The sequence below is a fragment of the Solea solea genome, chromosome 12, assembly GCF_958295425.1.
Source record: "Solea solea chromosome 12, fSolSol10.1, whole genome shotgun sequence".
Lineage (NCBI taxonomy): Eukaryota > Metazoa > Chordata > Actinopteri > Pleuronectiformes > Soleidae > Solea > Solea solea.
In genome coordinates this window covers 23,626,679-23,687,626 of record NC_081145.1, presented here as the reverse complement: position 1 = coordinate 23,687,626, position 60,948 = coordinate 23,626,679, and the positions used below count along the sequence as shown (strand labels likewise).

Genomic DNA, 60,948 nt, shown 5'->3' with positions numbered 1-60,948 from the left:
CAAAATTAGACAAAAAAGTCATAGTATAGTAAGATGTCCAAAATTAGACAAAAAAGTCATAGTATAGTATGTTGTCCAAAATAAGACAAAAAAGTCATAATATAGCATGTCTTCCAAAATGACACAAAAATGTCAGAGTATAGTATGTCGTCCAAAATAAGACAAAAAAGTCATAGTATAGTATGTCGTCCAAAATGAGACAAAAAAGTCAAAGTATAGTATGTCGTCCAAAATGAGACAAAAAAGTCATAGTATAGTAAGACGTCCAAAATGAGACAAAAATGTCATAGTATAGTAAGACTTCCAAAATGAGACAAACGTCATAGTATAGTATCTTGCCCAAAATGAGACAAAAAAGTCATAGTATAGTATGTCGTCCAAAATTAGACAAAAAAGTCATTGTATAGTATGTCGTCCAAAATAAGACAAAAAAGTCATAGTATAGCATGTTGTCCAAAATGAGACAAAAAAGTCATAGTATAGTACGTCTTCCAAAATGAGACAAAAAAGTGATAGTATAGTACGTCTTCCAAAATGAGACAAAAAAATTCATAGTATAGTAAGACGTCAAAAATGAGACAAAAAAGTCAAAGTATAGTATGTCGTCCAAAATGAGACAAAAAAGTCATAGTATAATAAGACGTCCAAAATGAGACAAAAATGTCATAGTATAGTATGTCGTCCAAAATGAGACAAAAAAGTCATAGTATAGTATGTTGTCCAAAATGAGACAAAAAAGTCAAAGTATAGTATGTCGTCCAAAATGAGACAAAAAAGTCATAGTATAGTATGTTGTCCAAAATGAGACAAAAAAGTCAAAGTATAGTATGTCGTCCAAAATGAGACAAAAAAGTCATAGTATAGTAAGACGTCCAAAATTAGACAAAAAAAGTCATAGTATAGCATGTCGTCCAAAATGAGACAAAGAAGTCATAGTATAGTATGTCGTCCAAAATGAGACAAAAAGTCATAGTATAGCATGTCGTCCAAAATGAGACAAAAAAGTCATAGTATAGTAAGACGTCCAAAATGAGACAAAAAAGTCATAGTATAGTATGTCTTCCAAAATGAGACAAAAAAGTCATAGTATAGTATGTCGTCCAAAATGAGACAAAAAAGTCATAGTATAGTAAGACGTCCAAAATTAGACAAAAAAGTCATAGTATAGCATGTCGTCCAAAATGAGACAAAAAAGTCATAGTATAGTATGTCGTCCAAAATGAGACAAAAAAGTTATAGTATAGTATGTCGTCCAAAATGAGACAAAAAAATTCATAGTATAGTAACACATCAAAAATGAGACAAAAAAAGTCATAGTATAGTAAGACGTCCAAAATGAGACAAAAAAGTCATAGTATAGTATGTCGTCCAAAATGAAACAAAAAAGTCATAGTATAGTAAGACGTCCAAAATGAGACAAAAATGTCATATTATAGTATTTCGTCCAAAATGAGACAAAATGTCATAGTTTAGTAATACGTCCAAAATGAGACAAAAAGTCATAGTATAGTATCTTGTCCAAAATGAGACCTAACTGTGACGGGAGGCTTTAGATTTTACAGTAAAAACTGAAGCCTTGATTTCCCCATCACCAAAGTGTCATGTAAATCATCAAAAAAGAAATTGGGATGAATATTTTTCCATGTCCATTTTGAAAATGATAATACCTCATAATACAGTGAGGGAGACGGAGAACTCTACTATAATGCTGAATCTGCACCCCGTGCACACTTTGCCCAGAAGAAGCCAACACTGCAGCCAACTGGGGACTAATGCCAACGATGCCAAACACTCAGCAATATGAATTCTCACACTTTTGTGGGTTCACACAACATGGTAGTATATATAAACATGTGCAGGTTTCAACACGACTTTATTAAGAATCCTCTCAAATCTCCCTGGGCCGCTGGCCATCATGTTTATCTTGAAAGATGAGAAGGCAACTTATTTAAAATGCTACACCCTCAACTCTTTTAATCAGCCTAATGCCACCAGCTGAACACGTTTCTGGCAAACCTTCCGACAAGCTGAATTGATTAATGTCTGAAATGGCTTATAGGCCACCATTAGATGAACATGAATGTAATTCCAATGAATGACAGGGATTATCAACTTCAGAGAGATTATGTTCCCGAGGATAACCCAGCAACAGTAAATAAAACGCTGAACCAAATGTCACCAGGCGTGCTTCGTTCGTAGCAAATGATGTGGGCTTATAATCATAAAGAATTGACATCAAAATCTTTTTTTTTTTTTTTTTTTTTTTAATAAACATAAAAAATGTAAACATAAACAGTGAATATACAAGAATTAATGTTCAAGTGCTGAGAACATGATGTGACAACTGAGCCTGCACTCACTGAAGATGAGTGTGGATTAAAATGTCTTCAGATGGAATTTTAGGCAGCTAACCCTCATTAGAACATCAACTCTGATTTAAAAAAAAAAAAAAGGTGTGAACAGCATCTATGCAGTCACCTTTTTTTACACACTTGTCTTTAGGAACAGTGCCATCTGCTGTTTATAAAAGGTGTGTGTGGGGGGGGGGGACCACACGTGTACTTACACTCTCAAGCAAAGACTGACACTCACTCCAAGTTACTGCAATGCAGTATGAAAAGCACCTGACAGTTTGACTTGATGTCACTTCCTTTCAGAAGACCCCAAACACCTGACACATGAAGTCACTTACTCACAGGATTAGACTCATCTTATGTTAAGTCGTATGTGATGTGGTCATACACAGGGGACACTCCAACACAGGAGGAACAAGTGACATACACTATACGGACAAAAGTATTTGGCCACACCTGTTGAATTCAGGTGTTTCAATCAGGCTTTGGGCTCTTAACGCTTTTGGGCAATGATTTGCTTCCAACTTTGTGGCAACAGTTTGAGGAGGGACCTTCTGGTTTGGAAGAACTTGACTGGCCCCCGCAGAGCCCTGACCTTTAACCCCATTGAGCACCTTTAGGATGAACTGGAACAGAGATTGTGAGCAAACAACAGTGCCTGACATCATAAATGCTCTACAGAATGAATGGACACAAATTCCCATTGAAAAGTTCTTGTGGAAGCCAGTATAGTACAGATTTGTCCATATAGTGTATGTGGTGTTTTTTTTATTTTTACAGCCGTTTGTATGGAAATGTACAGTTCGAGCATACAAAAGTACCATTTAGCATGGTCGCTAAATATGCTAATGATAAATGTTAAACCTGGTCCCACTTCAGTCAGTGTGTTCACGTTCATTACTTCAGTAAACGATACTTGTTTTCACATTTATGTCATCTGCTTGGTTGGCGACACTTCACCGCGCAACAGCAAACTGGAAAAGAGAAAAACCCTCACAAATGCAGCACTAGCAGCTCCGTTCTGCTGAAGGAGAAGTTGCAAATTGCTGCTTTAAAGGGAAACTAGGAAAAGTGATGTCGTAAAAGCATGTCACCAGAACCACACCCTGGAAGCTTGGACTAATAACTGCAGCAGCTGCTTCGTGCGCGAGCCACTGGTTCCAGTGCTAAGAAATACTCATGTATACTTGTGCATATTTAAAGGTCCAGTGCGTAAAACATTTAGGTGACATTGTTTTCACTTGGCAGAAATAGAAGATAAAATAGTTACAATCACCTGATTGTATGAATTGTTGTATTTCTTTACCCTAGAATGAGCCTTTTATACTTATATCGGGCCCCCGTTTTGGACCACTATGTTTTGATAGTGGGCCACAATAAGATCTTATGAGTTTTGATGCTAACTGAAAGCTACATATGTTGTCCAACACTTGGAAGGGAAGGCTGAGGTAAGGGACATTCAGTTGGGACACAAAACTTCACCAAGTGTTTCCCAATCCTGGTCCTCAGGGACCTGTGTCCCCTGCATGTTTTACATGTTTCCTTTCTGCAACACACCTGATTCATTGGTCCCCGAGGACCAGGATTGGGAAACACTGAAAGGTGCAAAATAACAAGGCTCATCAACTGCATAAAAGTGTGCTGTAATGCCATGAAAACAACCAGAGCTCCATCCCTTACCATTCTGTTGTAAATGGAGGTTATGTGCATTCTTTTTTTTTTACAAACTCTCTACTTCAGTCTTCAAAAAAAAAACCCAACACATTGGTCAATGCTGTTAGAAGAAGTCTGCATCATCCGCGAGCAGCGTGGTGCATAATCCGTCAGTGCTTTGAGGTGAGAGTCAGGGTGGAGGAGACGCGGAAGATCTGAGGCAGCATGGTGCTCAACTGGTAGAACATTTCCTCTGAGATACTCTGTGCACACAAAGAGACAACACGCAGCAGTGAGCAACAAGACGCCGACATTCCTGCAGAAGCCACATTTTCTTTTTACCCGCACAATGTCAATGTTAGAGATCATTTAATTTATGTTATGGGCGTTAAAAGCCAAAATTCATCCAGACTCCTGGTGTACAGCCAGCTGTGCGCTCAACATTGCGGAATATTCCTCTCCTGAGGGAGCGATTGTCAAGATGCTGAAATGATTTCTGCTCCGGCAGCTGTGACTTTAACAGCGACCCGGCGTACTGTGTCATTCTAAGCATTACTATCTATCAAATAAGAATGTCAAGTATTAATCTTTAAGTTGCACCTGGCATCATTCAACTCGGAATATATTTAGCCACTGTGTGTCTTTGAGGTGAAGAAAAACAATGCTGTCTCAGTAGGTGCTATTTTGAGTGATGTCTGAGCATGTAGCTGACAGGAAGCCAATTCAGCCGGAGTTCTTTGATGCCGCCGCTTTTTTATCATCTTAACCTGTCAGCATGAGCTCAAGCTTCAGACTCTGCTACTGTCCTGGCAAACCACAAGAGCTATAGGTACACAACATCCAGCTAAACCCAGACTGAAATACTGCTCCAACCAGGACTAAGGCTCACACTTGGCAGAAAACCTTTATTTTACACGGATTATCTTTACTAAGGATCTTACAAATTTATTAGGAGACACAATAATAGACCTGGATTTCCAAGTAAAGTCGAGATTGCACCACAGTGTAATTACTTCTTATTGAGCTTTCTTTAATCACAGCACTGTAATCACTGGTCACATGAAGCTAAAGCTCTATCATTTATGATTTATCACATTTTTTCATGCGGTCTTTCTTCTCTGTCTGCATTAAAAGGTGTGTGCTGTAAAAAAAAAAACAGGTGTCCCTTTAACACACAAGGCCTTAGATGTGCTTTTGTTTAATCCCCTTTAATTAAAATTAAGCCTCGCTTGCGGGATTTTACTCAATAGATAAGTTTCTCATGTGATGCGAAACCGTAAATACAGGTGGGTCCATTGTGCTCTTACCTTTGGCACCAGAAACTGAACGGTGCGTGATATTCCTCCATCCCATGAGGCCATCTCCATCATGAAGCCTGCAAATGTTACACACTGTTTCAACACTTGAAATACCACATCTAATCCTAAAACACTTTGATTATGCTTTTAGAGTGAAAAGAATAGAAATAAATGATAGATGTAATGTTAATAAATGTCTTCACATGTTTTTAATTTGAGCCTAAACCATTTAACTTGGCTTAAAGTCAAACTCTCATGTTACCTTTGACACATTTGAATACCAGCTCAGCTCGCTTTAGGCACCATGGTATGGTCATCTCCTGCAGAGACACAAAAGGAGAAATGAGAACAATGAAGACAGTTGTATATTTTATATTTCTTATCATATCATAGTGTAATACCATCTGCTCCCAATCCTGCTGTTGTAACAAGTGAATTTCCCCAGTGTGGGATCAATAAAGTCAAATCTAATCTAATCTAATATGATATGCATCCTCGTCTAAAATAGAATGTAATAGAAAGAACAACAAGTTTATTTTTATAATACACAGTAGCCTTTTGTAGGCTCCTTGAATGAGAAAATGTGTTTTTTTGACATTATTTCCATTATTTTGACGTGTTTCATTTAACACTCAGGCACGTACACTGTTGACTGTGGGGTCAAACTCTTGTCAGGTGACCGGGACAAGTTAAGCAATTAGAATGAGCCTGTTTGTCGCGTCTGGCATATGTCACTTCTCATCTGCCATCAGTTTTAAGTGTTTGGCTCCTGGCTGCAGGCAGTGACCTCAGCAAGGTCCCCAGCCTTTTACCTACTGGAAAACATGCTGCTCTCATTCCAACTCAACAAACTGGATCCATGAACTGGAGGCAGGGGTTGTCGGCGCGGCTCATGTGAAGGTCCATGTCAACAGTCATTAATAGTAGTGTCGTGTGAAATCACGATTGTTAAATTGCTGTAAAGCAGCTGACACGAAAAATAAAAGCCAGAAAAATGAACAGATGTCAAATTGTGTGTGAGTCACTGTGTGCAAAACTGCCTCCCTAAATTAAGAAGCGGTTTCAATTTCCTCTTCACAAACTTTAAGTATCACTGAGCAACTCCTGAAAATCTAAAAAAGTCCTGTTGTACTTTAACTGCAGTCAACAGTTCATCGAGACAAAGTATTTTATGCCAAAACACAAGAATAGGCATGTAGAAACAGGCAAACATCTCTGCTAAGTGGAAAACAGGAGAGAAAAGAAGAAGACGGATGGAAAGTTTTGGAACCAGAAGCTATCAATTAAAGATCCTCTGGTTCCTGAGGCTTCAGAAGTTTGAAGGCTTTGGTTATGTAAACAAAAGACTTATGATTAGACATGAGAAGAAAAATTGCACTGGGCAAGTTGTGGCACGAGCGCACTCCAGGCAGAGCCATGCTGAGAATTTACTTTCCATCTTATGGGATTCTCAGTTCATTATAGAGGAAAACAGACCAAATAAAATTTGATTTTCCAATTTCCATAAAAAAACCAACCCTATATAGATCTGGTCTCGGCCTAAAACTGTGATTAAATCAAGCTTAGCTCCTCGAGCGCTGAAGGCTCTCTCTGTACTCTCCCTCTATTACTGTGTGAGTGCAGACGGCTGCTACACAAACTCTGAGGTACACTGTGAGAGGCACTAAGTAAACAGAAAAGTTTACCACTCTCTCTACTTTGACCCTCTGATGTCAAACCTGGGATATGTTCAGTAATAGGCTCAATTCACAGTCTGGGCATAGAAAAGCCAGGCAGCTTTGATGCAAAGCACAAACAAACAGAGAAACTGAATGAAAGGAGGAGGAAACATGTCAGTACATCCATTAGTGTCTCAGAAACATGTGGAGCCAGCAGCCGTCCAAACAATCCAAACAAAAGCCCAAAGCAGATAAGAGAAATGTGCCAAGAGAGAGGATCAACACAGAATGTAATAGTACAATTCTAGCACTGAATTATAAAAACCATCTAATATTGTTAAACAGAAAAAAAATATGTTGTAAAATAGAGAAGGAATATACAACATGTTCTAGTTAGAGATCGACCAATATGGGTTTTACTATGGCCAGTACAAATCCATGTAATAATTCAATGTTCTGGCCCATAAAATTAGCCAATTTTCTTTCCTTTTTTCCCCCCATGTGATAAAATATCACTATTTAATAATGATAATAGTAAAACAAACGATAATCTACATGTTATGTCTGCACTGCAGTGGAATTATATCATCCAGTATTTTCAATGAAAAAATAAATAAATACATGAAAAACAGGTTTTGGTTTTTGACTTAAAAAGATAAAGCTTTAGAGATATAACAAAAAAAATGCATAATTTGTAATAATAATCAATCAGCCAATGCCAATTATCAAAAATGGCAAATATCAGCCATCTACATTTTAGTTCCAGTGTCTGTGTATAAGAGCATACAATAGTATATTCAACTTCAGCTATTAAATCATTAACTAATCAATATTAGCTGACTATTCTAATAATAATAATAATACTATTAATAATGATAAAAAAGAAATGTCAATCATTCAAGGGTTACATCATTGGCTTTCTATTTATTTTATCTAAATCATTTAACCATTAATGTATTTACATTTCTTTAGCTAACATACTATAAACTAGTTTTTATAACCATTTATTTCAGATTTTTATAGATTTTTATGCCACTTATTCATGACCAATTATAACAACCATTATCTTATTATTGCTGCTCTAAACTGTCTATTTTAACTTTGCATATCATTTTATATTTAGCCTCTTAATTTAACTTTTGTGGGTGATCACAATGAACGACTCAAGTGTACAGTGTTGGTCAGTGTACAGCAAACAGTTTAATGCAATCGCATTATGGGATGCAAGTACCACTGGTTGAGATTGGGATTTAAAACTCTTAAGCTTGTTAGATCTTTGGGGAACTTTTTTTAAAGCAAACAAACTGGCCGAGAGTAAAATTAAATCGTGATTATGGTTGAATGGTTTTATGATCACATTATTATATTACTGTCATCGTGCCCCGACACAGAATAAGCGTGATAACTAATGAGTAACGTGTGTGTTTGGAAGGGAAGGAATGTGCATAATCACAGCGTACAAGTGTTTACAACACTCGCAGCTATTCTTACCTCGGACATGTCATGGACCAGGAGCAGAGGCACGGTAACCGTGGTGATGTCGTGTGTACAGCAGACCTTCAAGATGTTTCTCAACCCCATTATGGCCGGGTCGCGTGCTGTGATGTTTCCCGACCGCACGTTGTCGTCTACACACAGGTGGAAGACGGCATGGACCTCTGAGAGGTTGGAGTGCCGCGAGATGTAGAACTCACCTTGAGGGGAAGAGGAGTCATAGAGATGATTATAAAATGGAAGACAAGAGAAACGAGTGGGGTTTTTCAATATGGTGGGGTCAGAAAACATCTGTGATTTGTTGTCTTTTAAAATTTCCATCTCTAAACAACTGTACCAACTCCATTTTAGACTCTTTTCCCTATATCTATCTATAAATGCGGGCCTTTCTGCATGTAGCTTGCATGTTCTCCACGTCCTTCAACGGTCTGTTACTCGGTTTCGTTTGACAGGCTTCAGACTTGGCAGGTGACTCAATAAGGGCACCAGTTGTTTGGGTAAGAAATGCGAGACAACAGGCATTGCACTAGTTTAAGATGAATTGCAGTGTAGGCACTTGATATCACTGAAGGGAGGTGCACATTTCCTGCCTTGTGTTTGGTCAAAGTCTCCCATCACGGGCCGGATGTCCCCAAAGCTGGAAACAGAGCCCCGAGGTCTCAAGCCCTCTCTCAACAACACCAAAATGATGTTGGCAACCCAGGATTTAACTTGCACAGGTGAAGAATATACAGTATTAATAAGAATTACCTGGTAAGATGTTAGAAGGGTTTCTTTCAACATTTTTACTCTTATCATCACCTCCGTTCCTTGGAATCTCTGTAATTGCAATGACACAACATAAAAAAAAAAAAACATTCAGTATAAATAACATCCAAAAAAGTATAAAAGAAAATCTAATGCATATATATCTTTAACAGCTGCTGGAATTTCTTGGAGAGGCTTTTGAGCTTGTAAGACTGTTTCTATATACAGCTTTCGTCTGTGCACCACTCAGCTATGCTGTGATAAGGATCTGGACATTGTCCCTTGTCAATTTATGAACAGTGATGTAAAGCGTCCACTATTTCCTGTCTGTTAATTCCCACTCTCATGCTGCTGGAATCTCATTGATATTGTCCAACTTTGGGGAAAATCTTTCTTCTCATAGTCCAACACAGTTACAGGAATGTGTATATTTATACTTTATACTTCAATTCACTCGTTTCTCATGTTGCTAAACCTCAAATTAAATCAGAGATCATCTTTAAAGTGAGTAGAATTTGTATAATTTGCAAAAACAAACACAGCTGTGGCAGAACAACCACCTGCACTATGTAAATTTGTGTCACAGTAGTACGACTAAACAAGACCATGAATAACTATATTGGTAAAGCATCTTACAATGCATATCTAGCTAAAAGATAAAAGCGCCCTGGCAGCCAGGACTTATCAGCTACGCTTCGTTTTCACATCTTGAGGTGAGATGTACATCTAGGATGAAAGTGGTATGACCTGTGGGCTCACAAAGCTTCTCTTTCTCCTTTTTCCTCCCTCAGTGTTTGCATATGAGAACTGTGGCTGCACTGAGAAAACGCAGCTCCAAGTCTCATCCTCACCAGGTTGGTCTTTATTCTTGCTACTCCGCTGTGCTCTGGCGTAGAGCACCACCTGCTGCACCTCCTCCAGCTGCTCCTCCAGACAGGGAAAGTGGAAGTCTGTACACTCCTTCGCCACTGTTGCAAAGTCTACCGGTCAGCACAAGAGAGGCCAGGAGAGAAAAAAGTATGAATGAAAAATGAAACATTTCCAGTTGTAGAAGTTTCTCACTTGTACCAAAATAAAACAACATGCTGCATGCATTATTGTGACATATTTCAAAACATGGCCCCCTTTACACCTGGCTTTGCTCTTTTCGAAGCAGGGGGAAAAAATCATCAAAGTGGAAAACCGACAAAGGCAGAAGAGACTGCGCAGTTTTGTCGCCGCTTTCACGTCAGCTGTGCCCGGAGCCACCGACGTATTTCTGCTCATGTAGTTTTTGTAGGTGGAGACGCATCGGAGACTCATTTACACTTCCATTCAATGTGGTCACAATGCGTCTCCGACCACCTCCTGAAGTGGTTTAACAGATCAGATGACAATCCAATCATCCTCGGGTGTATTTACACCTTTACTTACAAGTGGTCAGGCGATATACAACTGTAATCTGATCACAGAAAACACATATTAATCCCAGGTGTAAAGGAGGCCAACGGTCATCTGCCAAAATCGATTCTTACATTTCCACAGAACAACATCATCAACTGTACGGTGAAAAGAAAACACATCGTGTGTCATATGATATTCAGAATGTCCACTGACCTCTCTTGATGCCACTGTAGGAGTTGACCCTGTTGTCGACCAACAGCACCAAACCACAGAGCGAAGAGGAGTACAGCGAGAGCGCCGTTTGTAGCCGCCGCAGCTTTGCTCCGCCGCTGCCGTGCCGCCGGTGTTTACAGAAATCGAGCACGTCTGAGCGCACCAGTCGCAAGTTGTGCATCGTCTTCAGCTGTGCTCCTGTGAAAACACATCACAGCAAATACACAAATGACACAAATACACATATTAAACATGAACACCCATTGAACAGCATTGAAATGATGTCACGTCAGCCATCACACAGCTACGTGGTGAATCGTGGCAAAGAGGAAAATGTTGAGTCACCTAAGTGTATGGTGAAGCTCTCCTCCAGCTGAGGCTGCTCCTCAAACATCCTCGACCCAGAATCTTCCAGCTCTGACAGCTGGTTGGGCTGAACCTTAATCTCCTCACTCAAAATAAATCACAGGAAAAACAAACCAGTCCGTGAAGTTTACGACCAAGTACAGCATTCACAACACAGTGTATGTTATCAGGTTAGAAAAAAACAACAAAAACATAAACAACCTGAAGAGTTTAATTAAAGGCATATTTTATAATGACTGCAAACAACACTATATTTCACATATCATGGACAATAAGAAAGGAAATAATAGAGTTTCTGGGTTTTTTTTTTAGGTTAAGCACTAAAAAAAAAGTTGAATTGCTGCTCATGAAAAATTATTAAGTCCCACCACAGCGGAGTCAGCACATTGTTGGAGAAGCTCTTAGTCTGGTGGTTTCTGTGTTTTGGTTTTGATGAAAAGGCCAATAAATACAGAGTCAGACAGTTAGACCTGGATTTAAATCAGAAATGTGCAGTGCTTCATTTTTCACAATCCCCATTAGATTCTTTTTTTTTTTTTTTATCCCAGTTGTTATCGAAAGATCCGTCATGACTGATAATCGGGAGCTAAACATCAATCTTCACTAAGGTGAGTTTTTGGATCTTTTTAATTAATAAGAAAATGTTGCCTGTGCTTTGGAAAACAACAAAGCACGAGTCCAGCGCTTTTCTAGATCACATGACAGATACTGATTATTTTTTAATATCATGGGTCAATTTGTGGGTTTCTCCTCCTCAGCTGTATCTTAGCTGGTCTTCCTATTTTTTTTAAATCACCCTGTAGCTCTTTCAATACGTAATCATTCATAGCACAAATGAAGTACGGAGGGTAATAAATCTCGAAACCCAGACAAGCCCAAACAGCTATGCCAAAGCCACGCTGTCAGTGGGCAAAGACGTGACACTCTGTCATTGCCTTTTTGACAATCCCACTCAAAGCTGCTTCATCTGCAGAATTCACTCGTCCGTGCACTGCTGCTTATCTTTCTCTCTACCCAAACAAGAGTAAGCCTTTAAACACCAGTGTTCATTAACTTTATCCTTAATTAGACTGTTACAGAAGAATGTGCAAAGATAATACTTGTTAACAGGCTCTTTGTGAAAAGATTATACACAAACAAAACCACAGAAACTCACTTAATTTTGCTGCTGTTGTTGGGTTTCTGCAGATCTTGATGCAGCTTGATGACCCACTCCTGGTACTCCTGCTTCTGAATGCAGGTGACTTGCTTCAGCTCGCTGCCCCACTTGTTCTCCAGCACCTGGTTTAAAAGAAGACAATGTGTCAATGACCTGATCTGAACCCGTAAGAAATCTTTATTCATCTACAGTATGTGGCGATGGTGCACTTGCTTTAACATCACTACAACCTACAGAGAACAGAAGAGAGGCTCTTACCTGCTGTGCATCGAAATGCTGTGATGCGACTGCATTTACGTCGTGGTCACTCAAAGTATTCCCCAGCTCGTGCATCACCTTGTCCATTTCAGCTGCTTGCCTTCAAGACAAAAAAGCATAACAGTATGTACTTGAACACAGATACTAGAGCAGGACTGGACTCAAATCCAGAAATAATTGTCAGGCTCATGTTGGGTTGGGTAAATTCATCTTCTTTTAGTGAAACATAGAGTAAAATAGGGTACATTTAAATGTTGCTTGACTGAAAATATAGTGATTAACCCAGTGTTTCTGTTTACTACAGTACATTGTTTTCCTTTTCCCTTCACAGCAATTCAAAATAAACAATGATGGTTGGTTCATGTAAATAGTCATCAGCAGTTACAGTTAAACAGGAGTTAATAATAGAGATAAATAAGGTGTGTGACTTGTTTGCTTGTGTGTGTTTTGATGGGGCTAGTTGTTGCTTCCTCCTGGATGCAACAATAACATTTGCCAAAACCATAAATAATGGCGGCAACCACTGTGACAGTCAGAGTAAACTTAAGCTTACTCCAACTGTGTCGGGTTTGGGTCAAAGTCGCCCTCTTATACGTACATAGCAAGATAGAGCCATGACTGAATACAACACACTATGTACATGTACACAAATCACATATGTGAATCCCAAATACCAACCTCTCCTGAAGCTTCTTAATCTCCATGTCTCTCTCACTGATGAGCTCAGAGATGCTGACAAAGTAGTTGTGCTCCAGGTTGAGCAGAGTGTCTGAGGCCGGGGAGTGGATCAGCTCATGGTAAACATCAGCAAAGTCCTCGTCCCAGCTGGGCTCTTCAGGCCGAGCATGCTCCAGCGTAGTCTAGGACAGTCACAGAAGAAAAGAGAAGAAATACTTTAAAAAAGACCGTCAGCAACAGGATTTTTTTTTTTTTTTGTAAGTGGCAACAAACGCTCACTAGTTAAAGCTTCAGAAATGTAAATGTTTACTCCTCTTTGACAGTAAATTCAATATATTTGAATTTTTCTGATATTTAATGAAAATAATAAACAGATGAATCAATCGTGAAAATGATTGTTAATTGCACCCCTGATGTAAACCATCACTGTTTTGCATGTATACTTGGTTTGATATGACACAGGATTGCAGGTGATGAGCTGAGATATAAAAGCAACACGAAGAAACCAAAGTTTTTGCTTTGATCACAACAACAGGACAGTTGATAATCTACAATTAGAAAAGCAACAGAACAACATTTAGCATCTAATCTTCTCTATTTATACAAGTTGAGGAATCTTCAGACCCCAAACACGGTGGATTCTGGAAAGCTTCCATGTGTATTTATGGGTGGCTGCAGTAAAATGTTGAGTGGAAGCCAAATGTAATAAATGTCTCAGTGCAGTGGGACAGAGGCGCTTCACAACATCAAGTGAGATCGCCACAATCTTTGTTTTTCTGTGTCTTTTTATCAACACATGAGCAAGTGACCGCAAAGTTTAGGTGTGTGGTTTTCTTTGAAATCAAATCAACCAAACCAACGGGCTTTTAAATTCAATTAGAAAATCGCAAGCCTGCCTCCATTTTCGCAAGGTGCCTTATTTTGAATTTGATCTGTAAGTGAAAGTGATGACTCCATTATCAAATGTGTGAAACCACCACCATGTAGTGGATCACTGGGACCAAACGCAGCCAAGTGTACCCAGCTGTAATGAGACAGAGAGACACATTGAATGCAGCACGTGGGCTGATAAAATGAGATTTCTTTTTTTTTTCACCTCCACAACTCATGAATAACCAATTTACATATGGTGGGCACTACTTCATCTGAAATGGCTCTGATGGTCCGTGTCCGCCCTGAGGTAAGCAGGAGCACTCGAGGACACTTCCGAAAACACTCAGCTGTGCTACTACAGAAACACAAGAGTAGTGGATATACGATCGGGGGGTGTTGAGAAGCCACAGTCTGAAATTAACTTTCTGGAACAGCTGCCAAGAATAAAAGGGTGATGTCCACTTTATAAATAGACGATTTTCACCGAAAATTATTTTTTAGAAATGTGTACAGTGCTTAACAAATGTATTGCCCTAAATTAACAGCATTGGTGATTATATAAATATTTTTTCTGTGTTTCTGTAATGGTTAATACACCAGTATGTAGACGCTCTTTAACCGAAATTATGTTTTTAATACTAAAATATAATTATTATTGTTATCCATGAATTTTCAAATTCACTGTTTTACAAAATAACCTGAAAAAAATAGTAAAAGTAATTATTCTCTCTTCAATAAGTTGTCAAGTTATAGTTATTTACTTGCATTCCTGAAGTTTTAGTGGTCGAGTGTTATGCTAATTTCTGACTTCTCAAGAAAAGAAGCCCAGTGATTCAGCTCAAATTTGCATATAAAAAGATGAATTCAGTTTGTTATTTGCCAAATAAACAACAATATCATTTTAAAATTTTAAACACGCTTTTGAAAGATTTTAAAAATGGTTCTGTTTCTCATTTTTATCCATTACCCCCCACCCACCTCTACTGCATTATATGATTGAGATCAGGGAACTGCACATTTTAATTTGATTATTGCTTTTCTGAATTTGACCTTAATTAAAATAATCAGATGAATCAATTTACATAACCCTAATCCAGTGTCATATTCAGACTATTGTCTTAATCAAATTAATTTAAAATATGTTTTGTCGATATATAAACATAGTGACTGAGGCAATGAAAGGTCCTTTATGTTTAAAGTATTACTTGTGGATTAATTATAATTTATGACTAAAATCTCACATCCTTCAATGTACAACAGCTATGATTTTGTGTAAATGTAAGCTTAAATACCAGGAACACTTAGTTCCCTTTCAGGCATCGTGTTTGCAAATTTAAATTAGCCATGACACATAAAAAGTTCATGATTGTAGATCGATGAAATGATACACGACACTAGATTTCAGACACAGTATCACTTTGAAATGTGTGATCACCTCCATATAAGACCTGGTCCAAGCATTAGTGAGCTGGTTTACATCGACATCCCCTGTGGTAAGTCTCTGCAGGGCCAGCTCTGCCTCTCTGTCATAATCCACAATGGTTTCGCTCTCAATGAAGCTGGAAAGTGAGGTTTTTAGCTCTGTGGGAAGAGGGGAAAAAACAGTGATTTAAAGGGGACATATTATACCCTATTTCCCCCATTAAAAATAGTTCCCTGGTGTCCTAATGAACATGTCAGTGACATGCCTTGGTCAAAATACCATAAGGATGAAGCATCATAGCAGTTCAATAACCCTGCTAAGCCCGCCCCTTTCAGAACGCTCGGTTTTCGTGCTTGGTCCCTTTACATGCAAATGAGACACAGGCCGCGGTGGCGATCAGCGGTGCCGCGGTGGCGAGGTCTCCGGAGCATAGTCACCGGTCTGCACCGGAGCTGGCGATCAGTCGCATACAGCGGCCGTTTAGGCGGCTCGCCGCTGGCGATCAGCGGTGGCGATCAGCTGATTTTCACAGAGAGTGCAGCACCTCTGCACAGAGAGTGCAGCACCGCTGATCGCCAGTGGCGAGCGGCATAAACTGCCGCTCGCCGCTGTATATGTGATTGTATCAGACTGAGTCTGTGCTCCGGTCATGGAGGACGTACTGAACAAATATTTTTAATTAGGACGTGTCAGAATGGTCAGTTATGAGCTCTATGTGACCTTTTCTTAACAACGTGTGTGTGTTTGTACGTCGGTGAAATACGTCCCCTGACTAAATACGGCGACCGCTGTCTAGTGCGAACACACGTTTGCTGACTTTATCCGGCACATTAGCTTCATATATCAAATCCTCTGTGGAAGTTTGTGTAAAACACTGTGCTCCACTGTGCAGCCACGAACAGCACACTTGTCCCTCTGCGTTGACATAATACTGCTCTTCCTCCCTCGCCTGCACTCTCGCAGGGACAAGGTGGAGCTAAGGTGGAGCTCTCGAAGTAAACTTACTGGTGGGGCGGTAACATTCGCGGAGAAATGCGCATGCTGACGTCATAAACGCAGGGAATTCAACATCGAATGTTTTATCGCCTATACTTACACTAAGGGGAACCACGAAAACATGACGGAGTATTCTTTTTCCACACTTTGGTGACTGGTAGGGCCCCCAGAGTCCCAAATATAAGTATTAAAATGGTTAAAAAGTTGATTTTGCGTAATATGTCCCCTTTAAAACATGTTTTTTATTTCTGCAAAATCAATGAGCTGGTTATTTTCCATCAGTTCAGATTTCAAACAAACAGCATGCCTGCTGGGAACAGTGTCTCTTTCCTAGGAGGACATCAGGAGGGACTTTATTTCTCTAGATTCAGTTAAAATAAACTGAATCTCAATTTTCTCAGTTCCAACTGTGTAGATTTGGATTACACATTTGAGGTGTATGAAATAGAGAAGTTTGGTGAGGACAGAGGGTACTGCACCGGTTTGATATTACCAGTTATAATAATAATAATCCTGATTTTTATTTGCTTAATTCCTGTCTAAGATGAAAGAGGCATATGATATTACATCTGCAACTTGCATGCAATGTTTTAAAAACAAAAAACAGAGGTTTTTCTTTCTTCTCTTCTGTCTTGGCTCTTTCACATTTCCTGAGTTCTCAGATTTTTCATCTTCTTGAAAGTGAATATTTTCTATATGACAAAGACATCATTAAAACTGTATAATTTTTCACCATTTTATGACATTTTATGGACCAAAGGTTTACCTGTTTCATAATAATAATAATTGACAGATTTATCAATTGTGAAAATAATCATTCGTTACAGCCCTACACCATCCTTATTACCAACCCAATAACCTCCGGAAATGTGAAAGAGAATGATGCATGGATATTAAAAGGTATTAAAGAAGCTGAATTCTTACCATTTTCTATATAGCAGGGTATTTTATGCAGCAGCATCAGGCGTCCGTGAAGGTCACTGACATTCTCTTGAACAGGAAACTTGAGAGGTACCTTCAGGACGCAGTTGTGTTTTCCTGCCCTGAACTCGAACACATACTCTTTCTCAGCGGCTCCGCCAGATTTGGTTTTATTTTTCTTCATGATCAGACCTACAGTAAAAGAAAACAGATGGTAACAGGTGAAATTAACATTAAAACCACTATGAGCATTACATACACATGTAGTATGAGTATAATTGATAGAAACTGTGCTTTCTGTGTACTTTCAAATCACTTCATTCCAACCCAAATGCCAACGATCACAGAATGTGACAGACATAAAAACAACAACAAAGCTTGTGGTGCCCTGAGACTTTTGCACAGACCCGCAAAATAAAGAATTGAACACATATGCTACCAAAAAAGAACCCTTTATCAATTCGTACATGACTATGATACTATGATAGAGAAGTCCTGCACCTTTAACTTTTAATGGACGTTTTGTTTTCTTGCAAAATATATTGATTATCACAGAATCGCAGTATCGTGATTGGTATCGTGGACCTGGTACCTTATGATATTCATTTACACCCCTACTGCAGACAGTACAATGAACACAGAGAGACGATTTATTATAATTGAAATCTTGTAAAAGTCTAACGGACAAGTGAGTTTTGCTGCTCTGTAGCAGCTAGGTTTAGCTTGTTTACGTTCATACAGAATTAGCTCCGAGTTAGCTAGCGGTAGATCTAACGTTTAGGAAACAAACGTATGCCAGATAATAATACGGGAGAGACACAACATATCCAACTATCTGCCGGTTTTGTGTTCATATAAATGTCATAAGCGACAGACTTGCCTGTGTATGAATGGACAGTATTTCCTGTTGTTGAGAGAACGACGCTGCTGTTTGGTTCAGTCAGCTGACGAACTACCTGCTACTTCAGTTGAGAGTGGGTGCCGGCAGAAGCACTTTCTTGTATTTAGTGGGTGTGATTATGCCATGTATAATGTATAAGAAGTAATGTGTTATAAATCTAAAAATACCAACCAATTTTATTGTATGGATATTTTAGGGAAAAAAGGCATATTTACAGTGGCACGAATCTGCTGACGACAGTCACAGATTGAAGGCTTTCCATGGGCACTGTCTCCCCCTGCTGGTCACAGACGGCAGGTTGGTGAATATTGCAGGAACCCATGGATGTGGAACTATAATTGGGGCTTACCCAAATTAACGTTATAACAATATAATACACTATATAATACGAAGGAAAGAAAGTAAGAAAAAAAGAAAGAAAGAACATATTTAATATGTTTGTATGTATTGTCTGCACATTTTCCCTTGTGTGAGACGAATAAAGGAATGTCTTATTGTATGTTATAAAAAGTGTAGCTTTATATGTTGTATATACTTTCTTATTGTATCGCTTGTTTTTTGGCCTTCAATGTGGTATATAATACAACATCTCTGCAAGCAACAAACACAAAAAACAATTTGTGTAATAAAATATATTTTGTATATTTGTACACTCTTAAAAACAATCATGTTTTTTAAACTTGTTTAAATATTTAAATAAGTATAGTAAGACAAGAAAACATTTGTGTTAAGTTAAGTGGCTTTTTATTCAATATTAAATTATAAAATACAAGTAATCTTGAAAGTGAAAAGCGTACTCATTGTCGTGCACGCGCACATATGCGCGCGCGTTCTTCTTCAAGTTTGAGTAGGCAGGGAACGCAGTAAAAGTGGTCCTTGATGCAAAATCCGCAAAAACCCATACCTTAAACACACACAAAAAAATATCGAGCAATAATTACAGGATATGAATTTATGACAACAACATACTAATTATGTGGGTTAGTCAGCAGTTGTTGACTTTAAAGGTTATTAACTCGCTTTTACTGTGTTATACGCTACTATGTGTGTGACTATTTGCAAACGCTCCCTCTGACGATTGAACCGTCCCGTCATACCTCGCGTGGCCAACGGCTCTCCACCGAAAGCTGGCTCATTGAATTATTGTACCCAGGCTGTTCAGCTCATTTCAGGCTAATAACTTGGAGCTACAAGGGTTGGACTTGCTTATTACACACCTACGACTCGCCGCACTCTCCCCCGGCCGTCTGTTTATCTCGCTGCGGCGGTGGGGCGTGCTTTCCTGGGCTCGCTGACTGGGTTTGGTCGGGGAGTCAGGGGGAAGTACGGAACTGGTCCCGAGTGATGATGGAGCTGGAGTCGGCCAGTAATAGAGGCGAACTGGGAGCAGTGGGGGACTCTGGCCAGCCACCGACCCCGAGCAGACACGAGAAGAGCCTGGGGCTGCTCACCACCAAGTTTGTGACTTTATTACAGGAGGCGAAGGACGGAGTGTTGGACCTGAAAGCGGTGAGCATGCAGTCTACAGTCTTTGTTGTTAGCTAGCACATGTCATGTTGAGCCTGTCCGCTGTCGTTAGGCTACATACACTTTCGTTAGCTGGTCTTGTTAGCCTAGCCTAGCTGTGTGACAGGCTAATTTGAATGGGCAATACATTCTCTCTACTTGTATCTTAGTTTCTTAAAAAAAACAAAAAACACTCGTATCATGCTATGCTCACGCTTCGCTTTATAACCTGCACTTTGAAAAATCCGATCGATCGATCCCTCAGACTCTGCCCACCGCAGATTCAAAGTTTTAAAAGTGGGTCAGCTATTGTCGTTCTCATGTGAGCTAACTGCTTCTTCACACATGAACAACTTTATTCTGATGAGTAACATCGTGGTCATTTCAGAACACATTCTTCTTTGGTTGATTTTCAGTCGTTCAAAATACATGAACGTTTTCAAAGATCAACGAACGTTGTTTTTGTTTTTCTTTACCGCCGCTTTAAATAGCATATGCATTTTTGTAAGATAATGTATAAGCCACCGACTTCTTAATTAGACATTTTGTATAAATCAAAATATCAACATATTTGCTGAGCAGCCTGTTCATAGTATCAGTGTCTCAATAAAACACAATTTAATCAGAATCAATAAATCTTGAATATAATATTTATGTACAGGTAACCCACGTTTAATCTGAATCCCAGATTTATTTAAACAAAATGACATAAATAGCAACACTTCCTGTGGTATGTTTTCTACCAGAACCAGATGGCAGCTTGACCAGCCAAGCATTACTTGATATAACAGAACAGTTTCTTTTTCACACTGTGACCTCACTGACTTGGCAGACTGATTGGCTTCACGGCTGCTGACACTCATGGTGGCACTGTGTTACGCTAATAATAATAATAATTAAATACCAAACATGCACATTTTTCTTTCACTCCCATTTTCATCTGCCCAAGTGAAACACTTGGAGTGGAAACCTCCACTAAGGCCACTCAGTCTCCTACAGTGTCAATATCTCGCAAGGTTATCATTTTTAAAGAAACCCTATTAATCCCTATCTAATTTACCACCACAATCTAATTATTTATTTTCAAGCCATAACCTACATCCTCAGAAAATTGCATCCAAATCCAAACCACAGTTTTTGAGTTATGCTGCACACAATTAAACTTTCCTGAAAACAATTTAAAAAACCACCCTATATTTATGTGTTATGACACAGATTTTATTTTACATCTAACCTTTAACTAAAGAGAGAAAACATATTAAAATGTGTCTTGTCCTTAAGCATATACAAAAGAGATTGGCATGATTGTTCCACGATAATTCATATTTAGACTCAAGACTTTACTATGAGAGCCATGGCTTAAAATAGTTTTGTACTAAAGCTTTAGTAATAAAAGGTCTGGTAAAAGGCCATTCACCTTTGTTGTCTGTGACTCTCACAGCCTCACTTAAGTTGACGCCTTCATTAATACATCATAAATCTGTTATGTCAACTACTGAATAGAAGCCCTTATAGTTAGCTGTCATTCAGCAGGTCTGTGACTCCAGTTTACTCGTGGCAAGCTGTCAAAGCATAGACTTATCAGCCCCAGCCATATGGTTATCATTTTTATAAACACATTGGGCTGTCATGGCAGTTTAAATGGCACTAATTTGGGTGGTAAAACCTCATCCTTTTTCTTTTTCTTTTTTTTTTTGAAGCATTGAACTTGTTGGCATGTACAAAAGGAAATGGCAGTTATCTCTATTGTATTTTCATAGCTTTTGTCCTGTCACCCAGGCTGCAGACACATTGGCAGTGCGGCAGAAAAGACGCATTTACGACATCACTAATGTGTTAGAGGGAATTGGACTTATAGAGAAGAAGTCCAAGAACAGTATCCAATGGAAGTAAGTTCACTGTTTAAGTAAAATAACCATAACCTTTTTCCTTTAATACTTACTCGAAACAAAAAATACAATTGAGTACACATTTTGATGTCCTTGTTTCGCACACTTAAAAAAGGGAAAAAAAATTGTGGGAAATGTTGGACTTCTCTTCTCTGTAATAATGTAAGCTATTGGCCTTACGTTGGAATGTTAGTCTGTTTTACATGAGGCTGTTTCAGGTCCTATAACTGACAATTTCATTTGCACACTTCCTATCTAGGAGTAGTTGTCACAGTCTTATAATTTCATAATTATAAAGTGGTCTGACAAATAGAAAGGAGGCTGTACCCGGCTGTTCTTGCAGAGCTATAGATATGAATGTTATCAGAGTACAGAACAAAGTCTGGCTTTGCTCAGTACTGTACACTACACTTCTGACAGTTGTGTGATTACTTAAGTTTGATTGTTTTTTATTGTTGTTCTTTTACCTTATTTATGTTATTTTCACAAACAGATCTGATGATGATGGATAAATGTTGGATTGATCCCATAAGCTAACCTGTCCTGACCCCAAGTAGCTTCCAGTTTCAAATGAAATTGGTTGGGAATGCTAATGGTGTGGACTTAAGCAAGTCAAGAGAAAGTGAACTAGGATGAATCTTTTAAGTTGTGTCAATGATCTTTGTCTGTCCTGCTCTCTGAACATGACGCAGCCTGAATTCATCTTTGTCTTTCAGGGGTGTAGGTCCAGGTTGTAACACCAGGGAGATTGCCGATAAACTGATCGATCTGAAAGCGGAGCTCGATGATCTGGCTCTCAGGGAAAATGAGCTGGACCAGCAGAGAGTCTGGGTCCAACAGAGCATCAAGAACGTCACAGATGACACCAACAATGGCCCATATCCTTCACTGCACACTGTCTCAAGACAGAATCAGGTTATTAACTCCAAACTGTAGGTACTGATGCACAGCCAGGGCTTTTCCTGCAGAAGACAGACCCTTATTTCATCCTGGGATAAGGTGCTCATAAAGGACTACATAAAAACATTTTTGCAATTGGCATATGGCGCTCGGTGGCACAGAGCAACTGTAGACACCATGACAAAACAGTGAAACCTACCCAATAGCAATGCCATCTGGCATTTTACAGTGGATTATCCTGCCATGGGCATACTCGACATCCCCACAGATTCTGCCTGCTTTGTCAGCCAAAACGCTCATATTTAGGTTCTCTGTACTGGCCGTTTAAAGGTGCACTCCACCAATATAATAGATAAAAGTCAGAGAGTAATCTTGTAGACATAGCTGTATGTTGACTGACTACATCTAAAGGGAACTTTCTAAAGTCTGAGACAATAACCTGGATTATTTAACCATAGTTATTTCAGATTTGCTTTGTACATTTTTGAAGGAAAACCTGCTTCATAAACGGAAGGCATTTGTGACGAGCAGCATTTTTTCAGCACTACAGCTGTAGAATCAGTGTTTTTGAATCTTGATTAATACTAAATAGTAACATAAACTGCTTCAGCCAGGCCATAAAAAAAAAACAGCCTTCAAATGTGCAGACTGTATTGTTGACATCATTGACCCTTAACACATTTATACTATGGCGTATATAAAACATGAAGACCTCTGTGGAGCTTTCAAAGGTATGTTTTTCATCTATATTTTCGCTTGTTTTCAGTTTCTTTACTCTTGCATTTGATGATACCTTTCATGACTCATCACCTATTTTTCTTGCAGGTGACACACTGCTAGCAATTCGTGCGCCCAATGGGACACAACTAGAGGTGCCCATACCAGAGTCTGTAAGTTGTGTTTGGACACTTTATATATATATATATATATATATATACATACATACATATATATACACACACACACACACACACACACACACACCAAGTCCACTTGTTGTTCCGTCTTGTGTCTCAGACTTTGTCTTTGGTTGTTCATGTCCAGGTCCTCAATGGTCAAAGGAAGTACCAGATCCGTCTCAAGAGTTCATCTGGTCCCATCGAGGTTTTGCTGGTGAATAAGGACCCGTCTAGTGCCTCTCCTGTTGTTTTGCCCGTCCCTCCTCCGGATGACATCCTCCAGAACCTCCCAGCACCTACCTCCCAGTCAGCCGCCGCTGCCTCCCAGGTTCACAAAAATGTTAGCGTTAGCGTTTACTATGCAGAACATACTTGTTAAGTGTTTGCCCTCTCTAATGAGACTCCTATTTATCTCTTAATGCCGGCTTTGCTTACTTACACTGACCAAAGCAGGCAAAATAACACCAGCCCAGGAACTGAAGAAGCCTCTTGAATGAGACTGTTGTGCACTGTTGTGCACTGTTATGACCTTTGTACATCTTCCCACTCCTCAGGTCCCCAAAGCAGTTCCAGCAGCTTCTATAAAACCTGGTCCTGCCTCAATAACAGCATCAACACCAGTGACAGGTAGGGGGGTGTAGACAGTTCAGTGAGCTGAGATATATTTTTTTTTATCTTTGTACCTGTTAAATAAACTTTTCCCTGTGTCATAGAATACTTCATTTCATCTTTTGTTGCTGTTTTTAAAACTGGACAATGTGTGACACCAGGGACAATTATTAACATAGTCGTTTACAGTGTCTTGTCTCCTGTTTGCTTGCTTTCAGAAGTGACGAGCACCACACTACTCACACCAACAACAGATACACCTGCTGCAGTCACTCAGCAACTGCAGTCTTCTGCGTCATTAGACGGATCTGTGTCCTCATCCGCCTCTGCGGTATTTGAACCGATTAAGTCGGATCCCTCTGAATGTGAGTTCCGTTTCAGCCAAAGGAGACGGAAAAACGTTTTACTTTCACCTCTCAGGCTTTGCTGGTATTGGTTTTGTTGTTGCACTTGTCACATAGTAATCATTCAGTGGCTGTTGTTGCCATGTTTGACCAGAAGTGGGGAAAATATGAAGCACAGCTAAATTTGAATATGTAAAATCAACAAGAGCTAACAGCTTCGACCAAGGCTGAATCATTTAAATGCTTTAGTTCAATTTCATGTCTATTAGTAATTTGTAAAATTTAAAAGGAAATCAATCAATGCATGACTTTTCAGCTTTTCTGAAATGTCAATTATACCAACTACATCAACTTACCTCTTCCTATTGTTCACCTAACTATTTGACTGTTGGCTGAACATGTTGTTTTGGTTTCTCTCTAGTGCTGGACTTCCCTAAAGAACTCTCAGAAATGTTTGATCCAACAAAAGGTAACAACTTTGTCCTTTGTTTTATCTAGATTTGGTTATTTTTCCCTCTAGCACTTGTACAGTTGTTCACGTCACTGCTTCCCCCCTATATCTCTTTCTCTCTCTCTCTGACAGAAATTATGAGTGGAGATTTGTTGGAGGATTTGATGGCATCAGAAGGTATGTTTGCTCTCAGGCACACTGATGGAGAGAGACACACAGATGACAAATACAGACTACATCCACACTACTTCTCTTCTAATATGCCACAAATTGACTATAAGTTGTGAACAAAAAGCACCTCCTTTAAAGCTTGCATCTGTGTAACAAAGAGGCTCTTGAAGACAGGAGTATGATGTCTTATTTTATGGATCCTGTATGTATGTGTCATTATTTCTCTCTTTTGCCTCCAGTGTTCTCGCCGCTCCTCCGCCTGTCCCCTCCACCCAGCGACCATGACTACATATACAACCTGGATGAGACAGAAGGCCTGTGCGACCTCTTTGACGTCCCTATTCTCAACCTCTGACCTCCGAGTCTGTCGTCAGTGCAGGAAACAGTTGCCCGCACATGCTGATCGCTCTTCATTGTGTCCCAAGTTTTCCCCCTTGCTGTCAGGGAAGGTAAGGAGAGGTGCGAGAAAGCCGTTATGGACGGCCTTCAAGGACACCTCTGCACCGACACAGCGAGCTCAAGCCGAGCTCGGTCAGACAGTAGCTCGATGTACAGCCTCCTGAAGAAATACAGAACAAAACATTTTTATTCACTGCTTTTCCAAGGAAACGGAGTCAAAAGAAATATAGACAGATGACTATATTTTTGGATTATTGTGTATTATAAATCTACATGTTTTTGTGTATTAGCTTTCCTGTGTGCTTGTGAGCGAATGTATAAGCATACTTTACATGAGTGTGGTTGTGTGTCTGTGTGCCTGCTTCTTGTCTTTGAATTGAACACTCTTTTATTTTAAGTCAGACACCTCCAGGAAAAAAAGAAGAAAGAAACCTATCGGAGCATAGCCTAAATCCCCCAGGCAGCTGCTCACTTGTGGCTTGAATGAGTTCAAACACAACTGGTTAAATATGCACTGTCCTCATGTACATAGAGAATATATATTTTGTAATATCTCACAAAAGATAATTGTTTTTATTATGAACTACATGTGAGACACAGGCAGAGCAAAAATACAAAAAAGGGTTCCAGACACAAATGAAGTGCTGAAGTAAAGTATTGCTGAGTTCCAGTTCCTGCACGATGATCTTAAACAAAGCTATTGATGCAAATTAACTTTATTATATAATAAGCCACGGACCAAAAGAAAACAATACCAGGCTAAGGGGAGAAGTTTTTAGAGTAATACCATTTTCCATTAATCAGTAGTAGGCAGGGTAAAAATACAAATGTATTTTTGAATTTTGGTTTTTAAAATATCACATTCTGAATATGGATGCTCTGTTCTGAGCTATTCATCAGATGAGTAAGGACAGACACACATGCTTCACATAAACAGATGAGGCAGTCTCTCCGGCCATATTAACAGGTTTTATTGCATGTATTGTCCTCTTTTAAACCCTTTTCTTTTTTTAGAGTTGCTCTCAAGCGTAGGCAGTTGATTGCCAATGCTTGAATTGCAAACACCCAAAGGACACATGCATGTATTTGCTTGGTTGATGAGCCTTTTTTGAGTGCTCGCTTTCTCTGAGCTGCCCTGTGATTGGTCTACAAAGTCTTTAGCCTGATTTCCCCAAGTCTGGAAACTGAGCCCAAAGAAGGTGCAGGAGTCTCGTTCTCTCCCACATCACTTGATGTATATTTAGTTGAAATATTATCTTAGAATTATTCTTTCTCATCAAAAGCATTTAGCCTACTACCGCTACTGCTTTTAGCAAAATCCAAACGTCTCCTGTAAACTCCATCTTATAACTACCATGTTCTTATACTGGTAGAATAATGCCACTTCCGCACCGAGTAGTTTGATTATTAAGAGAAATAAAAAATAGGCATGCCTTCAGTTTAATTTTTACCTCCGTACTGTCACGATTGGACCTTTTCCATGTACAACTTAAATGGTGCACATCAGGAGTAACTTTTATTTCCCGCCTTTTCCGGATTCAGTTTTGTTGTGATTATCTTTTTTAACTATAATGTTTGTATATGAATACCATCGTACTCAGTTAATTTGTATGTAAAAGGATGTGTATTTTTGATGTGTTTTTATCATGCATATAGTCACCATGTCATTAAATATGACCATGTTTTTGTATATTTGGCACAGTTACTGTTTGTCATGTTTATGTTTTATTCCTTTTCCAGTCTGTCTGTTCATCCTTGTCAATAATCAACAATTCAATTTTTAAAGTTTAAATATTCTCTCTCTGCAAGGGATGGATTATTTGTTACCAGTCAAACTGTATAATATCGATATTTGTTTGTCTATGGTGCTTTTTTTTTTTTTTCTCTCTTCAGTAAAAATCACTCTTTGTGTAACAATATCCTGTTTTTTGCCCAGGATGACAAATGTATGTATGTATGTACAGTATGAACTGTGTATATCCTTCTCTACCGCTTGTATAGAATAGCATTTATTTTTATACCTGCTAGATATATTAAGACATGAACATGGCTAAACAATTTGCAGCTACACTTAACGTTTTAAGGGATTTTATCCACAAAACCTTTCCCGCTTGGTCAAAGCATTTTGTCTCATCATTGCACTTTACATCACTGTGGACAGACAGGTTCACGCTTGGTAACCAGTGTTGTGGACGACTTTGCGTGAGTAGCTGGAGAGTTTTAACAGTTGAGTCATGTCCGTGTGCAGACATGTGAGACGCAAACCTACAGGTTGTTTATATTTTAACAGGCTCACTGTTGTAAAGATGTAGTTGCATCAAATGACACAGAATAAACTCTTTGGTATTCTTTATCTTTTTGTCTAGTGTCCTTTTCGTTTAAGTTGTCACACTGTTTAGAAAAGCTTATTTAAAGTATATAAATGTGTGTTCTTGATTTAATTTAAAAATAAGAGCCTACATAGCTCACTTCTTCACATCTGATATCCAAAGATGAAAGTCGTTAAATTCTGAGTTTGGTGTATTATATAACAATGGTGTGGCTGGTTATTTAGTCTTTAAACTCTCATCAGTGTGTGATTCAAGGCCTCGTTAATAATAAATTAATCTCACCATAATTTTCTTGACTAATTTAGTAATTGTTTGGTTCATAAAATGGCAGAAAATGTTGATTGGTGTTTACCAAACCTGGAAATTATTGTTGTTTTGTCCACAAAATTATAATTTTTGTTATATGGAGCAAAGAAACCTGAAAATAATCACATCTAAGAAGCGTAAAAATCGGAAAACATGTTTTAATAATCAATTAGCAAAATAGTTGATTCATTTAGTAATTGCTCACATTTCTACATACTGATGTAAAACCCCCCAGTGTAAGCTTGAGTTGCACATTGCTCCCTATCTCTTCCTCCCCTCATTTCCTGTCGACTCTCTTAGGTCCACTTTCTCTAACACTTACTTTCTAAAATAAAAGCACTGTAAAACCCCCAAAATATGTGTGTTTGGTCAGAACCTGAGGTCTCCGTAAAAGTCTTTCCTGTCATTCCACAGTCTAAGCCAAGGTGTACGCAGTGCCGTCCCAAGACTTAATGGGAATTTAATTTAGGGGCCCACCACCTCAGAGTAGACAGAGTAGAGTTTGGCTATTATTGATACAAGTATAAATAACAAACATAAATTGCATTAAGTTGTGTTATTTACACCAAACCAGTGTGACACACTTTGTTTTAACATTAGAGGGCAGTAAAATCACATAAGTGGCTTAGTATTAGTTAGCACATTGTATTCAAAGTGAAGCAACAGCAAAGTAAAACAATGCTTATGGTGTTTGTTTGTTTGTTTTTAAATCAAAACTAATACTCTTTTAATGCTTTTACCTTGTCATTTGATGCACTATATTATTATTATTGTCCAGTGGGCCAGTAGTTTGTAAATCAGTAATAACAGTGAGTTTGAATATCTTTGTACAAGCTTTATTATGATTAATTTAAAGTGTGCAGGAGGTTAAACATATGGGGTAGAAAATGGGACGGCAGGGGGCGGCTGTCCGCAACTGTACTCGACCCGGAACTTTGAATGAATTCATGTACAACCTCTTGGAAATTTGGAGGAAAATCTGGTATAGTTTAGGACAGGCACCATAAGTACATTCGGAACTTGTGCGGTTTTCTTTTCAAAGTAAAAGCGCACCAAACAAAGTAATCGTTTGTGTGGTCCGACAAGCAGTGAAATGGTTAAACATACACTATGTTGTTCACTGAATTGTATTTTTAGTAAATAACGAAAGTTGGTTAGTGTGTCGTAGTTTCGCCAAGCTACAAATATTTGACTAAATGTGACGAGTTTTATTTTGAAAGTTCGAACCGAGAATTAGGGGTCTTAATCTGGCAGACTTGCAGGCTCGCAGCCTCGCAGGCTCAAACCCTCGACCGAACGACTCCAACCAACCCGGAACTTTAAATCCACTAATCATTCCTGAAAACTTGAAGTGAGGAGTTTCCTCCTGCTCTCCGAGGAGTTCAGATGTTTCTGTAAGAGAAGAAGAGAGTGACTTCTGGGAGACAAGGGTTGTTTTTTTTTCTCCCTCTGAAGGAATAGAAAACGCACAGAGAGACCGTGACAAATGTTTCTCGCGCAGACTGCGGCAGTTCTGTAGGACAGTGGCATCGACTCGCCTTTTCAAATCAGGTAGGACAAAGTCCGACAGGAGGACAAAAAAAATAACAACCCAACAACATCTGCAGCTACTAAAACTCACACATAAACTTCTGACACATAACTTTCACTGTGGTTTAAATAAGAACTACTTCACTGACATTTATTTATGTGCACGTTAACTTTTCTTTCTCCTCCTCATCACGTTTGCGTGAACACTGGCTGTAGCTTATTAGTCTGTAGTAGCCCACGGCTAGTTAGTTAGCATCATTTAGTTTCACTTATAGACGACAGAAGTGTGTTATTCTATAGTATAATGTAATTATTTGTATACTACTATTTATACATAGTATTATTATCCTTATTGTGTGTGTGTGTGTGTGTGTGTTTGTGGAAGGGGGGGTGTCCCCTGTCAGGTTAGGAATTTCAGGCAGCTGAGAGACCCCTACTTCACACACACTTCTTTTTATAACTTAGTGAGGACACTTCATAGACATAATGCATTCCCTAGCCCCTTACCCGAACCTTAACCATCACAACTTAGTGCCTAACCCTAAACCCAATTCTAACACTAACCCTTAAACCAGGTCTTAACCCAGGGAAAAGCTCTTTAACATTGTGGGGTCCACACAAAATGTCAAAACAAGGTCCAAATGTCCTCACAAAGATATTTGTGAGGAGATCTTTTTCTTCAAAGATATAAATACAAGTATAGGCATATACATGAGTCTGTGCAGCCATTATTGTTAACAGCCTAAACAGGCTTGGCCCTAAACTTATCCAGTTAACTCAGAAATGACGCTCTGTCTCATTTGGACCAGGTTTTTGGACTACTGGCCCGGACAAGGTCAGCGTTTATGCCAGGAAAAGTCCTAAAGTGGTAACAAACACAAGTGCAGCTATTCTTGTTAGGAAGTTTGAAAAGCCCAACCAAAGCCTTATCGCTAACCTTATCCATGACCAGTGAATGTTAAACACTAACTTTAACCTAACCAGAAGTGTACACTAACTTAAACAAGCCTCAAAAATGAGGTTCTTTGGTCCCCACAAGGAGTACTAGTCCTGAATTGGAACACACTCACACAGAGGGGAGGAGCGTTCTACCCACTAACAAAAGGTCTGGTCGTGCTTGTGGTTTTAAGCCTAATGAAGCGAACTGTTCAGAGGACAGACACTGACAGCTGCTGAACACTGTGGAGGTGGATGTGACATTTGACATCTCACTGAAGTTAAAGGGTCAAAAGAAACTCCACTCTTACTTTTTCCAAACACTCTTATAATAATTTACAGTGTAAATGAGGTTAATACTGTAATGTATCTGTCTCTGTGTCCTGTGTTGTAATCATCAAGTAACAATCAGTCGTATGCAGTCCTAAACAGTATAGTACCTACATTAATTTACAGTAATTTCCCTGTTCTTCTTTCAACTACTTGGTAAATATTTTACAAGTATAGGGCTGCAACTTACAATTATATTCATAGTTGATTAATCTGTTGATTATATTCTTGATTTTACTTCGTAAAATGCCAGAAAATGTTGATCAGTGTTTACCATTCCTCGTCATGATAATGTCTTATTTTGTCCACAAACCAAAATTATTCCGTTTTAATGATTTCTATGTCATATAAAGCAAAGAAACCAGAAAATATTGTTTATATTTAAGAAGTAATTTAAGAAGCTGAAAAGTCATAAAGCTTGTTTTAATGATTGAAAAAACAACTGTCTTTAATGATAGTTAACAACAGATATTCAGAGATCAGCACAGCTGTCTGATAATTTTGGTAGTAATTTAGTAATTGTTACATTTATTAAATATAAATAGATGCTTAACAGCTTTGCTAAGCTTTGGTAATCACTGTGTTCATATTTTATTACATTACCTGAAATATTAACACTGAGAGAGACACTGTGTTTTATTTAAAGGCTCAGAGGCACATGCAGACTGTAGAGTGTTCAGGTACAGGCAGTGACTGTGGTTAACCTCTGTGGAAACGCAGATGAAAAACCTCCTCTCTGCTGACTTGTGAAAACAAAACGACCAACCACTTCATTGTTTCTTTTGATCCTCAACTTTTCTGTTGACACTATGAAACTGAATCTAAAAATTCAAATTCAACAGTGGTTAAATATCTAGTGCTTAGAGACATTTTGCTGGTTTATAAAAATGTAAAATATGATCAATATAGGGTATTTTTTATTATACATTATAAAATTTCTTCTGCAGGCTGCATTAATGACAATTAGTGTAATTAAATATGTGCAATTCATTTGATGAATCAGAAAACAGGTTACCACACCTTCTAGGATTGTTTTGTTTTGCTTGTTATGTTATAAGGAGTAAATGTCAGTGAAGACTGAGTTCCATCCAGTGTTTCAGGAGGACTGGAGCATGTACAGACAGGTTACGCTGAACGTGGACTAATAGTGCTTTGTTGTCATCGAGTGCAAACCCAGAAAGCTGAAAGTCTTCTGCACTGGAATGCTTTAATTCTCTGTGGACTGCTCTATCTGACTTCTTTATCTGAGAATTTTCATTTAGGCTGGTTGCAGAAGGTTTCAACATTGGCTTTCCCTTCTTTAAACTGTCAAAATATATTCTGTTAAAAAAAAAAAGACATACACTCTTTATTCATGATATAAGGCATTGAAATTATCTGTTTTTGCCATTGTATGAGCAATTTAGTTTTACTTACCATTTTCCTTTTTTGAAGACCGTTTCCTACAGTTTCCTATTATTAGCACACATTAGAGAAGTTGGCTGGGTGAAATGAATAATAAAAGGGAATTACTATTTCTCTCCACTGTCACCAACAAGTGCTTGGTCATTGTGGCAGCTGTGATTTTTTTAGCATATCCAGATTGTATCTAGTTTGTTTTGTTTTGCTGCATCTGTTTCAATCTGAACCTCTCGTTTCTCAAATAAGTGTCTTCTTCAACTACAACAACAACGTAGATCCAGAGAGAGTTCGTTGGAGGTGCGTTAAACTATCGACACAGTGGAGGACAATAGATTAAAATCAGAAGAAAGTTTGCACCTTGATTCCACATAACCATTTTTCGACAGAAACAGGCACAGATTTCTGTTGTCCATTTTGTTTATTTTGTTTAGACAGCTTGTTTTTCCAGGACGTGGCCTGTAACTATAGAAATCCCAATGGAAGACGAGACTATTAGTCTACTATGATTTTGATCGGATGTGCTTACAAATCCAATTTGGGCTGCAGTTTAAACAAGGCCTTAGTGTTTGACAAACACTGAAAAATATTTTTTTAAATGGGTAACACCTAAATTATGTTTATTCTAACTAAATTCAGCAAGTTAGTTGGAATGGACTCATTAATGTGTTACCAAGTGAAATATCTTAAGTTTCCTTTTTTCCCCCAGTGTAACAGCTGGTTTTAAAGCTGGCTGATACAGCCTACCCCCTCATGTGGGCCCACTTGTTGAAGCTCTGCCCACAGTTTTGGATGCACTTTCTCTAACATTTCCCATGACTAACTTCTGGCTTATTCGGCAGGTTGGTTAGTGGCAGACAAGTTACCCAGCCAATCATTTTACATGTGGTTCAAATTAATTTTTTAGCATATTTCAAAGGATACAAACACTGGCTTTTTGCCTACTTTATTTAGTGATATATATCAGGATGTGAAGCAGCTTTCCACAAATCAGATTATAAATAACTGGCCCTAACTTTAATTTTAGTATATGTCACCATGTCCATTAGCAAACCAACAATTTAATGTTCAGATGACGGACACATACATGTACTCCGTTTCCATTCTTTATTATACAGCTCAAGACAGACGGCCAGATTTAAAAGCCACAGAAAGTCTTTGTTGTTGTTGTTGCACAGACATGACATGCAATTACCCAGTTTGCCTCTGAATTTGCTGACACATAAGCCGCCCATGAACAAATCTACATCCCCTAAACCTCTTAGAGATTAAGGCTGTGCAAACTGCTGCTTGTGATTTGTGGGAAGGAAGTTGACCTTCGACACCACCACCAGATTTTTTCTTTAGCACCTCTGGGTTTTCCTTCAATACCCAGTGCTTGTCAATTATCAAGAAAAGCTGAGGTGATTGGATTTGCATCTTTTTGTTGACGAAAACCATCTTCCTTGCTGTGTCCTTTTTTCATTCTGGCTTTGAAGGGCGTCCTACATCAGGAAAGACGCTGCCTCAGGGCGAGTGAGGTGTGAAGACAGTAAGGGCGTGTGGTTGTTTTGACAGGAGCATTGCTTTGAAACCTGCCATAAACTGTGGTGAAGTGGATTGGAACTGTGTTAACTATCTCTTGCAGAGGGTGCTGGTTATTAATCACACAGACACAAGCTGGGCCTCCTCTCTTTCCCTGTGAGTTACAGAAGAATCTAGATCCAACTGTATTGTTTCCATGTGCCGAGAGTCGGGCAGAAAAAGAGACGGACAAGGAGACGAGGAGACGGGGGAAGGGTCAGAAGCACAACAACAGCGTCCTCTGTATCGTCAGGGAATGCTGTGAAGGCTGAGGAAGAATTGTTGTCTCTGGGATTAAAGCGATGAGTGTAAAGTGAACAATCCATAGTGCGTGTGTGGACAGTATTTTTTGCCTTCTCTGCTTCACTCTGCGCACCAAAAATGCACGCAAACATTACGTCCTGACTGCTGTAAATCATTTTTGGGATTACCAGAATCAGCAGTTTACAGTAAAGGAGAACTACTTTTGTGAAGTCACTTGATTATTCAGTTTGTCACAGTTTCTTTTTTTAGCAGAATGACTGCTCACTTCTTTCCAGATCCACATTTTATACAGGAATAAAATGGGAAGTGATCTGTTAATTGAGCTTCAATGTTTAACACAACCATTAAATTCTACTTTAAATTAACACCATCATGTTCTGTGCAGAGCTTTTTTTGTACTTTGTTTTCCTAAAACATTCTCAGTTTTCTTCCTTTCGGAATTCTTCTCTGCACCAAATTCTCTTATAAAACTGTCATCAAGGATTGTCCTGTTCCAATATGTAAAGCTTCTGACATTTAATACAGAAAGCACTTATTTATCAACTCATTTGTATTTCACAATCTACAGAGTGGTGGAATTAAGAGGTGCCAAAATGCCTCAGCAGAAGGACATTGTGAAGATAGCCATCCAGATGCCTGGGGCTTATCCACAGCTCATACAACTTGATCAGGTAATACATGCAGACACATGCATTGTTTACATTTACATTTGTATTTGTGAACATCTACTATATATATATATATATATAGAGAGAGAGAAATCACACTTTGCTTTATGCTGTGACAGTGAACTGCCATGGTTATGTCTTGCCCTCAGCTAAGCCTTTTTAGGCAGCACTTCCTCTTAGTGCGTGTCACACCCGTAGACCACAGAGATGACCTCCGTGCTACCCTTAAAGGGTTTATTTTTTTGCTTTGTTTGTCACGAGATTCAACAGCAATGTTTGCTCAGGCGATCTGTGCTTGGAGACAAATGTTTGTAGCAGCGCCGTGAGGCAGTATTTACTATTCAGAGTAGAATATAATGTGTTTCATGAGCGGTCTGCATTCCTGCTCACCGTCATGTTGTTTCCATAACATTATTTGCATCTTAATATTGGTAGAATTTGCACACATTTATTCTAGGAAGATAACTTAACTTGTGTTAGCATGAGTGCAGATTATACAGGCATATCGTGAAGTGTGCTGGCAGAGAAGAACCCAGAAGCACGACAGAGGCAGAAATCAGTTCAAAGGAGTGTTCAGTTTACTTAAAACTGTCAGGGGTAAAGAACACCAGAGAGCCAGTCCTACAAAGCAAACACATTCAATAAACAGCAGGCAAGAATCCAGGGGTCAGCACAGGACTACTGAACTAAGAATGTAGGCAAGTTTGGCAAGAACACAAGACAGTCCGGCAGAGGTATGGTGAATGTGAGCAGGTTATATACAGAGGAGCTAATGAGCTGCAGGTGAGGGGAAGGGGCGTGGAACAACAGGTGAGGGGAATGAGCTGATTGCACAGGAAGGCAGGATCTAAAATGACAAGATACTTAGTGATTAGGCATAAAAAATAATCAGAAAAAACTCAGTAAAACAAATTACTACAAAGATAAATAAACATCTCCACCTACCAGCACCCATAGCCAGGTGCTATTTTATCTCAATATCTCACCAGAGTCATTCAAAATCAACTGTTTGTGAAAATAAACACACTGCACTTCACAGCACAGAATCTAATATCCACTTTTACTTATTCAGCCTGACAACCACAATCTACCTTCCCAGCTGGCTGTACTAAAAAAAGGGATAGCTGTGAGTTAGGTTTAATAGTCCGCATCCAAGTGCAGCCTCCAGCTGGTTTATAAAGGAAAACCTTGACATGGTTGTTACTAGAGTGAACAGGAGCTCACTGGTATAAACTGGTAGTTATTATATATTGAGCTTGCCAAACTCCGAGAAGCTGGGTGTTCATGAATGACTGACAAGTCCACATGACAAATGTAAATTTGAAGATAAATCAAGGTTTAAAATACATTTGTATGTTTGCATAAAACCCAAATACATGATCCTGAAACGAGTGCAGTAATAACAATAAAAAAGCGACATATTGTCATCTTGAACACTTTAGGGTTCCACGCCCACTGGTTTTATGGTTTTAATCAAATGTGATAGTGGGGAAGCTTTCCATGTGTTTTCTAGAAATTTTGGGGAAGTTGTACTTCTGACACCACCCATGAGTCAGAGTTTAAACCGTATGTCGGACAACAGGGGTGTGTTTTCACACTCACAAACACATACTGTACATCACTTGAGAGGGTTTGAACAGAGAGAGAGAATGGACTTAACAGGTATTTACTACACTGTCTGGTTATTTCAGCTGTTGCACAATGCAGTGCAGTCAAAACAGAAACGGACAGAGATCCCAGTTGCACTTGTTTTCATGCCAAAATACGTTAACCAATAGCCTCACTTCTTCAGAAGTGCTAATTAGAATGCGAAAGCACGTTCCCGTCACAAAATGTTTTTATTTTAGCTCACAACTACTCCCGTCAGCCCCAGAAGAATCTCTTAAAAAACGTCTTTTGGCCTGGCTGTCTTCATTTAACACATCTGATCGGTCAACCCTCTTGGCTGCCACTAATAACAGGCCGTCCACTGGGTCTACCACAGAAGCCGAGGACATTTTCATTGGTTGACCGCGGGGCTGACCACTAATAGCAGGATAGCTGAGAGTCAGACATGGAAGTAGTCTGGGAATTATTTATGTACAAAGGGGGATCTGGAAACTGAGAGGGACATTGTTCAGAAAGTGTTGAGGAGCACTTGGATTTCCTCTTCTCAGCAAACACGGTTTACAGCCAGTGAGAATAGCTGTGGTACCGTAACAACGTGTTCTTACCGAGGCCATGTGTTCAGCTCCTTGACGGAGGGAATTATTTGATAGTAAAGTCCTGTTGTTATGACTCATGTGTGCAGCAGGTGTGTGTGTGTGTGTTTGTATATGCACCTATAAAACATGTGTTATTTCTTTACACAGAAAAAACCCCTTTCTGCTGTAATAAAGGAAGTGTGTGATGGGTAAGTAAATAAGGGCTTTACTATCCCTAATTTAGTATTTCCATGTGTTATTGTGATAGTTGATATTTCTGTGTCTGTGTTTATAGCTGGAATCTCCCAGGTCCTGACAACTATGCTCTGCAGTATGCTGATGGAGTACAGACGTACATCACTGAATCAGTGAGTTATACTTATATAGACATCAATACAGATAATAATCTACACCAGGTAGGGCTGTGCGATATGGCCACAGATGTCAAGGCTGATCAACTCAGAGATCTGCTCCTGAGTGAACATTCAAGATAAAGTTAATTGTGGTTTTAGACTTCTTTATAAACATAAAATGACAAGCACTTGTCAAAAGATCTCACACATCTGAGACAAAGCCGTGGTTGTTGAGTAGCAACAAATCAAGGCTATTTCCTGGTCCTACCCCCAGATGCACAGTGACTCAGTATCTGAAATGCTTTGTTGATATTGAGACACATTTTCATTGCTTTCCTTGTTTTAGGTTTCTTTGCACCATAGGCAGTTGGAATAACTTTTCCACAGAAGAGACCCACAGTGCACACACAGCTGCCTAATAGAATAGACAATTCTATCACAAGATAGATTTCTCTGATTCTGTAAATCAGGATTTCTCTCAATCCTGATTTGCATATTTTAGAAATGTCTCCGCTCCAACACACCTGATTCAAATGCTCAGCTCATCAGCAAGCTCTACAGAGGCCTGATAACGACCCATTTATTAGAATCAGGTGTGTTGGAACAGGGAAACATCTAAAAGACACAGGGCAGTGGGTCCACATGACCCGCAGTCTAATACCCCATTCCCACTGGTCAACAGCACAGGTGTAAATAAACGTCTGGCAATGAGAATGTTATTAATTGGTTCATCCATGTTTAAAAATCCAGGGTATACTCACTTGTTGTAAGAAAGAGGCTTAATTCTCTGTTAGATGAATTATTTAATATTATGCTTACAGGTTATTATGAGCAATAACACAGAAATTACAGGAAATATTGAGCAACAACACCAAAAATAAGTGATTAAACCAGAGAGCGAAACTGGCCGAAATAGAGGAGGAAGAGAAAGTAGTTATAGCAGCCCTCTTCTTGGTGTCAAGTCACCAAGCCCTCCCCCCTTTTCTGAGCTAAAGCCAGGACTGTAGAAGTCATTACAGTGCCACTAGAGAAAGGTGTGTTATTTACTTAAGAAACATTGAGTGAGATTGTTTTATCAGTGCTGCTGTTGGAGTGTGAAACACACTCTTTTAGTTATGCAAGAGTTTGTGTGAGGATGCCAACTTGCAGACTTGGAAGTTGGTGAGTTTGTTCTTAAACACAGATGTTTCCACTTCTGGATGGGTGTGTGGAACACATAGCTTGATTGCATGCAGTGCAGCGATGTGATCATTTCCCGCTTAAGCCCAAATGTTCATGTATACGACCGTGTACAAGTTCCTGTTCAGATTTAAGAATGAGAGACAGGAGCGTCCTGGCAGCAGCCTGGAATAAAGAATGTCTCTGTATTTGTTTTACAATAAATGCAACAAGCAGTTAACTTCCCTGGTTGTATAAGCCTGCATCGCCAGCCTGACACACGGCCATGAAGTTGGAAGATTCATTTACATAATTTTATTTGGCTTTGACTACTGGGCATTGTGTTTCTAAGTGTAAGAAGAGTGTGTTTGATGTGTTTTCTCTTCGTTTTTAAAAATAGTTTTTCCTCTGCATACGTGTGTGTTTGTTTGTGTGGTGTAGAATCGTCTGGACATTAAAAACGGCTGCATTCTGCGTCTGACCAAGGCACCGGTGAGTCTGCAGTCAATACTCTATCCTTTCACCTCCCTCCTTTCACATTCTTCCGACTGTCTTCTGACTCTCTACGTCACTTTTTCACTGACACTGCAGGGGGAGATATCTTTTTTAATAGCGTGACATTGGGCATGGGGCAACTTCAGACAATAGCATGAGTCAGCATTAATCTGTCTCCGCAAATAAAAGGAGGAAATTTAACTATCTGTGCTTGTGTTGTCGATGCCTGTGAACGCAGAGTCGCTGTGCCGAAGACTTGTTCAAGGGCATCCAGAGCTCAGACTCGGGCGTGCGCTGCGACTCGTTGAAGGAGCTGGCGAACGTTTCCACGGACGTGACCTTTGCCCAGGAGTTCATCAGCCGAGACGGACACCTCTTATTGGTCAAGATAGTAGAGGATTCTAATGAGTCAGTACAGAGTGTGTGTGTGTGTATGTTACCATGTCTGCGCTTGTATATTTTCCCTGCATGAGGTGGAATGTTGCTCCTCGCATATATGTCGTTGGTGCTGAAGGGTGAAATAGTTCCTGTACATGTAGCAGCACATCCCACAGAGTGAAACATGTCATAAAAAAAGCGGCTGAATATATTAGGAACTTTTTCCCCCTGACTCAGCAAAGTTATTCTTATTTATTTAACAGCTCCTAAGACCATAAATAATACTGTAGGAGTGATCTTGATAAATTGGTGTACAATAGTTACCTTTGCCAAGGAGGTTTTATTTAGCCACAAGCATAAAAAAGTGGAGGATGGATCAGGTTTTGACTTAAGAGGAAATTATTAGATTTTAAAACGAAAAACAAAAAAAACCCCAAATATAATTCTTGCAATATAGGGTAGTGTGTTAGCACCGTCATTGCCGGAGGTTTTTACTCTCCGAGTGCTTTCCTTAGTTAAATACTTGATTAAGTATGTGTTTGTGAATGGATTACGATTGTTTATGTATAAATCTACATCATCTACCGTTCTTTGTGTGTCTGCGACCCTCAGGAGTAATGTGATCATGACCCACACTCTGACAGCCTTCATGGAACTGATGGATCATGGGATAGTTTCTTGGGAAAACCTCTCAACCGTCTTCATCAAGAAGGTTCTGTATCTGCTGCTCCCTGTCTGATGTTTTGTCACATTTCTTTTTCTCTCCCAAATTTAGCTGTCTTGACTGTTAAAATGTTCACTTTCTTACTCCTTTCCCCCCCCTTGTTTCAGATTGCCGGCTTTGTCAACGCCAAGCTTACCGATGCATCGATGCAGCAGGTGTCCTTGGACATCCTGGAGAGCATGGTGCTGAGCAGTCACGGCCTCTTCCTACAGGTCAAACAGGAAGTCACCATGGAGAGACTTGTAGCTCACCTCCAAGTGTAAGTAACTTAAAGAAACACAACAGTTGGTTAATTGGAGTCCCAACAGAGAAACAGGGAGGAGGCTGATGAGTGGCTGCATTGTCTCTGTAAAAGGAAGTTTTGAAAATATGCAAAACATCACTAATGACTGTACTATTGACACGAAACAGGCAACTACTTCTCTGTCATTTTTCAATAGTAAGGTGTAATATACAAAAAAGTCACCCACTCAAAATTCTGTGGGAACACCTCTATGGCTCACATTCGCTGTGGCGTTGTTTCAATAAGCTTATTTCAGTTCAATTCAGACTTTATTACTGAATCATAGTCAAGAAAATAACAATTACATAGAAAATATGACACAATACATCTAAAATTCCAGAAGTACAACAAGATTCATAGTAATACAGTATCTTTAAATCTATAGAGAGTATTGACTCACGCTGACAAAAACAAGTCAGTGGCTCTGCACCATCTAAGCCTCTTTAGTATGTATAAAAAATTTCAAAGCACAGTTGCTATTCTAATTTGCTAAGCTGTAGAATGCCTTTATTGTCACTACACACATCTACAATGAGATTAAAAGCAACTCCAATAACAGTGCGAACGCCATAAAAATATACAATATAAATATAGAACCCCTTATCCTTACCCTTACCCTTGCTGAATTTTAACCTGACCAACTGAAGCAACCCCTCATCAAAACACTGCCCTAACAGGCTTCACCAAATATCTAAGGTGGCTTTTTGTATACTTTGAGGATTGCTACCTTGAAAGCAAAAGCGATTTTTTTAAAATCTGTGTGCGTTTGTCTCACTTCCTCGTCTCTGACTGCTTTCAGGACAAATCAGCAGATACAGACCAAAGCCATGGCCCTGCTGATGGCCCTACTACAGACAGCCGGAGACTCAGACAGACAGGTATCACTTCAGTCTGGTTCTTGGTTTTTTTGACACTGTTCTTCTTCTTCTTCTTCTTCTTCCACTTATTACCCCGTGGATTCCCAGCCTAATCCGCATGGAACCTGCTGACGAATGTAGGAATTAGGGGCAGTGAGAGGAAAACAGCTGCCAAGAGGTTTGGGGAGGCGGTAGAAAGAGCCTCATGTTGGCTGTGGCATAAGAGGGAGGATATTAACTGGAAGCCTGGAGGAGAGGGGCAGTGGAGAGTGTTGTGGTCTGCGTTAAAACACTCAAAGAAAGTTGGACACCACCTGATGACCTCTCCTCCAGGTCAAGGCTACACCCATGTAAAGTGGGTGTAATAAAACATCACTGATGCCGCAGACACATAGATCTTTAGTTACCGTCTCCCAGACAGCGTTGCCTGCAGCTGTAAACCGCCACACACTGTTCATTCTTCAGCTTAGCTGTTTTTCAGTTGTCTTAACAGTTTTACCATGAGACATTTGTGTACTGACATCTCAAGCTGTCAGTGTCTTGGGGTGATGGGTGTTTATTTGCACCAGCCAGACCCTTATTGTACGTGGGAGTCGGAGTCCTGCAGGACAGCTGGACACGCTCCATCGGTCTCAGTCTGTCTGCTCATCTCAGTGTTTCTGCAGACAGTTGAGACTTTCTCTCCTTCTGTTTGCTTTCTGCTTCTCTGCCATTGTACAGAAACAGTTCCTTCATTCAGGCCTTCATCTCTTTTCTCCCACACACACAGAGACTCACTTCCTCAATTTATCAACAAATCCACCCTTCTTATCAGGGTGACTAAACCAGGATACTGAAAAAAAGGAGGTTGGGTCAGAGACAAGTACCAGCAAGGGATGGTCACAGAGGTCAAATTCAGGCTACCCCTTATCCCACCCAGCAGTCAGTTACTGACACTATACTGCCACCCCTTGTTTGAAAAGTGTCAATACACCCCTGCGCCACATGTTATTGACTTAACTTTTTCTTCTTTTCCAGGACATGTTTGCCTTCCTGAACAAGAAGAATCTCCGTCAGTACATTTATAAGGTAAATTGGCTGGGGTTTTGAAGTGTTCCGTGTCTGTTTGATTAAAAAAATCTATGTATCGTAACACTTGTGTGTTTGTTGCAGAACATCATCCATAGCTCTGGATCAGTCCAGGATGAGATGGCCCACTACCTCTATGTCCTACAGTCCGTTACTATGAATCACCTGGAGCCTCGCATGAGGACGCCACTGGACTGTTATAGCCAGGTGAGCTACAACTGCTGCTGCAGGACAGTTGTCTGACATCCTGGACTTTTAACTATTTAGCTGTTTGACAATCTGGTTACTGAATCGTTAATAAACAGTTGCGCTCTGTTTGGTCAAAGATATGCTGATATTTTATCTCATCTGCTTCTTCCCATCAGGAGCAAAGAGACATCCTTCACAGTTTGCGTCAGGCAGCGTTCGAGACAGAAAGCGAGAACAGCCTGAGCCACGAGAGGCGGCGCTCGCTCTGCGCTAAAGAGTTTAAGAAACTAGGCTTCTCTGTAAGTGTTTTCTGTTACAACTTAGTCTCTAATGCTTGTCTTTATATTTCATGTGGTAACATTTGTACTATTGCTGTCTTCAGAACAACAGTAACCCAGGTCAGGACTTGTTGCGGACGCCTCCTGGTCTTTTAGCGATGGACACCATGTTTTATTTTGCTTCACGGTATCCTGATGCTTACAGCAGGGTGAGTAATTATAATTATTTTTGTCTGTTGTTAGCGTCGTGATCAAGGCTTTGGTTTATGATCAGCTTTGTTTCTAATTGTTTCCCACTCCCAGTTTGTTCTTGAGAACAGCAGTAGGGAGGACAAACACGAGTGTCCATTTGCCAGGAGCAGCATACAGCTCACACTCATCCTATGTGAAATTCTTCGTATTGGAGAGCCACGTAAGTCGACCCCCAGCATCCGACTGCTATACAGTGTTCTGCATCCTCTGGTCCAGATCATCTCTAAGACTGAGAATCCTTTTCTTTTTTGTCCAGCCTCAGAGACGGGATCTAACTACCATCCCATCTTCTTCAGCCAGGATCGACTCATGGAGGAGCTTTTCTGTGTTTGTATTCAGCTGCTCAACAAAACATGGAAGGAGATGAGAGCCACTCAGGAGGACTTTGACAAGGTACAGACGTTGACAATAGCCTCTCATAATCTGTCTTTCCTTTCACTTTAAGACTTATATTATAATCCCCAGAGCTTCCTCCTTTTGCACTTTATTCATGATAATTACAGTATTCAAGGTTCAAGCAGTGATTGTGTGATTTAGACAGAGAGGACTAAAATACAAGTAACGGCAGCACTGATTTAGATTGACAGAAAGTAGCATGAGAACTTTGTACTTGTGTGACTTTGTGTAGGTTTATTCTTATGCTAACGATTCACTGCCTGCATTAAGGAAAGCAGACTGATCCTAAAACCACAAATAAGTACTTGTACTATAGTAAAAGGTTGTTCCGAGCCTTGAGCAGCAGGGTCTTGTCTGGGAGAAATACTGCGAAACTAGACCTCCTGACAGAAAGAGTGGTTTAGTCTTTGTCTTGCGTCGCATTTCAACATCACACACAGCTGTCCGTCTTCAACACAGTGTTCTCCCGATAAGTCATAAAACTCAGTGAACCTCTGACCTCTGTCAGGAGAAGCCCTGTGTCCTGAGCACCAGGACAGTAGGCCAACCTTTTGTTTTTGCCCCAGGCCTTCTACCCAGGGTGCTGTGGGGCAAGGACAAAGGGGCATTAGGTGGACAAAAGAGAAGCGTGGTGGGCGGCAAAAACAGAGGGAGACGGAAATGAGGAAAACAAAGCGCCCAGGGCATCAGCAGTAATTACACAACAACAGAGTGGGAACGTAAAACCTCTGGAAACACAATGAGAGGGAGAGAACGAGAGGGTTGGCCTGCAGAGAGCGGAGGGGAAGAGAATCCATATAAAAAGAGAGGTGGTGTTTTTATACCAGATATCACAAGTTTAGGTTACGTTACTCACACAGTTCACTTGTGCTAGTGAGTGACTCAGCGCTACAAAGCTCAGGGTTTGGCAATATATCAGTATCAGTATTGTGACATGAGACAAAATATCATCTTTGATGTTGGATGTTATCATTCATATCATCTGTGGTGTATTTTCCTGGTTTAAAAGGCTGTTGCAGCACTGATATTGAGCCATTTATCTCATTGTTTCTTACACGCATAAATATTCTTCATGAAACATTAAAAAGCCAATTGAATACACCATAACTCATTTGAAATTTAAAAGGTAACAACTGAATTTTTACTGTGTAATACAGATCATGATCATTTAAAGAATATTACAGTAGGTAAAATGTATTCTCACTGTCCTGGGAGTAGCACAAACCTCTCAAAAGGAAGCTTTCATGAGCTCAGAGAAAGAAACAGCCCGTGTCCAGCTTTATATCAAGATATATCAATAAATAGCCTAATAATAGACATTATTTGCAAGCCGTATCACACACAGCCTTAATGTAACTCTACGTACACACACCCCCATCACAACTGTCAGCATACACACACACACACATACAGCTTACAAGCACATGCAGCAGGATTTTAGAGACAGCTGCCAGTCATTGCTCCCATTGGCCCGTGGAGCTGAACAGAGAGGCTGGACCACAGGGGTGGGTGGCGGCATGTGTGTGTGTGTGTGTGTGTGTGTGTGTGTGTGTGTGTGTGTGTGAGAATATCAGGGTGTCTGTTTACAAAACAGCCACAGGCGCACACCTCTCCTGCCATGTACAGTAGGTGAACTCTGTCAGTCAGACTCACGCTCACCACTCGTGATGTCCGTCACATTCGACTGTTGACGCTTGTGGACAGGATTGAAATTCGCTGAAATACTCGGGACAAAGGGGTGAAAAGATGGAGGTAAGACTGGGATTGATTTCTTGGTTGTAACGTGGAATAAGTTTGTTCTGTTGTTTCAGTTAAATGGGTTTTTGATATGTAGTGCTAAAAGGTTTTCGCGGGCTGTGTTGATAAAAAGGTGACACTTCTTTTGGGGGATTTTAAACGACATACCATACCAGCGTGAGGAAGCTTGTATGAAACACCAAGGTTATTTTGGCTCAAGGAGCCGGAGGACGCAGTGGCAGGGTGAAACTCAATCGTCGCTTGTTTTGTGTCGCTGCGTGTTCACACAATATAGAGTGACAGTCTGGATTTCAACACCTGTACTTGCAGTGCTGCCACACTGACACAATGTCATTCTGGTCGTTCGTCCTCAGCTGAGTCTGAATCTGTGTCATTTGTTATCATTTAAACATTCATTTTGATGTTGTCTGTTGTTGTTTTGTAAGTTCCTTCCTTTTGTATTTTAGCACCTTTAAAAAGAAGTTCTGACAGATTATCTACCGTCACTGAAGTCAGTGATCACTCGCAATCAATGAGGTCGTGAACAAACGCTAATGATGTAGGTCAGCAGCTGTGTGTGTTTGAACAAATAGTGCTGGAGTTTGCTTGATCCTGTAGCGCTATAGATTTTTTTGTATCGATTTTTCTACTATCTACGGCAGAGGCAGATATACAGAAGGGAGCTATTGCAAGCAAGTGCACAGTTTGACCAACTGCCCTGAGCTCTTGTTGTGGTGCGGCCACGGTCACCCTGTGTCCCTCTGTGTGAGCTTCAAATGAGCAAGTCATGCAGAAAACACACACACACACACACACACACACACACGCACGCACAAAACTGACAGCTACTCACTCTGCTGAGTCACTGAAATTGCAGCTATTTCTTTCTGTAGAGGCTTGTTTTCTGAAGTTAGCTATGAAGCCCAGGATGGTTAATGTAATGTTGGTGATTAATAGCATGATCATCAAAGAGTGAGGCAGAGTTAGGTGTAGGCTGATTACGTGATCTGTGAACCAGGATTGAGTTGACTTGAAATGAATACTGATAATAGGAGAAGACGGGAAAATAAATGAATGGAATCTGAGCCAGTGGGTGTGGCTTCGAGTGAAAAATTATTTAAAAAAGGTGGAGAGGAAGTGAAGTAATGTGCTTTTCCTGATTGAACAGCCAGTAAACTGAGGGATGCGTGAGTGTCAAGGACTGGAGATGATGATTACTCGTCTTATACGTAACATTTATACATAGCACATCATTTCATGTAATACACCAAACACACAGAGGTTGCTTCCCTCTGCTCCTGGATTGCGTGCTCACGACCGCTGTGTGACAACGATGGGTTAAATGCCGCAGTTAAATTCTCTACCACTGATTAGCCTGTATGTGCATATATAAGAAATTCTAATTCTGTAACCGCATCTCTCAGTCACTAAATGATAATAAAGCTTGAACTTGTAAACTGTAAATGGAGATTTAAGTTTGAGTATATGATGAGAAGAAAACACAATTCACCGCCTCTCAGGGTCACAAATTAGTGGAACATGAGGCAAAAATCAGCTTAAAAATATCTAATATTCCCTTTGAAACTCACATGACGTTGGCTTTTAACGCCGCCATAAAAGTATGGAGTTAACTTTTACAAAGCCATTGTTGAAACTGGCCAGTGAGCACACACACATCTGTCAGATATGTTAATATTTGAGGTTGGAAACTGGACTAGATCGGCACATCTACTGACAGTTTGGGACAAATTTTCCTTCATTATATGCTTTTGAACTATTTTACTTGTTGGTATTCTGATTTTCTTACAAAGTATTAGATTTTATTTGAAGAGCTGTGGCACAAGAACAAAATATTTCCCCACATTTAGGAAAAAATTGCCCCGAAAATGATCCAGAATGGCCCAGAAATATATTTCACAGGTGTAAAAAATAAACCCCCGTTAAAAAGATAATTTGTTACCCTGCTGCGTGCAACCAGTTGTCAAGGCTTTAAAGGTTCAGCGTGTGAATTTAGCAACAGTGAGTGGTGTAGTAACGCGTTGTAGCCGAATATACTACTGTAAATAGCCCACAACAGCTTGGCTCCTGATATTAATATAAAAGGCTTATTCTGGAGGAATGAAAAAATAACAAATCAGGTGAATTTAATGCAAAGACATCTCCAGCTGCATGAGAAACAACCCAGTTGTCAACAGAACTCATCAAAAGCTCCTTCACCTATGTTCTCATCGCTCTTTCCTCTCAGCAAACACAGGTGGGCAGTCTGCAGTAAATCACTTTACATGCAAACAGTGTGTAAAAACCACGTCTGTCCCGCTGTCCTCCCTCTGCAGGTGATGCAGGTGGTGAGGGAGCAGATTACCAGGACGCTGTCCAGTAAGCCCACCTCCCTGGAGCTCTTTAAGAACAAAGTCCACGCCCTCAACTACAGCGAGATCCTCAAACTGCGGCAGACCGAGCGGCTGCACCAGGAGGAGATTCTTGCTCCACCCGTACTGTGAGTTACAGGATGCTTTCAGCACCAGATACCGTTGTTTGTCACTTAACACCGAGTGTAACAGTGAACTGTTGTCATGCACGCAGGTTGTTGGCTTTATTTTTAGCCTGTTCTGCTCCTCACATTCAATATCTGTTCATAATCATGGAAATGTGTGTTTTATTCAACATCTCAAGACTGACTTGCTGTGGTTTGGGTTCATGCTTGCAATTATGTCCACAGGGTTGACTCATTTTGTTAAGTGTGTGTGTGTGTGGTTTTTCTCTTCTCTTCTTTTTTTTCCAGTGAGCTCAAAGAGCGCCTGAAGCCAGAGCTGCTCGAGTTGATCCGCCAGCAGAGACTCAACAGACTGTGTCAGGGAACAATGTTCAGGAAGATCAGCAGCCGACGTAGACAAGGTGAGGAGTAGAGCAGACACACACACACACACACACACACACACGCACACGCACTCTGGTTTCCATGACTTCAAAGGATTGCATTGACTTACATTCATTTCCTGGAGACATGGTCTAACCTTAACCTAACCCTGACCTCAGCCTAACTGTCAAACTCGTATTCACCTTAACAATTTTTTGATTTTTGTGTGACTGTGTAAACAGATTTAGGTCCCCACAAGATAAGGAATAACAGGTGTACACGCACACGCACACACACACCTGCGACTCTTTTGTGGCCAACCTTTGTGCTTTGTCATTTGTCCCTCAGATAAACTTTGGTACTGCCGCTTGTCGCCCAATCACAAAATGCTTCACTACGGCGACGCGGAGGAAGATACAGACAATCCGACTATAGAAACACTTCAGGAGAAGAGTGAGTTGTATTTATTCTAACATTGTAAATATTAATAGTCTGAGCCATGATGTGTTCATGCATTATTCTTCCTCTTTCCTTCAGTTCCGGTTGCAGATATTAAAGGGCTGCTGACGGGAAAAGACTGTCCTCATATGAAAGAGAACAAAGGCAAACAGACCAAGGTCAGTAGTTATTTTTAATCTCTTCTGATAACGACTAATAGACTTTAAAAAAAAGAAGATGAAAAGGGACTGAGGCGAGCCGGCGTGACAGGAAGAGAAGTTTAAGTCTGTGCTTGAGTGTGGTGGGAATGGGCGGGGTGGAACGTGCCTGTTCAACTTCCTGAGGGTAACAGGACTGATAGAATATGACAGACTGGATAGTGAAGGAGGAGTTTTCTCAATCCAGAAGCTGCCGTTCAACCCCATAGACGAAGAAAAAAAAACAACAACTTAATAATGCAGTGGTTCTTACATGAGCTCAGTCTGACATTAACAGGATATTAAACGAGAGCTGACAGAAGAATCTCCAGAGCATGGTGATTCTATGTGGGTTATTTTTTTTGATATCCGAAAACCTCAGTGCACATCGTCAACGCAGCTTGTGTGTTCTCCTCCCTCCCTGCAGGAGGGGCTGGACCTGGCGTTCAGCATCACGTACGATGTAGAGGAGTACAGTCTGAACTTCATCGCTCCCACCAGAACGGACGTGAGTCTAAAACTCACTTATACACCCACATTTCCAGTTGTTCAATCAGAACCTTTTTCTCCTTTACTGTGTTTAATGATTGTCCGCCCCCCCCCCCCCCCCCCCCGACAGTTCTGCCTGTGGACAGATGGATTGAGTGTTCTCCTGGGCCGGGAGATGAGTAGTGATTCCATGCGCAGCGAGCTGGAGATCCTCCTCTCCATGGAGATTAAGCTCCGCCTCCTGGACCTGGAGAACGTCCCCATCCCCGACAGCGCACCCGTCGTCCCCAAACCTCCGAGCAACTTCAACTTCTGCTACGACTTTAGTCAGACTGAGCAGTAGAGTGTGTGTATGAATGTGTAAATATACTTATATACTGTGTGTGCATGTGCGCGCGCGTGTGTGTGTGTGTGTGTGTGTGTGTGTGGTGCATCCACGTACTCATGAACACAGTCTATTATCCTGAGATTACACACACACACCCTCCTTCCACCTGGTTCTTTACGTCCAAGTGAAGCAATGCAAACACGCAAAGAACCTCTTTTAACTCCACGGACACTGTAAAATATCACCAATCAAGTAACGGTACTTTAATTTCCCTAAACACATGTAAAACTATGCATGGTACATGGACTCTTCGCACTTTACCCCACTGTGGGTGCAGATGCTTTGATCTGGTTGTGCTCATCCTTTACTGCCCTGTTTCAATGGACACTGATCAGAACACTCATTTAGATGTGGTACATGTTAAGACTCCTTTTCAACAAAGAAACACAGTATGTTTTTAGTGTTTGCTCAATTTTACCTATAGGTAATTCACTTTATAGTTTCCAGCTCAATAATGAAATCTATGTACGGCTTATTACCTTTGCCACAATCTACAACTTTGAAAATAATTTCAATCACGTTTTAGATAAGCAATCATCTCTGTGTGACACAGAAAAGCAATAAATACCCTTTAGGTTTGCCTGAATTTGTCTTGAAGTCACTTTAAAAAGGATTCATTTTTATATGGAGGTACTTATGTGACACTGATAAAGGTGTACAGCACAATTTATCAGTGTTTCCCATCAGGTTGTTTCATTTCAGCACAGTCATGACTTTACTCTGCTGTGCAGTCCTGACACACTTCTTCCTCTGTGTTTCATATTCACTTTGAATCATGTGCTTTTTCCTCAGAATTCACATGAATAAACAGATTTATACGAAACCACAAAACAAGTATGTGTTTGTCAAACTTTGGTTTATTTATAAAATCAACATCTTTTTTCATCTCTACAGTCCCTCTGTCTCCATTTAAAAAAAAAAAGCTTTACTGAAATGTCTGCACAAATCAAAAAAACACAATCTCAAATAGTGTGAAATTTGGAACGCAGTTTATTTTACATTCACGTTATTACATAAATTAAGTAAAACTCTTTAAATAATGTCCTTCCAACTGTGTCTGCTGTGTTTAAGAATTAAGAATGTCTCTTATTAATATCCCCTCAGGGGACCAGATAAACCACACTTAAATAATCTTGATGAAAGTGGTGCTTATGTGTTAAGTGTGTTTTCAGTCACTTTGATTAAATTCTAACATGAAAATACTAAAGAAATGCATAAACCTGACAGGTATTTTCCTCACTGGTTTAGAGCCTGCATTAAAACCAGAGCGATCAAATGAAATAAAAATCACAGAGAGTCTGACCTGAAGCTATAAACTCAAAACATTTCCTTCACTTCCTGTGCGAGTTTGGGAGACATGCAGCAGCTCGACTCAGACAGACACCAGGCTTTGGTTCTGTAACATCCAGCAGTCGTGCAGTCAGATTATGAAAGTGGGGTCAAACCCACCTATTAATCTACAGTAGACATTCTCCAGGAATGGCAGCTGTGACTGCAGGAGGTCCACCGCCGTCATGGAGATGTTCTTGCACTTGGAGATGTCCAGTGTTCTCAGGCGCTTGCAGTGCTGCACCAGGTAAAACAAGGATCTGTGGAGTTTTGAAAGGTCAAAAGCTTAGTTATTAATTACAGCAGACACAGTAAATGTGTGAGAGGGGTTGTGTGTGTCTCTCACCTGTCCGTGATCTTATTACAACAGGAGAGGTTGAGATGCTGGAGTCTGCGGAGGTGTGGAGCCGCCTGCGTTACTCCATGGTCGCTGATGTGCGGGCAGTGGCTCAGATTCAGGCTGGTGATGCTGCGGCAGTGGCAGGCCACCAGCACCAAGCTGTCGTCTGTGATCTCGGGCAGCATGGAGAGAGACAGACGGTGGAGGTCTGGGTGACGCACCACCTGGAGAACATGAGAAATTATGTCAAATCATGACTTTAGGTGGTTGTTTTTGTTTAATAATCCTGCTTTACTCTATAAACTGTTAAAGTGAAAGCCCATGGGTCAGGCCAGGTTTGGACAAAAATGGACAAAGGAGACAAAACAACATGTGGACACCAGTGTGATTGACAGCTGGTATTGTCCTTTAGAACCCTGCAGGTGACATTGTCGAAATTCTAGGTTTAAAAGACTGTCATGGTGCAGGAAAGAGTCTTCAGCCTCGCACCTGTGTGATGCTGCTGTCGGTGAGTTTGGAGCAGGCACTGAGGTCCAGCTCCTGCAGCCTGTTGAGCGCGAGAAGTGAGGCTCCAGCCTGCTGTTTCAACTGCTCCAGGTCACTCTGCGTCACCAGCTTGGGTCGATCCTCAAAGGGCAAACGAGGAGGATTGAAGAAGCCCATGTTGCCAAATGTCCGCGTGAACTTGGGACCTTTGTCTTCCTGCGATGAAAAGTAAGATTATCAATAAAAAACAAACAAAAAACAAAGAGTAAGAGAAAGCTCGTCTTTACGTCTCTGACAAACTCCACTAACCTTCTTGTTGTCAAGCTCACACTTGGTTCTCTCCACCATCCCCAGTAAACCCCAGTCTGTCACTTCTTTGCACCAGCCGAGCCGCAGCACTACCAGCCTTTGCAGGTAGGTGGCGATAGCGCACACCGACAGATCCGTCAGGTTTAAGCATGAGGTCAGGTCCAGCTCACAGAGGGTGTTGCTAAGAAACTGGGCGAGAGAGAAAAGGGCAAGATCCTACAGAGAGAGAAGAAAGATAACTTACTTCCATTTATTCTTCTTACAAATGCAGTCAGTTATAATAAGAATAATAATCTTTTATTGTCCATAGATGTGGAAATTTGGCTATACTTTTCTGGGTTGATAATAATACAGATAAAGCATACACACACACACAAACACTGACTGACCCTGATGTAGGTGCAGCTCTTGAGGCTGAGCGTCTCCAGCTGTGCTCTCGTTGGACCAGGTCCCGCCAAACCTTTCACCATCTCTGCTCCGCCGATGTCCAGACACTCGGACAGATCCAGGCTCTTCAGTGACGACACAGACAGCAAGTCAGCGAGGCCTGTGGACAAAGGTGACCCTTCAGTTAAAGACATGATACAGTTTCTGTCAGACAGTGGGTTAGAGTTGCCTTTGACTGAGTAAAACTGGGTTCTCTGAACACATCCATGCTCCGAAAAGGATAAATCATGTTCACCCCGAGCTTTTCCATTACCACCAACGATCAAGGTTGTAAAAAATGCTTCATTATCCAGGGTCAGAGCTGCACAGTCAGACAAGATAGAGCGAAAATTCCACACTGACTGACTCAGACCTACAGGAAGGGTTTGCTTCAGTTGTGATTCATTAAACATTAGAAAAGTCTGGTTTACATATTCAAAATAATATTAGGTGTTACAGAAATGGCAGTAAAGATAGAAACAAACATATTATGCACAACTTGGGTCACAATACTTTGTCATCTTTAAAAAGTGGACTCCCACATAAGAAGTTTGTGAAACACTGGAGAACCAATATAGAAGATTTTAACCTCTCTACTGAGTAGGTTCTGATGGTACAGTAGTTAGCACCATCTAGTGGTGAAGTTGCATATAGCAACTGAACGCTCCCTTCGTTTTCAAGCATTTTGGAGAACCTACAGAGGCCTCCAAATAATACAAAAATATATGTAAGGTAAGAAAAGCAAAAATAAACTCATTAAAACATAATTATGACTATTAGTTATTACACTACGAGCACCTTTTTCAGTGATCCTCCAGTCGCGGGACAAGGACAGGTGCGTTAGTGACTTCAGGCTCTGTGCTATAGCCTCTACAGACCTGCTGGTCAGCTCAGTGCAGGCACTGATGTCCAGTCTGCGAAGGTTCGGCTGGTGCTTCACCAGAGCCTCGACTGAATAGTTGGTCAGCTCCTTACAACCATGGAGACGCAGCTCATCCAAGACCAAACCCTGAATCTGGAGCAAAGGGAATATCACAGAATTAGGCCCATCAGCTCCACACAACTCTCCGTGTTTCTCAACACAACAACGTTCTGTTTTCAAGTCTGTGGCAACATCCTGCACTGCACACAAAGTTATGGATTTTTACGTCATGAGCGAGCAGGCGAGGCGGAAGAAGAAGAAAGTTAAGTAAAGCCAGACCTCTTCATACAGCAGCATTGTGGCTGAAAACAATGAGACGCAACCACAAAATGTTTCAGAAGTTGATTTAACTGATAAAGATAAACCTGGATGTTCAGTAGGAGGAGCTAACAGTTGTATTTTCATTACAATCTCAAATTCGACATGCCTGCTGCTGTTTCCTTCATCACACAGCTCCAATTAAGTTTCCCGAACACAAACTGGACAAGCAACGATATGTTAAAAACAGACTGTTTTGGTAATCACTCAGGGGGTGATAAATGTTCTACAAAGTGTTAAAAGGACACTTTGGAAGTGGCTGCTTGAACAGTAAAAGCACAGTTGCAGAGATTGGAAGTATCCTGACCTGTGCAATAGTGCGTAACGACTCGGGGGTGATGGAGGTTCTGCTGAGGTCCAGAGCTACAAGGGTGGACTTCTGCTCCGTCACCAGCCTCTTCAAATTCCTCAGCGACAGCAGCGCGGACGAAGCCTCGACGGCTCCCACCGGACGCCCCCGATACGGATCGAACTCGAACGCGATGTGGCAGCCGGCCAGCGAGAGCCGGCGCAGGCGCGGCGTGCAGCTGGTGAGCCGGTTGAAGGTGAGGTCGGAGAGGTAGCGCAGATCGGACAAGTCCAGCTCCTCCAGACCACAGAGAGCTGACCTCACCTGCAACACAGAATCAAGTTTGACCTTGAAACAATAAAGCTGTGCAACCACAATAATAAACCAGTAAAATACTGAATACCCTCATGGTTTTACGACACACTGCCAACACCTTTGTGTCAGTTGACTGAAGAGGAAGTGAGGTCAAACTTGAAGCTTAAAACAAGAGCTATAAACGACCACTAGAGAGGAAGAAGCCAGCCGTTTGGTTTACGGTCAAATATTTGCCCAGTGAGAGAGTGTAAATACTGTTGATATACTCTTCAAGGTTTTGCCATTTTCACTATTGCGTGATGTGTAATACCTGCTGCCGGTGCTCCTCCCTGGACAGAAAGGCTCCAGACATGAAGAGGCTGTCCAGGCCCCTGAGGTCCAGCCTGCGGAGGGAGGTGAGGCAAGGGAGGAGGGTGAGCAGAGACGCCTCTGTGATACTGCTGCCAGGCAGAGCCAAGCTCTCCAGTTTGGAGCCCAGACACAGACCCACCTGAGGAGGGAAGGCACAGTTTCATTCATCTCCTACTTTTCTTTAATATCAGTAACTCACGCAAACATTACGTCCTCTCTGATATAAATATAAACCTGCATCGTCTTCCCGTTAGGGGAGTGGGAGTGATGGTTGTAAGTGACAACACCCAACTGACTCAAATAAGTCCAACTGTCACAATGACAAGTAAACTTAGACTTTGTCCTTGTGTTCCTGAAAGGAAACAGTACTTGCTAATGTACACATTCAACAGCAAATTCAATAACTGCTTCTTCTTTTCTTTTCAGATGCAAATATTCACAGTGTTAGGATAACGATCAGTGAGGGTGAATTCTAACGTCACTGTTGCAGCTGCTATGACTTTGGAATCTGCTAGATCCTGGTCATCATGACAGGAAACTTGTTACATATACAGTGGGTACGGAAAGTATTCGGACCCCTTTAAATTTTTCACTCTTTGTTTCATTGCAGCCATTTTCTAAAATCAAAAAAGTTAATTTTATTTCTCATTAATGTACACTCAGCACCCCATCTTGACAGAAAAAAAACAGAAATGTAGAAATTTTTGCAAATTTATTAAAAAAGAAAAATGTGAATATTTATGGTTTCTTTGCTCCATATATCAAAAGAAGTCATTAAAACTGACTAATTTTGACTAATTAAAACAAGACATTTCAGAACATCATCATCTCCAGGTTTGAAAACACCGCTCAACATTTTTCAACATTATCTGAAATTTTACGGACCGAACAAGTACTTGAGTAATCAAGAAAATAACCGAAACATTCATAGATTATGAAAATAATCATTTGTAGCAACCCAAATATGTATGTACATATTTACTAAACTATACAAATTCAGGATTGTGCCTTGTGGCATTTTCTTCCTGAATAAATGAATAAAACCTGTGGGTGAAAGATTTCTTTCCACACACAAAAAGGGCGCATGTGATCGGTTAAATGGAAAATGAAAAACTAATTTAAACATTTTTGCCAGAGGCTCATTTGAGTTTAACAGAGGGAAGGAGCTCATTCGGAAAATATTCAAAACTGCAAAGCAGCAACGGGTGATTGCGTGGGCCCAACAGAGGCAATAAAAGTCATCGCAACAAGTTTCAAGAAGATGTGAGACCAGCAGTCACATGTTTCAGAAAGTAGCCTACGGCTAACAAGAACCAACACATTCCTGTTATTTGGAAACTAGTGTTTTGAGTTTTCCATATCACACTTTCCTCCCTGACTGATTTTAAAGTAATTGTAGCATCTTAGGTTCATCCTGTCCAGACTAAAACCCAGCTACAGTGTTTTCAAACATTTATGGTGACATTCGACCTAAGTAACTAAGTCTTCATATTACAGCATTTCTATAACGTTACAACTGAATGAGGCCTTACAGTGAAATACAGAAATACTCCTTTAAATCATGGATTTCATCTGCCTACTTCTGTTTATGGCCTGTCTTCTTTAAACATGATGCACCACAAAGAGGAACTAACTGTGCATTTGGGCCATAAATATTTTTCACCTATCAGCACTTTGGTCACATTTAGTTGCTTATTTTTATATATATTAATATATATATATATATATATATATATATATATATATATATATATATATATATATATATATATATATATTAAATCAAGCCCTCTGGTTTTTCAGCTTCTTAAATGTGAATATGTTCTGTTTTGTTTGCTCCATATAACAAAAGAAAAAGTTGGTTAGTGGACAAAATAGTCAGTATACTTCACCTCCAGCAGCAGTGATTTGGACATGCTGAAGCCATCCAGCTGGCTGATAATCAGACTGCAGCGGGACCTTCTGCTCAGACCCCTCACTAGCTCCAGGGATGAGGCTGAGGCGGGAAAACAGAACATGACGTTCCTCTACACAAAGACAAACGCGTGTCAAAACACTCATTAGGACTGTATCTATACATCCTAGGAGGAACAATATATATATATCATGTGCATTCTGGTACACTAGTGTAGTGCCCAAAGCAAATCACCTGGAAGCGCAGGTCCTGACTGGCATCGTACCAGCTGTGGCAAACCAGCGAGGCTTCCTTCCTGTCTGAGGCGTGAAGGAAGCTCAGGATGTAAACTATGATCTACAGCAAACACAGACACACCTGTTAAGTATTGAATTCAAGTGTTTCAATCAGGCTTTGATTATCTCCAATGAAGGACAATCTTAACTCTTCCTTTTCTATTCCAACGTGACTGTGCCCAAGAACACAAAGCACAGACTATAAAGACATGGTTTGGCGAGCACCTTTGGGATGAACTGGATGAACTTCTCATCCAACGTCAGTGCCTGACCTCAAAATGCTCTACAGAATTAAATGAATAGACACAAATTCACATTGAAAACACAAAATCTTGAGGAAAGTCTACCAAGAAGTGTGGAAGCTGTTTTAGCCACAAAAAGACCAATTACAGGTCCCTGTTGGTGTAATGTGTCCAAATACTTTTGTCCATATAGTGTTGTTTTTCTCAGATATGTCTGTCTTTCAAATCTGCATTGTATTACATATTTGAAATAGAAAAAATGTATAAACTTATCAGATATGTGAGAACAAAATGTGCAAACTGTCATAATTAATAATGCAAATCGCCTCAGTTTCCGTTACAACTCATTTTAATACAAGAATCCTTTGCATACATGGGAGACTTCAGAGAACATGAGGATTCATATTTTGTATCAAATACTTCAATGTCATGTATTTTTGTAGTTTTAAAATATTCATATGGAATAGAATTTCTTTGAAACAACATGACCATAAGAACACAATACGTGAGGATCTGCTGCAGACTTGACGTCATGATGCTTGGTGCCTACTAGAGGTTGAGCACACACCAATGACAGTTTCAGCTGTAGGCTAAATTATGCAACTGTACAGTGATGAAACACAACATTAGTGTAGTCAGATCATCCATTTGGATTGTTTAATGATTCACTGTGGGCTTCATCTGTTACTGAACACCAAGAAAGTAAATAAAGATACTTAAGGAGTTCCTATTTTTAGTATTTTGAAAAATACAGTATTTTATTTTGATACATGGTGTGGCTGCTCTATGCTGCTATTAGTTGGGTATTTGGTATTTTATTTTTAAATACATTTAGATGTTTTTTTTGCCCACTCCTGCCTCTGGTAATGGTATCTCAAAGACTAAAGCACTCTTTGGTGGCATTTCCTTTGTGTCACTTAAATAAAATAAACTTTTGCGTGAGATTTTGGTGCACTAAGACCCATTCATATCAAGTTTCTGGGAACTTTTTTAAGTATGGAAGACTTTAGTGAATATAAGAAATGTCATTTGAAAGGTCAAAAATGACACCACTTTCTCTTTAAATTACCCCCTCTTCATTCTCACAGACAAATACATTGGTTTTTGTTATTTTACAAAACCTTAATGGGTAAAATCTTCACTTATTACTCAATATGTTCATCATTTCAGTTACACTAAAACTCAAGTTTATTCATTCATTCATTCGTTCCACTTTCGTTCCACAATTTGCGACTCTTGCGCCTACTTTTAATATTTTTCGTTCAACATGTGACTGTGGTGAATTGTTTAATATTGTTTGTTGTTGATATTTCTCTTCTTGTTGTTTGCGTGTCCTGTTTTTTGTGCCCCATTGTTGTGCTACATCTTGCCCAGGTCGTGATTGTAAATGAGAATTGCTTCTCAACTGATTTACTTGGTTAAATACAGGTAAATAATAATAATAATGAAACACTACTGACAGGGACAGTCTGTCCGTGTCTGTCTGTCTGTCTGTGTCTGTCACTCACCTCCACTGGGAGCTCAGGTGTGTCCTTCACCTCCTCTAAATGAATGTCGCCCATTTCAGTTGAGTTTGTCCTTCGTTGTTATAAATGTCTCCACATCACCTCACACTCAGCTAGCCGTCCACTAGCTAGCTGCTGCGCAAGTGTACTAATAATAAACAAACGTATGTTAGCGTTTTTAAAGCTAACAGCTACGTAGCCGTTAGGTCTTCGGAGTACACTGGCAGCCTCCCCGCCCTTTAGAGTCTTCACAGCCGGCTGTCATCTCTCTCTCAGCCACCTTACACATTACGTTATTGTCAGTACAGTCAAAGGTTTGAGCGCTTCCGTCTGAGACTGACTCGACTGGATCAGCTGACCGAAGAGGGAAAACACTGTGACGTCACGGAGCGGGTCTTTATGGGAGATGAGGTTTTTTTTACTCGTTTTCCCTTTAACACTCACTATGACTCATTGAAAGATAGTTGCTATGTTTTAACACACACTTATTGCTATCCGTAAGTGCATGAAAATAAAATATTGTTTTAAGACATTCCATAATGCGTATTTAGCCTGTTTTTGTTCACCTGACGATGTGTGTAAATGAGATTTCTTGCTATAATCTGGCATGTTTACATTTTGTTTTCATTGTCACAGTCAAATAAATGAAACCTCTATGAATGGCAGTGGTGTGCACTAATGGACAAAGTGCCACAAAGAGTCACAAGTTTCCCTCTAGAGTAGTATTCATGTGTGAGCTCTGAATATACAAACTTAAATTTACAAAAAAAATGTTACTAAAGGAACTCAAAGATCCGGGTTTGCAACCTGGTCAGAACAAGGGCCTTTCTGCATGAAGTTTGCATGTTCTCCCCGTGTGTGCGTGGGTCTTCTCCGGGTTCCTTCCACGGTACAAAGACATGCAGATTTGGGGTTTAGGTAAATTGTACACTCTAAATTGACCATAGGTGTGAGTGTGAGAGTGAATGGTTGTTTGTCTATGTGGCCCTGTGATGGACTGGCAACTTGTCCAGGGTGTACCCCGCGTATCGCACTATGTCAGCTGAGAATGGCACAGCAGCCCCTGCGACCCTCATCTGGAGGATAATGCGGACGGATTTTTACATGCAGTTCTTTGCAGATTTAGCTTATGGTTCTGGGATTGGCACCAGCAGCCCTGTGACCCTCATGTTGATGATAAAACAGTAGCTGGATGATCAGATAGTAAACTCTGATGCATTTTCAAGGGATTACACTGTAGCCTCCTTAATCTCTAAACAGCAGTACCAGTTGCTGTTTGCACAGTTGTGATATATAATAAATATACATATATATTCTTCATGATAACTAGTATTAATGTCATGATTGAACAAAACCCAAAAGCAGACAAACACAGATAAATTATTTAAAATGTTCTGTTAGAGTGACCTCCTGAGTGAGTGACAGTGAATCCAAGAAGCAGAGGGTCATTTTAGAGAGTACATTTCTGTTGATAAAACCCACTTTAAGTTACTGGCAAACTGGTTAACATGGGCTGAACCTGTAGTGTGCATGGTACAACGGTCTAGCAGGGACTGGCAGCAGGAGCAGGCTTTTTAAAGTGGGTTGATTGGGGCGATATGCAGGTGTTCTTGATTGCTGATGGTGAGCAGGTGTGAGGAGGACAAGGAGAAAGAAAGGGACACGCCCACTCATCCAAAAAAGGTAAAAATACTCACAGGTGTTTGGTTAAAATTATGAGCTGCTCTGATTAATGAGTATTCCTACATGGAATACTTACAGATACTCTATATTTTGATATTCAACACCATTGAATGTATGGGAGCAAGCCTGTTATTGTTTCGTCATGAAGTTCACCATTGAATTTGCATCATTCCTCATGCGAACAATAATAATAACCTCCAGTGTTAATTATGGTGTGTGTCTAAAGGTAAATGAGAAAAGGTCAGTATGACATGTTTTTTACGGCCAACAGTGGAAGTGACAGTAAGTTATTCTTTAATAAATGCACAATTATAAGCATGACAGTCCTGTTCATTTGACGCAGGACATTACAATATATACAAAATGGACATAGTCTTCCGGTTTCCATACATATATATATATATGTATATATGGTTGCTATTCAACATATATATTTATATATACACATATATACATATATACATATATATATACATATATACATATATACAAATATATATACGTATATATATATATATATATATATGTTGAATAGCAACCAAATTTGCTGGTTGCAAAAAAAGTCTACAGTAAATTAGATTCAAATTCTCACTTATTGCAGGTCTTATTCAATAGGACATGATGTCAATTTTGTATGTTACTTTTCCTGTTTAGA

At 40.1% G+C, this 60,948-nt stretch overlaps 5 protein-coding genes across 7 annotated transcripts in view; 2 read left to right on the top strand and 3 right to left on the bottom strand.

Moving 5' to 3' along the window:
- Nucleotides 1–2,265: 2,265 nt before the first annotated feature.
- On the bottom strand, nt 2,266–18,452 carry c12h12orf4 (chromosome 12 C12orf4 homolog). Its single transcript, XM_058646478.1, has 14 exons — nt 18,355–18,452; nt 17,478–17,666; nt 15,570–15,715; nt 13,262–13,443; nt 12,584–12,683; nt 12,323–12,447; nt 11,146–11,252; nt 10,801–10,998; nt 10,056–10,184; nt 9,208–9,276; nt 8,455–8,657; nt 5,568–5,625; nt 5,315–5,382; nt 2,266–4,270 (listed from the first exon to the last, which is right to left on the bottom strand). Exons 2-14 carry the CDS (start codon nt 17,656–17,658, stop codon nt 4,178–4,180), a joined length of 1,659 nt encoding a protein of 552 aa, XP_058502461.1. The 5' UTR covers nt 17,659–17,666; nt 18,355–18,452; the 3' UTR covers nt 2,266–4,177.
- Nucleotides 18,453–19,461: 1,009 nt separating this feature from the next.
- e2f4 (E2F transcription factor 4) lies at nt 19,462–27,896 on the top strand. 2 transcript variants are annotated; one of them, XM_058646094.1, is made up of 11 exons: nt 19,462–19,884; nt 21,661–21,770; nt 22,487–22,648; nt 23,358–23,401; nt 23,496–23,560; nt 23,715–23,909; nt 24,124–24,196; nt 24,397–24,543; nt 24,944–24,991; nt 25,106–25,150; nt 25,384–27,896. In XM_058646094.1, exons 1-11 carry the CDS (start codon nt 19,720–19,722, stop codon nt 25,497–25,499), a joined length of 1,170 nt encoding a protein of 389 aa, XP_058502077.1. In that variant the 5' UTR covers nt 19,462–19,719; the 3' UTR covers nt 25,500–27,896. The 2 variants fall into 2 exon arrangements, with proteins under 2 accessions (XP_058502077.1, XP_058502078.1); XM_058646095.1 differs by having other exon boundaries at nt 19,463–19,884; nt 23,715–23,897.
- Nucleotides 27,897–29,464: 1,568 nt separating this feature from the next.
- On the top strand, nt 29,465–50,174 carry elmo3 (engulfment and cell motility 3). Of its 2 annotated transcripts, XM_058645188.1 has the most exons (21): nt 29,465–29,730; nt 34,769–34,871; nt 37,220–37,260; nt 37,347–37,419; nt 39,004–39,054; nt 39,296–39,465; nt 40,048–40,147; nt 40,267–40,418; nt 41,242–41,320; nt 42,317–42,367; nt 42,452–42,574; nt 42,733–42,855; nt 42,939–43,043; nt 43,138–43,246; nt 43,343–43,479; nt 47,553–47,716; nt 48,002–48,114; nt 48,425–48,529; nt 48,614–48,693; nt 49,139–49,219; nt 49,331–50,174. In XM_058645188.1, exons 2-21 carry the CDS (start codon nt 34,794–34,796, stop codon nt 49,541–49,543), a joined length of 2,148 nt encoding a protein of 715 aa, XP_058501171.1. In that variant the 5' UTR covers nt 29,465–29,730; nt 34,769–34,793; the 3' UTR covers nt 49,544–50,174. The 2 variants fall into 2 exon arrangements, with proteins under 2 accessions (XP_058501171.1, XP_058501172.1); XM_058645189.1 differs by lacking the exons at nt 29,465–29,730; nt 34,769–34,871; nt 37,220–37,260; ... (10 more) ...; nt 43,138–43,246; nt 43,343–43,479 and adding an exon at nt 45,036–45,234.
- Nucleotides 50,175–50,560: 386 nt separating this feature from the next.
- Nucleotides 50,561–58,963, bottom strand: fbxl9 (F-box and leucine rich repeat protein). The gene is made up of 11 exons (XM_058645190.1): nt 58,614–58,963; nt 56,823–56,924; nt 56,566–56,700; nt 54,633–54,812; nt 54,026–54,331; nt 53,277–53,493; nt 52,442–52,599; nt 52,053–52,268; nt 51,747–51,959; nt 51,264–51,481; nt 50,561–51,177 (listed from the first exon to the last, which is right to left on the bottom strand). The coding sequence occupies exons 1-11, from the start codon at nt 58,665–58,667 to the stop codon at nt 51,009–51,011; spliced, it is 1,968 nt and encodes a 655-aa protein (XP_058501173.1). The 5' UTR covers nt 58,668–58,963; the 3' UTR covers nt 50,561–51,008.
- A 1,937-nt stretch (nt 58,964–60,900) lies between these two features.
- LOC131470021 (cyclic nucleotide-gated cation channel beta-1-like) overlaps nt 60,901–60,948 on the bottom strand; it is a 29,568-nt gene continuing 29,520 nt past the window's right edge. The window contains 1 exon segment of the mRNA XM_058645510.1: nt 60,901–60,948. This exon segment is cut by the window's right edge and continues 2,779 nt beyond it. The gene's annotated coding sequence lies outside the window, so the exon portion shown is untranslated.

Coding starts and splice junctions, on each gene's coding strand:
- e2f4 (XM_058646094.1), top strand. CDS start 19,720: ATGATGGAGCTGGAGTCGGCCAGTAATAGAGGCGAACTGGGAGCAGTG. Junction 19,885..21,660: donor GAGTGTTGGACCTGAAAGCG/GTGAGCATGCAG, acceptor CCTGTCACCCAG/GCTGCAGACACATTGGCAGT. Junction 25,151..25,383: donor GGATTTGATGGCATCAGAAG/GTATGTTTGCTC, acceptor TTTTGCCTCCAG/TGTTCTCGCCGCTCCTCCGC.
- fbxl9 (XM_058645190.1), bottom strand. CDS start 58,667: ATGGGCGACATTCATTTAGAGGAGGTGAAGGACACACCTGAGCTCCCA. Junction 54,332..54,632: donor GGGAGGAGCACCGGCAGCAG/GTATTACACATC, acceptor TCTGTGTTGCAG/GTGAGGTCAGCTCTCTGTGG. Junction 52,269..52,441: donor AGAGCTGCACCTACATCAGG/GTCAGTCAGTGT, acceptor CTCTCTCTGTAG/GATCTTGCCCTTTTCTCTCT.
- elmo3 (XM_058645188.1), top strand. CDS start 34,794: ATGCCTCAGCAGAAGGACATTGTGAAGATAGCCATCCAGATGCCTGGG. Junction 42,575..42,732: donor CACTGGACTGTTATAGCCAG/GTGAGCTACAAC, acceptor TCTTCCCATCAG/GAGCAAAGAGACATCCTTCA. Junction 48,530..48,613: donor AGAAACACTTCAGGAGAAGA/GTGAGTTGTATT, acceptor TCTTTCCTTCAG/TTCCGGTTGCAGATATTAAA.
- c12h12orf4 (XM_058646478.1), bottom strand. CDS start 17,658: ATGAAGAAAAATAAAACCAAATCTGGCGGAGCCGCTGAGAAAGAGTAT. Junction 12,684..13,261: donor ATTAAGAAGCTTCAGGAGAG/GTTGGTATTTGG, acceptor TTTGTCTTGAAG/GCAAGCAGCTGAAATGGACA. Junction 5,626..8,454: donor TGGTCCATGACATGTCCGAG/GTAAGAATAGCT, acceptor GTGTCTCTGCAG/GAGATGACCATACCATGGTG.